Below are 72,089 nucleotides of genomic sequence, written 5' to 3'. Positions count from 1 at the left end.
GGTTTTTGCAGAATGGTTACGTTAAGAAGTGGTCGTGGTGAATCCAGTGGTCACAGAAGTGACGAGATACCAATTGGTGGTCATGATCAGCAGACTAACACTGGTGACCAAGGTACTCGTGATGTTCCCGGTGCTCCGAATGTTGGAAGTTTTCGTGATGTTGCAAATATTATGTGTAATATGATGCAGCAGCAAGCAGCTCAGTTCAACCAGATGTTGACCGATTTCATGACTCTGCATAATGAGACTCGTGCTGGTGTCAATGGAAATCCTCATGCCGCAGTTTTGAATGCGGGTGGATTAGCTGGAACTCCTCATACTTGTTTGATGTAGAGTTTTCTGAAGATGCCAGTTCCTAACTTCACTGGAGTATTCAAAGATATCTTGTTTCCTAACAAGTGGCTGCATGAGTTGGAAAAAGCTTTTCATCATTTGCAATGTACGGAAGCCCAGAAGATTTTGTTTGCCGAGCAAAAATTGCAACATGAAGCTGACGCTTGGTGGACTTCCACCCGGCCTGTTTTGGAAGGTTTACATGCTGGCGTTGTGTCGTGGGATTTGTTCAAGGAAGCTTTTTGCAAGAACTACTTCCCGGAAGCGGTGAAGGATGTGAAGGAAGGCGAGTTTATGGCTCTTACTCAAGGATCTTTGTCAGTGTTGGAATACCAACAGAAGTTTGAAGAGCTTCACTTCTTTGCTCCAGACTCTTTGAAGGTTGATATTGCCAAAGCGAAGAATTTTTTCAAGGGATGGCGACCTGCAATCAGGGCATATCTCACCATTCAGCCTATTGAAAGTTATTCCTAGGTGGTGCAGAATGCCAAGAAGCTGGAAGAAAGTGACAAAGAGAATGCTAGAGTGCAAAGACCCTGGCAGCCAAGGAATCCTGGATTTGTGGATCGAACTAATCGACGTTTTGTGAGACCTACGCCTTACCCTACTCCTGCTTTTCAGTCTAGGAGTGTAGGTCGAGACCTGGATTTCAACAACCAGGCCAGTCTGGTCAGTTTGGTGGGAATCGGCCGCCGTTGAATGCGAATGCTAGGCTTGTGAATGCTATTCCTAGGCCTTTGGATCAGAAGCCTCTGGTTGCACCTATTTCTGTTGGAGTTAGCAATCCTGTTTGCTTTCTCGTAAGCAGCCTGGTCAGTTTGCTCGTGGTTGTCCGAAGAGGTCTATTCAACAGTCTGCTCCTGTAGTGAAGAATGCTCTTGTTCCTCCTTTTGGAAGAGTGTTCAGTATTACTGGTACTGAATAGGATGCGAATCATGAAGTGGTTACAGGTACTTTAATTGTTGCTTCTATTCCTGCATTTGTGTTATTTGATACGGGTGCGTCTCATTCTTTCATATCGTCTGCTTTTATCAAGAAGATTGATTTGGAACCTAAGATTTTATCTAGTTGTTTAGTGATTTGTACTCATACTGGACCTGTTGTGAAACTAGATAAAGGATTGGTTAAGTGTCCTATTTTGGTTGGTGGGAAGAATTTGGAAGCCAATTTTGTACTATTGGATATGAAGGATTTTGATGTCATTTTGGGTATTTATTGGTTGACTACCCATAATGCTGTAGTTTTGTGTTCTTCGAAGAGAATTCAATTTCGGATTAGTGGAAGTTCAATGTTTGAATTCCAAGGTGAGAAAGGAAGAATTGGTAAGAAGACGTTGTCTGCACTGATGCAAGTCTATGCATTAGTTGAAGGTTTGCCATCTGAAGGAAAGTTTAAGAAAGGAAAGAAAGTAGAAGAAGTTGGCGTTGTATGTGACTTCGTTGATTTTTTCTGAAGATCTATCAAGCATGCCACCTGATAGAGAAGTGGAATTTTCTATTGATCTAATCCCTGGTGCTGCCCCGGTATCCAAGGCTCCATATAGAATGGCTCCCATTGAGTTGGTTGAGTTGCTAAAGCAGTTGAATGAACTCTTGGATAGAAGTTTCATTCGACCTAGTGTTTCGCCTTGGGGGGCTCATGTCTTGTTTGTTAAGAAGAAGGACGGTAGTATGCGTCTGTGCATTGATTACCGTAAGTTGAACAAGTTGATCATTAAGAATGGATACCCGCTGCCCTGAATTGATGATCTCTTTGATTAGTTGAAGGGTGCAACAGTGTTCTCGAAGATTGATTTAAGGTCTGGATATCACCAGTTGATAGTGAAGTCAAGTGATATTTTCAAGACGGCTTTTAGAACAAGGTATGGTCATTTTGAGTTTCAAGTTATGCCTTTCGGATTGACTAATGCTCCTGCTGTGTTTATGGATCTCATGAACCAAGTCTTTCACGATGTGCTCGATAAGTTTGTAATAGTCTTCATTGACGATATCCTGATTTATTCGAAGAGTGAAGAAGAGCATGCAAGGCATCTAGATTTCACTTTGCGAAGACTAAGAGAAAAGAAGCTTTACGCTAAGTTTAGCAAGTGTGATTTCTGGCTCAAGAGTGTGGTCTTCCTCGGCCATGTGGTTTTTGCTAAAGGTATTCGTGTTGATCCCGAAAAGGTACAAGCGGTTACTGATTGGGAAAGACCGAAGATTGTAATGGAAATAAGAAGTTTTCTTGGTTTGGTAGGCTACTACAGAAGGTTTATTGAGAATTTTTCTAGGTTGGCTGCTCCTATGACTAAGCTGACTAGAAAGGAAGAGAAGTTTGTTTGGTCTGACGCTTGTGAGAAGAATTTCCAAGAATTGAAGGTTAGATTGACAAGTGCTTCGGTTTTAACTATACCTGATAATTCCGGTGGTTTGACAGTCTACACTTGATGCGTCTAAGATTGGTTTGGGTTGCGTTCTGATGCAACATGGTAAGGTCGTAGCCTATGCTTCCCGGCAATCGAAGGTTTATGAGCGGAATTACCCCACTCATGACTTAGAGCTTGCCGCTGTTGTCTTTGCTTTGAAGATTTGGAGACATTAACTCTATGGTGAGAAGATCGCTATTTTCACGGATCATAAAAGTTTGAAGTACTTCTTTACCCAAAAGAAGTTAAATATGAGACAAAGAATATGGTTGGAATTGGTCTCTGATTATGACTGTGACATTCAGTATCACCTCGGTAAAGCGAATGTGGTTGCGGACGCTCTTAGCAGGAAGAGTCAGAAGAAAGTACTGGACTTGAATGCTTTGAGTCAACCTCTGATGTCTTCAATTTTGAATTTTGGTTTGGAAGTTGTCCCTGAAGGTTCAGAAGTTGTTTTGTCTGCTATGACGGTGAGATCCACCCTTAGAGACAAAATTGTTGCTCTGCAAGGTTCTGATCTGGATTTTAAGGAGAAGATCGAGAAGATTTCTTTGAATCCTGATTCGGATCCTGACTTTGGTATATCTATGGATGGTGCCTTATTGTTTAGAGGAAGACTTTGTGTGCCTGCTGATGAAGGAATCAAGAAAGAAATTTTAAAGGAAGCACACCAGTCGATCTTCACAATACACCCTGGAAGCACCAAGATGTATAAAGACTTAAGAGAACATTTTTGGTGGATTGGTTTGAAGGCCGATGTTGATGATTTTGTTGCCAAGTGTGAGACTTGCCAGCGTGTGAAAGCCGTTCATCAACCTCCTTCTGGATTACTTCAGCCTCTTCCTATCCCTAGTTGGAAGTGGGAAGACATCTCTATGGATTTTGTGACTAGCTTACCTCGGACAGGTAAAGGTAATGACACTGTGTGGGTGATTGTTGATAGGTTGACCAAATCAGCCCATTTCATTCCTATGAAGATCACTTATACTCTGGATAAGCTAGCTCGGATTTATGTGGATAATGTGGTTCGTCTACATGGTGTGCCATTGAGTATTGTGTCTGATCGTGATCCTAGGTTCACTTCAAGGTTTTGGAACAATTTGCAGAAAGCCTTGGGAACCCAATTGAACTTGAGTACAGCTCATCATCCACAGTCTGATGGACAATCTGAGAGGACGATTCAAACTTTGGAAGATATGCTTAGATCTTGTGTAGTGGATATGGGTGGAAATTGGGATGAACACTTAGCTTTGGTTGAGTTTGCCTATAACAACAGTTATCAAGCAACTATAGGCATGGCTCCGTTTAAGGCTTTGTACGGTAACACATGTAGGACACCCTTGTACTGGACTGAGATTGGAGAGAGAAAAGTCTTAGGTCCGGAGATGATTGAAGCTACTAGCACAATGGTTGATATGATAAGAGAAAGGATTAAATCTGCTCACTCAAGACAGAAATCTTATGCTGATAAGAGAAGGACCGATTTGGAATTTCAAGTTGGGGAGAAAGTTTTCTTGAAGGTTTCACCTATGAAGGGTGTGATGAGATTCAATGTTAAAGGGAAGCTTAGCCCTCGTTACATTGGACCTTTCGAGATTTTGGAAAAAGTTGGACTTGTTGCTTATCGATTGGCATTACCTCCATCTATTGCTGCTGTGCACAATGTGTTTCATGTCTCGATGCTTCGGAAATACATTGAGAGTCCGGATCATATTCTATAGCAAGCCCCCGAAGGACTTAGTGCCGATCTGACCTATGATGAAGAGCCACTGAAATTTTGGATAAGAAGGATAAGCAATTGCGGAATTGCACCATCCCTTTGGTAAAGATTCGTTGGAAGAACCATACCCCTGAAGAAGATTCTTGGGAGAAGGAAGAAGATATGAAGGAGAAATTTCCTCAACTTTTTGGAAGTTTAGGTACGCTGTCAATTTCGAGGACGAAATTTCTTTTAAGGGGGGAGAATGTGAAACCCAGCCCTAACCTGACCCTGACCTTGACCCGGTATCCCGGTTGTTTTTAGGTCCGAAGACCCGGAGTAAAGAAAGAAGCCAACTATGGGCCATCTCAGTAGAAGACATGGTGTTTGACTCTGAACCCATGGATGTTGTTGATGGAGTTCAATACTTGGATGTCTGTGTAGATTTGGAAAGGAAGCTGTAGCTATCTGAAGATGAGATTAGTTGAAGGACTTGGAGTATTCTCTGACTTGGTTTGGAGGTATTTCCTTACACTTGACATGTCACTTGATGTGTATGCAAAAGCCCATAAGGTTTAAAGCCCATTTGATCCTCCAAATCCCTGGTTATTCCTTACTGTCTGCCTTGGTCGACTCCTTGGTCGAGTGGGCCACTCGACCAAGCACTCGACCAAAGGAGTGTGAAATCCGAGAATTTGTAATTTTAGGGTTTTTCAATTTTATTTAAACCCTACTTCGTATTTCTTTGTTACGGTTGCCTCCTAAACACTTTGTGAACTTGGGAACACCTCTCCGAAACTCTCTCTGGTGAATTCGAAAGACTCCTCTGCAGATCTGAAGCCTCTCATCGCGGTTCTTACAATTCAAGGTTAGTAATCGCTTCAACATTGCGAATTTCTTTTCTTCGATCTTGTTCTTGATTGAGATCAGGAAGTAGATGCTGCATCCTTGCAACCATCCCTTCGTGATCTCCTTCGTTTCTTTGAGATCTATGATCATCATCATGATCTCAACCCTGGCCGTATATTTTTCTGAAAACCCTAACCCTTGCTTGATTTTTGGAAAACTTTGGTGACCTCCCATGCGAGGGAAACCTCATGGGTAATATTTCTAGTAACCTAAACTATAATTTCTATGATTTTCTTGTTATAATTGGCAAATCATTAATTCCCTTTCATTCTATGATCATAACCTTTCCTGGGGAGCCATAAAGGTTGAAACCCTAATTTCTTGGGTTAAATCAAGAACCCATATTTTTACCATGACTTGATGATTTTATCTTCCCATATGATTCTAATACATCCTAGGAAGTTCCCTTCGAATTTCGGATCAATCCGACTTCAAACGAGGAAGTTATGGCCAAAGCAGTCTGTACAATTCCTTACTGATTTGCTTGGTCGACTGGGCCAGTCTACCAAGCACTCGAACAAAGGAGTCAGTAGCTTTGTTTTTCGCCCGATTTGATTCGTTTGCTCTCTAATCTTTTAGGCTTCTTTCCTAATGTTGTATCCATGGTTATTAGGAGTTCATTTGCTAAGTTTGGAGTTGTTCACTTTGATCTTTGGATCATCTTCTACGATAATCAAGGTAAGGACAATTATTTCCTTAATTACATAGATTGCTTGTTCTCTGGTTTCTACCTTATGAAACTCTGAGATTACTTACTGTTATTGTAATTTAATTCTGATCTCTTACTGTGAGAATAGTAGCACTTGTTTATATTATCTTTTTCATTATTCATGTTATATGAATTACTTATTATTACCTAATCTGATTTTGCTTTTACATTCTCTTGTATATGATGAACTGTTGGTTGTATATGTCATGACTAATCTGAGAATGTGTTTGCTTAAGTTTGGTTTGGGATTGGGGAGTGTTCTTTTGCAACTTCAGTCCTTGGACATCGGAGGGAATAGTATGGGATGTTCTCCGAAGATGCCCATCGACGCTTTCCCGAATCATTGGTTGTCATACCTAGGGATGTCTAGCAGTGTTTGGCTAGGATATACCCCTGTTATATCAGACCCCAATCGGAAGGGTATTGAGACCGAATGACCCGTGGTAGCAATGTGATTCACGGGCGCTCAAGACCGGTAACCAACCCGTGAGAGGACGGGAATCATATTGTGGGGGGCATTTATTGGAGGGTTGCATATGGCTAGACTTGGGCTCATGGGCGCTCAAGACCGGTAACCAACCCGTGAGAGGACATGAGAGCTTCCCGTTTACCATATGTGGATAACCGATAGGGTTGATGAGTCCGTATTCCGAGTTGGTCGGTGCCATAGGTTACGCTGACTCTAGTGCGAAGGATACCGAAAAGGATCATCAGGGACGAGGAATGGACGTATCTGGAAATGAGATGATATAACTGACTAGATGACTTGCATTGGGCTAGGCTTTTCCCTGACATGCACCAGTACTTATGCCTAATGGCTGTGAGAGAGTGTGTTGACTAAATCCCCTACCATGGTTTGATGAGGACTTTACCCAATTACCCGGCAGACCCAAGATGCCAGGATGGCTGAGGGGGAGTGACTGACCTACCCAAAGAGGTATGGTGCTATGACTTAAAGCATGTCTACCATAGAGACCAACATACATAGAGTTTAGATGCATTCATACTTTATTTGTTCCATATTGCATTGCATTATGTTATGTTTTGTCACATGTTATCTATGATGTTATGGATTAACTTGCCTTACTGAGTTTCTTCAAAACTCATTCCTTTTTTTGTATATTTTCTTGTTAGATTATCCTGCATGTACAGATTATTATGACGAGCAGTACAGTGAAGCTCAAGCCGATGAAGCGTATTACACGCAAGGTACTGGCGACGATCAAGATTACTCTGAAGATCCCCCGGCGGATCAAGCTGCGTACTACTTTTTAAAACAGCATAGAGTTAGAAAGGATTCATTGGGTTGATGAAGTCCACACTTATGAAGACGTTATCTATAGACTAGAAGACTCTTGTTCCTAGTTTATTTCTTAGTACACTTGTTTCAGTTGTTATTTCCTTTTTGAGTTTCATACAGCGTTCCGCTATGTTTGTGGAGTGAGTTTCCGCCTCACTTTACTTCTTTTGATATCTTCGGATGTCTGGTATCATTTTCCGCACTCTGATTATATTATTTATTCATTTCTTGAGTTAAACCTACACTTGTTTCAGTTGTTATTTCCTTTTTGACTTTCATACTACGTTCCGCTATGTTTGTGGGGTGAGCCCCCTCACTTACTTCTTTTGATCTCCGGTATCATTTTCCGCACTTATTATTTATTCATTTCTTGAGTTAAACCTTTTGTTTATAATATTTAAACCTTGATTATTTCCTGTTTATGATTATGTGGGGGGATGATTTCCTCGATACTTGATCTTCGGGGCTGTGGATCACACTCCCGGGTATGCCAGTTAGGGTACCGGCTGGGGGGATGTGACACTAAACCCAGTCAGGTTGAACCAGTATGTATTGTTTTTGGGGTTTTAGAATTGTAGGTTTGCGATTAGGGTGCTAGGTTTCTCTCTTCTTTTCTCTTGATTATGTTTGATTTTGTGCAGTTCTTGGCTTGTGGATTCTTGTTTGTGGCAGGGGCTGCTGCCTGCTGCCAGTGGCCAGGATAATGCCACGTGTAAAAATATGTATCCAACGGTTATAAATCAAAATAAGGGGATATAAGTGCGAATACAAAATATTTTAATTATAAAAAAGACCTTTTATTTGTAAAATTTTCAATTTTAAATCCACGATTCAATTTTTAAGCCTTCGTAGTCATGGCCACCACTCCTAACTTTGATATGTAGATTATACTGTTTAGAACAAATAACAGCTGCTTGGATTTAGGATTCATGAGCAGGTGTGAGAATAAAGAGAGATTTTGGGTTCTTATACAAAAGGAATCTAAGGTTCTGTATAGAGTGAGTTTTGAGGGGTGTAGACAATTTTAGAAATTGATCTAGAAAGATAATCTACAACACATTTTGGGAATTTCTCATAAATTGAACCTAAGCTACCTGAAGAAACTAAAAACATGAGAACCAAGAAGAAGCAGAGGATTACAGATAACAAGGAAACCATTTTTGCAGCTTGGTTGTTTAGAGGATAGCTAGCTTACTGATATGGAGAAAATATAACCGAACCTGGTTCAATCTTGGTTCGACCCTCGACTCCGGTCGGGACGAGAGGAATCGACTCGCTTCCCAGCGAGCCGGGTCCATGAGGTAGCTTGCTGAGGAAGAAAACTAACTCAGTCACAAGCACGCCCTAATCCAATACGATCGGAATAGGCTAATCAACCTAGAGACGGCTAACAGCATTTGGCGGCTGTCACTTATTGCTATTATATGGATAACTACCATATAATGATCGTATTATCAAAGGAGTCATCTACTAGTCCAACCTAGTAGAGATCTATCACTCAACGGATCTATCTGTTAAGATCTGACGACTATCCGAAGAAGGCTCAAATACATCCAACGAAGGAGATTCGAAGGTACACTCTATATAAGACATCACCTACTCACAAGGTAAAAGGACATATACAATCTGAATTGTATTCTCGTTATTCATTCCTTGGCTCTGTGCTCCAACAGAGCCATTTGTGATTAAGTTCATCAACTGACTTAGCCTTCGGAGGTGGACTCCTGATCCCAGCGGTCGGGCAACATCAAACGTTTGTTTTTGCCAGGTCATTCTCGGAGATCGAAGGGCTGAGCAGATTTTGGATGCATCATTTGGCGTCGTCTGTGGAAAACGTTTCAGAAAGCCATGGTGACTAGATCATCGGTAGCAGCGGCTGTTGCGGCCTAGCGAGATGCTGGCGCCCAAATTCCAGGAGTAAATAATCCAGATATTTCAGAGGGAAGATGGTGGTCAAGGAGGTAATAATCCTCCAGATCCACTCCAGTATCAACTGGATCAATTGAAACTCCATATGTTGGAGGTAAGTCAGGCGCTCGTGTGCTGACCCGGACAAGTGGTGGCACCGCAAGCGCCTGATCACCGTGATGCGGGAAGGTGCGCATTACAGCAGGAGCAAAGACTGATCAATGAACATAATGTCGGTCAAAATTTTCGGGAAGGCGACCGATGGAGAGAAAGAGAGCCTAGGAGAATTGGAGAACTCCCTAGGCGAGACGATCGGTTCAACGGACCCTTAGGAAGTACAACCGATTCAAATACAAGGTTGGGTGCAGGAGTACTAACTCACTCACCAACCATCAGACGTGTTGCTCGAGAGAATGATCGTGTCGTCGGAGATCAGTCAGCACATATTGGTCAAGAATTGGCCAATATAAATCAAAAACTCGGACAATTGGCGAGAGGGAGGATAACCGAAGATATTTATTCGGTTATTCGGAAAACTCTGTTTTCCGGGCCCATAGCCGAATATCAGTTTCCTCACAATTTCCGTTTGCCGACTTTTTCCACGTTCGATGGTTTGGGAGATCCCACCGCTCACATCAGTTATTATCAGCAGACTATGGCTATTGTGGGTAATCCCGATGAAATCCTTTGTAGGGTTTTCAATTCATCCTTGACTGGAGTAGCACAAAAATGGTTTTCGAATCTCCCGTCGGGAAAAATCGTAGATTTTGAAGAATCGGCGTGCAAATTCATAGGTCGATTCCAAAGTGGAATCCAAATCAAAAAGACCGAGGAGACCTTGTTCACTATTAGACAAGGGAAAAGTGAATCAATTCAGGAATACCTGAAAAGATTCAACAGGGTCACAATGGAGATAGAGAATCTAGATGAGCAAGTGGCTAAAACTTCTTTGTTCACTGGACTCACTAACTGACGATCTTGGAGTTATTACTTCAAGATATGCCTACCACTTATGCTGAACTGGTGCAAAGATGCCAAAAGCAGGCAGAGGTCATGGAGATCCTAGACACACGCTAGGGGAATAATAAGGCCTCTACAAAAGAATAGAAGGCTCCTGAGAACAAGCAGAAGCCGAAACAATATGTTCGTGATCGAGTCGAAAAGCCTCATCAAGTGTGGCGCCAAAGATCTCCCGGTAAAAGTGAGTATACTCCAGTAAATACTCCTCGGGCTGATATTTTAAATATTATCAAGAAACAAAATATCTTGAAGTGGCCTCCAAAGCTTCCTACCAAGCCTGGGAGCAAGATCGAGAAAGGTATTTCCGTTTCCACAAGGATTACGATCACTATACCAATGATTGCAGACATTTAAAAGCAGATATTGAAAGATTGATATCTCAAGGGCACTTGTCCAACTTCGTCAGAGGAAGACGAGTGGAACAGCAAGACACAGGTAACAAAAGGGACCGCTCGGTTAGTCCAGAACAACCGACGGAGGCTCCAAAGTCTAAGAAAGGTAAGGAGGTGATCGATGCCACTTGGTCACCCATCCTAACAATATTTGGAGGTCCCGAACCTGAGTCGCTCCGGAAGCTGAAACGCAGAAGCGTAAAATGCCAAATGGTGAGGGTTCTATCACCTTCGGCAAGGAAGATGAAAGAGGTGTCTGTTTACCTCATGATGATGCCATAGTCATCAAGGTAGAAATCGTGCGCCATGAAGTACATGGGTGTTAGTTGACACCGGGTCTGCTGCAGACCTTTTATCCTATGCAGCTTATCAAAAGCTTAAAGTGGATGAAGACTTGATGGAGCCGTCGTCCACGCATTTGTATGGCTTTGCGGGATCGTCCGCAATAGCGGAAGGATCAGTACAGCTAGATCTGTCGATTGGAAGCTTCCCCAAAGAGGTTACTGTTCGGGTGAACTTCTTGGTGGTTCGAGAGCTTCCGGCTTATAATGTCATCCTCGGAAGACCATCCTTATCAAAGTTAGGTGCTATAGTTTCAACAAAGCACCTGAAAATAAAATTCCTGACAGAAATGGGGATCGGTCAGGTCTCATCTGACTAGAGAATTTCTCGGCAATGTTATGTAGCATATTTAAAGGATAAGAAGGGCCCAAGAAAGGTAATTTTGTTACCAATAGAAGTACGAGATGATCGGGACAAAGTAGAAATGCAAAGGCCTGAACCGTAGTAAAGTTGGAACAAGTCCAGCTGTATCCCGATGATGACAAAAGAATTACTTATATCGGGTCTGAGCAGATGGGAGAATTCAAAAAGGAGTTGAAGTCTTTTCTTCAACAAAATAGCGATGTGTTTGCGTGGTCTGACGGACAATATGCCAGGAATTGATCGGCAAGTTGCGGGCACAAACTTTGGATAGATCCGAAGGTGAAACCAGTAATTCAGAAGAGGAAAAATTTCTCCATAGAAAAGTACGAGGCCGTTCAAGGCGAGGTTGAAAAGTTAAAGAACTCTGGTTTCATTGAACCCATTGAATGCCCAATTTGGTTGGCCAACATGGTAATGGTTAAAAAGGAAAAAACAAAGCAGTTTTAGCTACTTGCTCATCTAGATTCTCTATCTCCATTGTAACTCTATTGAATCTTTCCAGATATTCTCGGATCGATTCGCTCTTCCCTTGTCTTATAGTAAACAAGGTTTCCTCTGTCTTTTTGATCTGGATTCCACTCTAGAATCACCCTATGAATTTGGGTGCCAACTCATCGAAGTTTATGATCCTTCCTGATGGGAGGTTCGAGAACCATTTCTGTGCCGCTCCGGTTAAAGATGAACCAAAAACCTGCGCAGAGAATTTCATGAGAATTACCTGCAACTGCCATAGTCTGCTGATAATAACTGATGTGGGCCATAGGATCTCCAGAGCCGTCGAAAGTGGAAAAAGTTGGCAAACGGAAATTGTGAGGAAACTGGTATCCCGCAATTGGCTTGGCAAATGGAGTCTTTCGAATAACTAAATAGATATCATCAGTTATCCTTCCTCTAGCCAGTTGTCCCAGCTTCTGATTAATATTAGCCAATTCTTGACCAATATGTGTTGAATGATCTTCTGCAACACGATCACGACCCCGAACAAAACGATCATCATGAACAGCCCGCTTATCACGAACAGCTCGTTTAACAGTTGGTGAGTGAGTTCTCACTCCTGTAACTAACCTTGTATTCGAATCAGTTGTACTTCCTTGCGGTCGTCAAACCGATCATCCCACCTAGGTAGATCGTCGACTCTCCTAGGCACTCGGTCACCTTCACAAAAGTTCTGACCGATATTCTGATCTTCAATCAATCTCTGATCCCGTGGCAATACACGCCTTCCTGCATCGCGATGATCAGGTTCTTGTGGTAATACCACTCGTCTGGTTAGCACATGGAGTGCTTGACTTACGTCCAAAAGTTGGACTTTCAATTGATCCAATTGATTTTGTAGTGTCTCTGGAGGATTGTGTCCCCCTTGACTGCCATCTACTTCGAGAGGTGGTAAACTTCTATGAGGAATATCTGGATTATTTACTCCAAGGATTTGGACATCAGTATCGCGTTGTGTAGCGGTTGCCGCTACGGCTGCTGCTGATCTAGTCACCATAGCTTTCTGAATTGTTTCCCACAGACGGCACCAAATGATGCATCCAAAATCTGCTCAGCCCTTAGATGTCCTTAGAATGACCTGCAAAACGAAAGTGTCAAATGTGGCCCGACCGTTGGGGTTGGGAGTCCACCTCCGAAGGCTAAGTCAGTTGATGAACTTAATCACAAACGGATCTGCTAGAAGCATAGAGCTAAGGAATGAATAACCGGAAAATGATTTAGATCATAACCATCAGTGTTTACGTCCAAATGTTTGTGTATGGATCTGGATCCTCCTTACCTTGTAGGTAAGTGATGTTTATATAGAGTGTACCTTCAAATCTTCTTCGTTGGATTCTAATAGTTAGATCCATTGAGCGATGGACTTCTATTAGTTTGAACTAGTAGAGGACTCCTAGGATAACCTCACGATTATCTGATGATTATCCCTTCAATAGTGATAAGTGACAGCCGCCAAGTTGTGTCTGCCATCATTAGGTTAATTAACCTAATCCATAAGTCGGATTAGGGCGTGCTTGTGGTTGATTTAGTTTTGTTCCTCAGCAAGCTATCTCCTGGACCTGGCTTGTTCGGAAACGAGTAGACTCTTTTCATCCCGACCGGAGTCGAAGGTCAAACCAAGCACGAACCAGGTTTGATCATATTTTCTCCACATCACTTAGTGAACATAGTTTCTTTAATACTTTTGGACATCATAGGACTGCTATACATGCTTTAGAATAGTAGTATTGTGTTTATATACATTCCTATTACTTATATATATGATGAATCATTGCGATGTTATGACTTAACTTCTTTTATGATGATGTATCATTTGTGTATGGTATGATGGACTTGAGCATGTGATTGCTTAGGTATAATTTGGGATTGGGGAGTGCCCTACTGGTACTTCTACCCTTGGACATCGGAGGGAATAGTATGGGATGTTCTTCGAAGATGCCCATTAACGCTTTCCCGGATTATTGGATGACATACATAGGACTTGTCTAGTGGTGTTTGGCTAGGATATCCTTGTCGTATCAGACTCGAATCGGAAGGGCATTGAGACCGAATGACCCATGGTAGTGTATGGTTTGATGGGCGCTCAAGACCAGTAACCAACCCGTGAGAGGACATAAACCACACTACGGATACCCAAAAGGGGCCATTTATTGGTAGGGTTGCAAATAGCTAGACTTGGGCTCACGGGCACTCAAGATCGATGAAATGATCCGTGAGGGGACATGAGAGCTTCCCGTCTACTATTTGTGGATGACCAATAGGGTTGATGAGTCCGGTGAGTAATATCCGTGACTCTAGTGTGAAGGATACCGGAAAGGATCCCGGGATGGGAGGAATGGATGTATCTAGATCTGACATGATATGATTGAGTAGATGACTTGCATTGGGCTAGACTTTACCGTGACATGCGCCAATACTTATACCAAATGGTGATGTGAGAGAGTGGTGACCAAATCCCCAGCCAAGGAATGTTTGAGAGGGATGCAGGACCCATTACCAACCGGCTGCCCAAGATATCTTAAATGGTTGAGGGTGTGAGCGGACCTACCCAAAGAAGTATGGTGCTATGACTTAAAGCATGTCTACCATAGAGACTAGCATGCATAGAGTTAGAATCATAATTGCATCATGTGTTTCATATCATATTGCATCATGTTATGTTTTGTATCATATGGCTTATGTTTTATGGAATAACTGCCTTGCTGAGTTCTTTTGAACTCACTCCTTTTTGCAACACATTTTGTTAGCTCTTCCTGTAGGAACTATTGTTGACTATGATGGTCAACACTTTGAAGACCAAGTTGGCGACTCATACAATATTGATTACGGTGACTACGTTGGTGAAGACTAGCAGTTCGGGATTGTTTCTTATCTGGAGTAGTTCAGTTTTGCACTTGTGTGCCATGGATGGGATATCATCCCATCCTCTTTTGACCTTTTAACAGATTCATTGAGACCGTAGTTTAGTTTGTTCCCGTATCACTTCAGGAACCGGTTGTAACCCTTATTTTTTTGTTTCGATCTACCTTTCGCTAATGTTGTAGAGGAAATTTCCACCTGAGTTCCGCATGTTGACTATGTATTTTATTGGTATCTTTTCCGCACTCTGATGTTCTTTTGTGATCCTTATGAGGTCCTTTCTTGATTATTATTATTATTAAAGTAATTGAATACAAAGATTTGTTCGTGCTTTTGATTATATTATTGTGCTAAGTGGCTCTGATCGTTCCTAAACTTGATCGGCGGGACTGTGGATCACTCCCCTGAGTAATCCAACTAGGGTACCCCCTAGGTGGATTTTACTGTGGGATGTGATAGAGACTGAGTGACCCATGGCAACAATGGGGATTTGTGGACGCTCAAGATCGGTAACCAACCCGTGAGAGGACATGAATCACATTGTGGGGGGCATTCATTGGTAGGGTTGCAATAGTAGACTTGGGCTCATGGGCGCTCAAGACTAGTAACCAACCATTGAGAGGACATGAGAGCTTCCTGGTTACTATGCGTGGATGACCAATAGGGTTAAGAGTCTATGAAGCTGGGAAGGAGACGGTGACTCTAGGGGGAAGGATACTGGAAAGGATCGCGGGAAGTGAGGAATGGACGTATTTAACCCTAAGTAGATATGACTTAGTAGATGACTTGCATTGGGCTAAGATTAATCTTGAACACGTGCCAATACTAAGACCAATGGTGATGTGAGAGAGTGGTGACCTAAACCCCAACCATGGAATGTCCGGGAAGGATGCAGGACCCAATTACCAATGGAGAACCCAAGATAACAGGAAGGTTGAGGGATAGTGATTTGATACCTATCCAGAGGAGTATGGTGCTATGACTTAAAGCATGTCTACCAATAGAGACCAGTATATATAGCGTTAGAAGCAAACTTACATTCATTGTCTCATACCATTGCATTTAAGTTTGCTTTGAATTGTGTGTAGATGGCTGTTGTGATTGAACTACTTGCTAAGTTCTTTTGAGCTTACCCTTCGGGGGACGTGTTTTTATATGCTTTTGCAGGAATGGAATAGAACCCGTGCTTTGGTACGGAGTGTGAATCCAGCCCTATCCTAGCCCTAACCTTGACCCGGAAACCAAATTGTTTATAGGTCCGAAGACCTAGAGTAAAGGAAGAAGCCAACTATGGGCCATCTCAGTAGAAGATAGGGTGTTTAACCCAGAATCCATGGAGATTGATGATGGAGTTTCATACTGAAATTCTGTGCAGATCTGGAAAGAAAGGTGCACCTGATTGAAGATGAGATTAGTTGAAAGACTTGGAGTATTATTTGACTTGGTTTGAAGGCATTTCTACGCCCTAGGTATGTCATTTGATGTGTGTGTAAAAGCTCTTTAGGTTTGGTGTTGATGTGTCCAAAATTTGCTCAGCCCTTAAATCTCCTTATGATGACCTGCAAAACAAAAGTGTCAAATGTGGCCTGACCGTTGGGGTCGGGAGTCCACCTCCGAAGGCTAAGTCAGTTGATGAACTTAATCACAAACGGCTCTGTTAGACGCACAGAGCTAAGGAATTAAAAACTGGGAAAATGATCTAGATCGTAAGCCTCTGATAGTTTACATCTACTAGTGTGTATATGGATCTGCGTCCTCCTCACCTCATAGGGAAGTAAGGTTTATATAGAGTGTACCTTCGAATCTTCTTCGTTGGATGCATTTAAGCCTTCTTCGGATAGTCGTTGGATCCTAACAGTTAGATCCGTTGAGCGATAGACTTCTACTAGTTTGAACTAGTAGAGGACTCTTGAGATAACCTCACGGTTATTCAATGATTGTCCCTTCAATAATGATAAGTGGCAGCCGCCAAGTTGTGTCTGCCATCATTAGGGTAATTAACCTAATCCATAAGTCGGATTAGGGCGTGCCTTATGCCAATTTAGTTTTCTTCCTCAGCAAGCTATCTTCTGGACCCAGCTCGCTCGGAAGCGAGTCTATTCCCTCCGTCTTGACCGGGGTCGAGGGTCAAACCGAGTATGAACCAGGTTCGATCATATTTCCTCCGTATCATGAGCCCCCCAGACCAAGCATTCGGTCGATCCCGAGGGCTTGGTTTTTAATTGGGTTCTTCGTCAGGCAATAGTCTCTGCATATCCCACTAAATGTCATATCACATTTAATGCGGTGGTCACTTTTCCTCGAGCGTTGTGAGGGCAATGCCACGCGTCTCTTTGCACTCGATCTATCGTGGCTCACGTAACCCAAGCGACGGTTTTCGAACGCCTGTTTTGGATTCGTGAGTTCAAACTTTCAAAACGTCTTCAAATCTCGACCGTTGATGCTGAATCAATCTCGATCATTCAAGTTCTCAAACACTCGTGTGGGTACTTAAAAGCGGTTCGTTGTCTTCATAGGTTTCATTCTTCTTGTCAGGATTTGAAACTTCATCGTCTGCTTCGCGCCTTCTCGCTCTCAATCCTTTGCTTTACTGAATCAGTAAGTTTACTGATCCTTTTGCAAAGTTAAACTTCCTGTCTCCAATTTTTTTTTTTGTACCTTACTGAAACTAGTAATGAAGGATAAAAGGGTTTCTTCTTCCCTGGTACCCAGTGTCAGTAATAGTAGTGGTAACGAAGCTTTTTCTTCCCTTCCTTCCGAGCAGTCGAATAGTGATAATAAAACCCTAACTGCCCTCTGGCGTGAATTTGATGAAGTTTCCAATAAAAGTTTAGAAAGAAAGGCCGAAACTCCTTCTGCCTTTCCTGAGTCTAGGTCTTCCAAGACTCCTAGGGTGACTGTCGAGTCTTCTAGGCAGTCAAAACAAACTTCCAGGTCTAATGGCGGACCTGGTTCTGTTCCCTCCTCTTACAAGGAGGAAACCCTTCTTTCGGCAATCCAGGGTTTTGATTTTCCTCCTTCTTATCATATTAGGGCTCCCAATCCAGATGAGAGGGTTGATTCAACCCTTCCGGGCGAATTTTCCCTATACATAGATGCACTAGAAAGCGGGGTTCGCTTTCCTTTTCTCAATCCTTTGTTCTCAGCCATTTTGGATCATAGGGACATTTGCCTTGGAATGCTCCTTCCCAATAGCTGGCGTCTCATCGTCGGCTTCTTGGGTTTGTGTTTTCAACTTGGCGTTACTCCATCTCTTGCTCTTATTGTGCACTTTCATCTACTTTCTATCTCCCATCATCCCGGTTGGGTTGTACTCTCCAAGCGTAATAAGACTGAGCTTGACTGGAGGGGCAGCATTCTTGCCAAAGGAACTTGCCCTTCCAATCACAAAGGATGGCGCGAACGATACTTTTTCTGTCGTGCGCCTCAGTCAGATCTCAACTTCCCGATTGTCTGGAAACAGTATACCTCATACTCTGAAAGTAACCGGGTCCTTCCTTTATCCAAAGAAGATGAGACGGCCGTCAAGACGATCAAATCCATTCCATGGTATCAGGAGATACATGGTCTTGAGGTGGAGTACAACTCCATCCTTCAGTATTGGGGCTTGGCTCATTGTGAGCTTCTTAACCATCATCCTTCAAATTTACAAGTGATATGTCTTTTCATAATTCTGATTCTTGTTCTTCTTTGTAGTGCCTCCAAGAATGATCCCTGAGAATCTTCGGGCGAAGGCTGCTAGGGCCGTTGTGACAGCTGAGCAACGGTCACCCCGAGCCCTAACTGCTGATCAAGAGGCTTCTTTCCCTCTCTCGACCCTTCTTACAAGGGTATCAGGATCATCAAGCCCGTGGGTGATGCCTCGGGTAAAGGGAAGAAGCCAATGGTGGAGAGCTCAAATATCTCCTCCTCCGCTCGAACCAAAAGGAAGCACGATACAGTTGATGCTTCCTCCCACAAAAAATCCAAAAATACCAAGGAATGTGAGGAGGTCTTCATACCTCAATGGACATTAAAGCAGACTGATAAGGTGACACAAGACCTTGAGAAAGCTGCAGAATGGAGCTCCCTCAGTCTTTTGCCCTCCGATCGTCAGGATTTTGAAGCCTTGAACGATGATGCCCTTGTTAGTCAGTCCACAAGGTACTGGCCTTCCTGATTTTTCATTGATTTTTTCATAATCTCTTATGACTTCTTCTGATAATCTCCTCTTCCCCAGGAATGTTGTGTTGAGTTTTTATTAGCACATGGAAGCATTGAGCCGGGTTGGTCACAATAGCTCCTTAATGCAGACCTATGAAGAGAATTTGGCCAAGGCCAATTCTAAGATAGACCGGCTGACGGTAGCTGCCAAGGAGCTGCAGATAAAGCATGATGAGGAGATGAACTCCTTAATAAAGGCCCTCGACTCTTCAAAGGCTCGCGCTATTGCTGCCGAGCGTGAGGCTAAGAAGCAGAAAGCAGCTGCCACATTGTTCGGTGACAGACTTGAGCTTAAGTGCACGGAGAACGAAAATATTATGAAGATGGCAGTTCCTAGCAAACACGAGCATATCAAGCCGGAGCTTCGAAAGGATTGTGTTCGGAAGTACCTGAATAGCGTACCTTTCTCCAACCTGCTGGGTGCCTTCAACATCCAAGGTTACCGCTTGGGGTAGAATGACGTTTGGGAAAAGATTCTTGAATCTATCCCTTCCTTCGATACAACTCCCTTTCGTGAGGTGTGTCACAGAGAGGTCTTCGGGAAGTTAAAAATGGATCTCCCTGACTGGACTAGGGAAGAGGATGATCCTTTTCCAGCTGACCCAAAATATGAGGAATATCTTGCTGACGAACCGCCCCTCCAAGAGGAAAAGTCACAGGCTGCCGATGAAGAGGATCCTGATAATGACAATCCTGAGGAAAGGTCTCCTGTGCAGGACTCTTCGGGCAACAATGAGGAAGAAGCTTAGGGAGTTTCCTCTTTTTTGTTTTTTTGAAAAGATTGATCCTCCTCATTAATGAATAGATACTTCTTCCATGTTTGCCTTAATATTTCCTCGTCTCCTATCGACAGCTTGTCTTGAAAATCAAAATATAAATGATAAAACTTATCACTTAACTTCATATACCTCGACGAATGATAATCTTGTAAAGATATCATGAAGAGATGTTTTGGAAAGATGCCTTAGCCTTTATTCTTCCTTCCTCCTTCATTTATTGCAAAGTCCACACGTTTCCCTTCATTTGCTGCGAAGTTCAAACGTTTTCTTGCCTTGGTACACCATTCACTGTTTTCAATGAATTGGTAATACAACCATTGTCACACCCCACGCGTCGGTCTCGGTTACCCGCCCGACAACCCGTGGGTGCGATCCGTCACAAGATCCAAGGTTTTAGTCTATCAACAATAATTAAGACAAATACAGATAATCAAGAGCAAAGAATATTCAATAACTGAATTAAATGAATTACAGGAGTCCAAAATACTCCAATATCAAAGGAAAGAAATAAAGAATAAAGGAATAAAACAAAAATGAGGGCAGCGGAATAATTCAAAAGTGTTTAAATCAGTTTCTTTCCAGTTTGCTTTTCTAAGTCAATGAACTTAGACTCTAGTTTAATAAGGTAAGGGGTCCTCCAATTCTTCTCCAGTCTCTGTGCGAACTGCCTGACCACCTTTCGCCTCTGACCATCAACCGGTGCGATAAGCGCACTCCATGCACCCGCACGAACTCCCGCGCATGCTATATCCATCTCCCATTGGCGGTGCAACATCTTCTTCAAACGGGATGGTTCCTTCATAGGAAACCAGCCCATCTTCAGATATAAATCCCTCTTCTGTGCATGCTATAAACATACAAAGAATAAAGGAATGAGTTCTAAAGAACTCAGTAAGAAACAATCATATATCTCATCCATCATCCAATAATGCCATGATACAACAGTAATATGAATGAATGCAAAATATGAATGATGCTATGATTTCTAACTATGCAAGTCTCTAATAGTTGACATGCTTTAAGAATAAACACCAGCCCTCCTCTGGGTAAGTCTCATCACTCTGATCCGGCAAGGACTGGTTACCTCTGTAGGGATCCCAGGAAAAAGGGAAAGTCCACACCTGGCTCACAAACCATGGTTAGGGGTTAAGTCCACACTCTCTCACCTCGACCATTGGTAATGAGTACTGGCGCATGTCGGGGTTTCTAATCCAATGCAAGGTCATAATGGTTACATGTCTACATGAAGTCCAAATACATCCCCTATAGCACCAACCAACTCGGTTCAGTATCCTTCGCAACCTAGGAGTAAGAATCCTCACGGACTGGCTACCTCTGTTGGACTCCACTCCTTAACCCTATGGTCATCCACATATTATTGGGGCGGATGCTCTCATGATTCCTCACGACACCCGGTCCGGTCCTTGGACATCCATGAGCCCAACCCTAACATACGCAACCCTACCATTTATATGACTAACAGTGGACCACCAAGTCACATCACTGTCATCACGGGTCACTCGGTTTCAATCCCCCTACCGAAAGGGTAGTATCATGTGGGGTACCTAGCCATGAAATCTAGAATGTCATCAATTAATCATGATAGTGCTGAAGGTATCAGCAGGCATGTGTCCCATTCCACAACCTTCTGATATCACCAGCTAAGATATCCCAAAAGGAACACCCCAACTATCATAACTATAAACCAATTACCATAATCATATAACATTCACAGTTCACCAGGTAATTATGAAATCAAGGCAAACAACAGTAGTATATCAGAATTAAATACAACTACAACAGCATATAACAATAGAAATTAAGACTAACAACTATCAGATTAACATGTTCAATTATATGTAGATAGATAAGATAGATTGTCCTTACTTGCATATAATTGAAATGTCTGCAAAATGGAATCCAATAACTATTAGTAGACTTTTCTTTTAAACAGTAAACACCTAAACACAGGGTTATTAGAATATATAAGTCACATGAATCAATTTGAATCAGAACCGAAATCCAATTGGTCACTGTTTACCAGCCGGTCGCTTGTGCCGGTCGCTTAGGTTGAGCGACCGCCACTAGTGACTGCCTCAAAAACAGTGAGTTTCAATCCGAAACTCAGGCTTCTGATTACTCAATTTCAATCCGGATTTCGAGTAATCTTGACCTAAGTCTCGAATTAAACACTCCCTAAGCCAAAAGGGTGAGAGAAAATTAACCATTACCATCAATAGATTACCCATAACCCTCCCCTTGATTGGATTAACCATCTCACGGAAACAGGGTTCCGTTACGGTTATTCCATCTCAAGTAGATTAAAAAGAGAGTTAAAATATCCAAGGGGGTAATCACAAACACGAGGGAAAAAGGGTAAAACTAATTTAACGGAAAAAGGGAGTAAAGAACGAAGGGTTAATTCAACACCTCACGCCAAAGAGTCAGAGAAGGAAAGAACTGATCTTCCAAGTCACTGTCAATACTCCAGAGACTCTTTCGGATCTTCCCCGCAGCAGTCTAACCTCCCAAATAAGCAACCACGAATAAAGTATTCGTTAATTAGACGGAGGTTGCCTTTTATAGAAGTCAGGGGGCAAAATAGGGCAAAATCCCCAAAAACAGACCGGGCGGTCGCTTAGGTTGAGCGACCGCCACTAGTAACCGCCCCCATATAATTTTCCATACAAGGGTGCTTTTACTAGGGCTCGATACCCAAGGCCAACCTAGCCCTAAATAAGAGATGGGGGAGATCTTACCTTCATTCCGGACATCTCTGAACAACACCTGACTTCCAGAATTCCCAGTTCCAGCCAAGGCAGGCTCTTCAGATAAAGGATCCAGATCCATGGGTCCTGGGTATGGATCATGGGCTTCAATCCGGATACTCCACAAGTTCACCCGACAAGACCTTCGGGTTCTCGGACCTGGAATACGGATCTCGGGTTAGAAATATGGGGGGTGTTACATTCCTCCCTCCTTAAAAGAAATTTCGTCCCCGAAATTACAACATACCTGAAGGTCCAAAAAGGTGAGGATACTTGGACCGCATCTCATCTTCTTTCTCCCAAGATGCTTCCTCAAAAGAGTGATTCTTCCATCTGATCTTCACCGGTATAGTCCGATTTCTCAACTGCTTGTCCTTCCGATCCAAAATCTCAGCCGGTTGTTCATCATACGTCAAATCCGCACTTAAACCTTCCGGTTCATGCTAAAGCAATTGCTCTACACTTGTCAAGCATTGCCTTAGCATAGATACATGGAATACATCATGCAAACCAGCAAGAGACGGGGTAGAGCCAACCGATAAGCTACTGGTCCAACCTTTTCAATAATGTCAAAGGGACCAATATACCTAGGGCTGAGCTTTCCTTTAACATTGAAATGCATGACTCCTTTCATTGGCGAAACTTTCAAAAACGCACGCTCACCAACTTGAAACTCAAGGTCAGACCTTCTTTTATCCGCATAGGACTTCTGTCGAGACTGAGTAGTTTTGATCCTTTCTCTAATCATATCCACCATGGTGCCGGTGGTTTCGATTAGATCAGGGCCAAGAACACGCCTTTCCCCAACTTCATCCCAATACAGAGGAGTTCTACAAGTCTTTCCATACAGGGCTTTAAACGGGCCATTTCAATAGTAGACTGATAACTGTTATTATAAGCAAACTCCACCAAGGCTAGGTGGTCATCCCAGTTACCACTCATATCTATGACACGCTCTAAGCATATCTTCCAAAATCTGTATGGTCCTTTCCGATTGGCCATCGGTTTGAGGATGATGAGCAAGACTCAAATTTAGCTGAGTACCCAGAGCTTTCTGCAGACTATTCCAGAAACGCGACGTAAACCTCGGGTCTCTATCTGACACAATGCTAACCGGAACACCATGCAGTCTCACCACATTATCAACATAGAGTCGGGCCAACTTATCCATAGAATAGGTGATCTTCATTGAAATGAAGTGTGCAGATTTGGTTAATCGATCCACTACCACCCACACCTAGTCATTCCCTTTTCCAGATCGGGGCAGACTAGTGACAAAATCCATAGCAATGTCTTCCCACTTCCAACTAGGTACTGGAAGAGGTTGCAGACGGCTAGACGAAGGCTGCCGGATTGCTTTCACACGTTGACAAGTCCCACACTTAGAAATGAAATCTTCCACATCGTTCTTCATGCCAGACCACCAAAAATACCCTTTCATATCATGGTACATCTTCACGCTTCCGGGATGAATAGTAAAGATGGACTGATGAGCGTCAGTCAAGATTTCACTTCTGAGGTCTTCCACAAAGAAACACAAACTCTTCCTCTAAAAACAAGAGCACCATCAAAGGCTAAGGAGAAATCTTCTACGTCTTTAGTCTTTGAAGTGATCAAGTCAATCTTCTTCTTCAATTCTGGATCAGTCGACTGTAGAGCAACAATTCGGTCCCTCAAACTCGGTCGAACTAATACCGCTGCCAAAATAGCACCAAAACTTTTTGACAAAATCTCAAGTCCAAATCTTACAATGGAGAACAATAAGGGCTTACTGAGACACGTCAGAACCACACTTCCTCGATTACTCTTTCTACTTAAGGAATCAACAACCACATTAGCTTTTCCTGGATGATACTGAATATCACAGTCATAGTGCTTCACCAGTTCTAGCCACCTTCTCTGTCTCATATTCAACTCCTTCTGAGTAAATAAATACTTGAGACTCTTGTGGTCAGTGAAAATTGATATCTTTTCACCATAAAGATAGTGACGCCAAATCTTCAGAGCAAAAACCACAGCTGCCAATTCCAAGTCATGAGTAGGATAATTATGCTCGTAGTTCTTCAACTGCCTAGAAGCATAAGCTACCACCTTCCCATGCTGCATCAAAACGCAACCCAAACCAACTTTAGAGGCATCGGTATACACTGTCAAACCTCCAGAGTCATCTGGTATCGTCAACACAGAAGTGTTAGTTAACCTTTTCTTGAGTTCTTGAAAACACTCTTCACAGGCTTCCCTCCACTCAAACTTGACTCCTTTTCTGGTAAGCTTTGTCATTGGTGCTGAGATTCTGGAGAAATTCTCAATGAAGCGCCTATAATAACCCGCCATACCAATAAAACTTCGAATCTCCGTGGATCGACTTAGGTCGGTCCCAATCGATCACAACTTGAACCTTTGCAAGATCAAATTTAATTCCGTCAAACGAAACGATGTGACCTAGGAACATAACTTTAGGTAACCAAAAGTCACATTTGCTGAACTTGGCAAACAACTTCTTCTCTCTCAAACGCTGCAAAGCAAAACTCAGATGCCCAACATGTTCTTCTTCGCCCTTTGAATAGATCAGAATGTCATCAATAAATACAATGATAAATTTATCTAAGACATCTTGAAATACTCGGTTCATCAGATCCATGAATGCTGCCGGTGCATTAGTAAGACCAAAAGGCATAACTCGGAATTCATAATGCCCATATCTAGTCCTAAATGCAGTCCTGCACACATCACTGGACTTTACTCTTAACTGATGATACCCAGATCTCAGATCGATCTTTGAGAACACAGAGGCACCTTTCAACTGATCAAACAAGTCGTCAATCCTAGGAAGAGGATATTTATTTTTAATCGTCAACTTGTTCAATTCTCGATAGTCTATGCACATTCGCATACTACCGTCCTTCTTCTTCACAAACAACATCGGGGCTCCCCACGGCAAAACACTGGGTTGGATAAACCCTTTGCTTGACAAATCATTTAACTGAGTCTGAAGTTCCTTCAACTTAGTCGGAGCCATCCGATACGGAGCTTTCGACACAGAAGCTGCTCCAGGAATTAGATCAATTGAAAACTCTAACTCCCTCTCTCGGAGGCAAACTAGACAAATCATCGGGGAAAACATCAGGAAAGTCCCTGACAACTTCGATATCAGACAACCGTTTCACACCTTCCGAGACATCCACAGAAGAGGAAAGAAGTCCAACATTCTTAGTTCACTGCCTAACTTTCACAGTCGCAGCCACTATCTTCTTGCTCAACTTCTCTTGACTACTTTGATACTCAAACGGACTATCATTCATAGGATGAAACAGTACCTTCCTTTCTGAACAAAGGATAACTGCACCATACTTAGATAACCAATCCATACCAAATATCACATCAAAATCAGACATGTCCAACTTGATCAAACGGGCTTCAAGGGTTCTACCAGCAATAACCACGGGACAAGATTCAACCACTTCATCTAATCTAACAACAGATCTGGTTGGAGTACTAATTACTAGTCCTCTTTCCAACTTCGCAAGTGTAACAGGAATACGACTCACAAATGAAGATGCTATGAATGAATGTGATGCACCAGTATCAAATAATACGAAAGCAGAGGTAGATGATACTGAAATAATACCTGTCACAACATCGTGATCTATCTCAGATTTAGAACCAACAACACTGAACACTTTACCAGAGGGAACACTCGAAACAGGCTTCAAAGCTGACACCTGAGAATTCGGCTTCTGAGTGCAGTTACGAGAAAAATGACCTTGCTTCCCACAGTTAAAGCAGATCAAATCCCTACCACTCACAGGAGCTGCTGAAGAAGGATATGCAGGCCTCTGGTTATTAACCACTGGACGAGGGTTAGCATAGATCGATCCAGTACCCTGACTACCTGCAATAGGACGCACCGGTGCACCACTAGAACCATAGCTCGAAGCAGAGCTGAAACTGGAACTAGCTCCTCTAGGCTGAAACGAAGGGGCAGTATAAGGAGCAGGCCTAGAGAATCTCCGGTTACGGTCACCCAAATGATTCCTGTTCCAAAACAGAACGCTGGAGCAGATAATTCTCTCCCTCATTATCTTCTACCTTCTTTGCATTCTGTACCATCTCAGCATAATCCACAATAGGATGAATTGCCAAGTAAGTCTTCAGTGACGGCCTCAAACCTTTGAAGAACTTCTTTGCCTTCTCATGGTAACCTTTGAAAGCATCAGGGGAAAAGTAGAACAATTCTTCAAACTTCTTCTGGTATTCCAGAACAGTAATAGGTCCTTGTGTGAGTGCCATGAACTCAGCTTCCTTAGCATCTCTCACAGACTCAGGAAAGTAATTCTTGCAAAATGCATCCTTGAAAATTTCCCAAGTAAGAACCGGGTGCGAAGCTTCCAAAATAGGTCTAGTAGCATTCCACCACGCATCAACTTCATGCTGCAGTCTCTGTTTCGCACAAAGAATCTTTTGATCTTCATTGCAACGGAGGTTGCGAAAAGCTTTCTCCATCTCTCGGATCCACTTGTTAGGGAACAATGCATCCGACGAAATACCAGTAAAAGCAGGGATCTGAAGCTTCAAGAAATGCTCCATCAACCTTGCATGCGGACCAGGGGCAAAACCGTCCACAAAAGTACCGGTTGCAGAAGTACCAACTCCATTAGGATTAAGAGCTGCCTGGGCGTTCTGCTGAGTAGCCTCAAAACCTTGCATCATCGTAGTAAACTGATTCTGCTGCTGATGCATCATATTTCCCAGAATGTTCATCACATCCTGAATAGAGACTACTTGCGGTGCCAGCGGAGGATTTCCACCTGTGGAAGGAATTTCAACTCGGGGAGGCTCAGTTCCAGTGTTTACTGTAGATATCTCAACACGGTTCTGATTCCCACCACCTTCTTCTTCATCTTGACCATTAACAGCACGATTCTTTAATTGAACCATTCTGCGAAAGAATTTCAGAGATTAGCAACACTCAATGATCAAGTCCAGAAAAGATTTCACAAGTCCAAATAACTCCACAACATGGCCAACATTCACAAACAGAAGAAACAACAAGCACAAATTCCAAAAATCAACAAAACAGAGCCAAAATCCAAAATCACTGTACAACGATATAACCTTGAGCCGGTCGCTTAAATCAATCGACCGCCAGTAGCGACTGCCCCAAAATACGCACGACAGCAACGTTTCAAATACGGTTTTTGGGTCTCATTTCATTTCTACTTTGTTCCAAACTCATTTTGGGCTCTGGGATTTCGTGCAAAGGGTTAGGAAAGTATTTTGGAGACTCCGTTGGCTTCGGATCTACTTCCCACGGGACGCATACACGCTACACAGGTAATCTTCTCATGAAACCCTTCATTTCTATGGTTTGCATGATAGAACTACAATGTGTAACTATTTTTAGGTTTTCTTTTGTGCAAAAATGTTCCTTTTAGTTCACATAACATATCTAGGCATAGATCTACTGTTCACTATGCATTTTTACACAAATAGGTAATTATTAGACATCTCATGGCTTCTCATTTTGCATCTTTTTCGCCTAAAAACAGATTTTCTCACTAGATGGCTGCCCGCGGAGGTAGGAGAGTACCCATTCGCGGCCGAGGTCGTTGTCGAGTTAAAGGTGACGCACATGACCTAGTCCATCCAGACTACTTTAGATCACTGGAGGCACAGGAGCTATACTTTGGCCACTTCAGTCATCGTACGATCGAGCATGGTCGACCAGTAGTGACTTCAGAGGTAGCACGGTTCCAGATCGAGAGTAGATTTGAGGCTGTGGGTTGGAGAAGTACGTTGTTTTTGAACGAGGATGCCTATCCCAAGCTAGTCAGGTCATTCTACAGCAACCTGACCTTCCACAGAGAGATGGATGGAGAGCACGACACTAGGCTAGTGATAGAGTGCCAGGTGAAGACTACATACATATGCTTCACCACAGAGGAACTGGCTCACATCCTAGACGTGCCATACATCCACAGCGACAGGAGATGGTTCGAGCCGGGGGTTGAGTCAGACGATGTCATTCACTGGGAGGAGAGAGCTCTCGTCTTCTCGAGCATTTGCCCACAAGAGTGCAGCGGGGTAGAGTCAGTGACCGAGCTATATCCCTCATGTAGGATCATTTCAAGGATCATAGCACGGAACTTGCTGCCTAAGGCAGGTCATCAGAGTGAGATTTCACTCATGCAGGCTATGATGACCTTTTCAGTGTACACCCGCTACCAGATAGACTTGGCTTACATAATCCAAAATGCCATGATCTACCGAGTGACACATCCGGGGGGAGCAAACCTTGGATACGGGCGACTTCTAACACGGATCTTTGAGCACTTTGGGGTTGATTTCGAGGGAGAGGAGGCTGTCCCAGTTGGGCATGGCGGTACGATAGGGCATAGATTGGTCGCTCAAATGCACTTAACGGGCGGACCAAACTCACCAGAGATGCCAGCCGAGCAGGAGGACATGGATGTAGAGGCTGATGATGAGGATCATGCAGACTCGCCACCACCTTCCCAGTTCGAGACAGGAGGCACATCCGGGACTCAGGATACTTCGGAGGTCGCACCACCTTGGGCTAGGGGTCTGTTCACTCGGATGGACCAGTTCGAGCAGGGGCAGGTAGAGATGAGGGGCTAGATAGCAAAGTGCCTTGACATACTCCGCCAGATGAGACTAGCTCCACCACCACCACCACAGCAATAGATAGGTTTAGGTTTTGATTCACTTTGATTCAGTACTGACTCTAGCATTTAGATATGCTTATTGTAGTTTTTATTCAGCACATGTTCATTTCCTAACATTTTGTAAAGCGTAGAGTACGCTCCAAGTTATGTAAAGCTTTATCTTATTAATGAAACATAGTTATGTTTATTGCACTTGTATTATTGTCTCTTATGCATTTTCTTGATAATTACAATGTGAGAATGTATTTTACTTGACTTATTGTAAGTTATTCAAAAGAAGATCCATTTACTTTCTCAGTTTGTTTCTAACGAAAAATGTTCTACTCTAATTCTTTTGAGTCACTTTTGGATCTATGACTCAGATTTCTCATCTAACACTTGTATTAATTATTATTGACTTCGTAAAACCTCGGCTCTGATACCACTCTGTCACACCCCACCCGTCGGTCTCGGTTACCCGCCCGACAACCCGTGGGTGCGATCCGTCACAAGATCAAAGGTTTTAGTCTATCAACAATAATTAAGACAAATATAGATAATCAAGAGCAAAGAATATTCAATAACTGAATTAAATGAATTACAGGAGTCCAAAATACTCCAATATCAAAGGAAAGAAATAAAGAATAAAGGAATAAAACAAAAATGAGGGCAGCGGAATAATTCAAAAGTGTTTAAATCAGTTTCTTTCCAGTTTGCTTTTCTAAGTCAATGAACTTAGACTCCAGTTTAATAAGGTAAGGGGTCCTCCAATTCTTCTCCAGTCTCTGTGCGAACTGCCTGACCACCTTTCACCTCTGACCATCAACTGGTGCGATAAGCGCACTCCATGCACCTGCACGAACTCCCGCACATGCTATTTCCATCTCCCATTGGCGGTGCCACATCTTCTTCAAACGGGATGGTTCCTTCATAGGAAACCAGCCCATCTTTAGATATAAATCCCTCTTCTGTGTAGGCTATAAACATACAAAGAATAAAGGAATGAGTTCTAAAGAACTCAGTAAGAAACAATCATATATCTCATCCATCATCCAATAATGCCATGATACAACAGTAATATGAATGAATGCAAAATATGAATGATGCAATGATTTCTAACTATGCAAGTCTCTAATAGTTGACATGCTTTAAGAATAAACACCAGCCCTCCTCTGGGTAAGTTTCATCACTCTGATCCGGCAAGGACTGGTTACCTCTGTAGGGATCCCAGGAAAAAGGGAAAGTCCACACCTGGCTCACAAACCATGGTTAGGGGTTAAGTCCACACTCTCTCACCTCGACCATTGGTAATGAGTACTGGCGCATGTCGGGGTTTCTAATCCAATGCAAGGTCATAATGGTTACATGTCTACATGAAGTCCGATACATCCCCTATGGCACCAACCAACTCGGTTCAGTATCCTTTGCAACCTAGGAGTAAGAATCCTCACGGATTGGCTACCTCTGTTGGACTCCACTCCTTAACCCTATGGTCATCCACATATTATTGGGGCGGATGCTCTCATGATTCCTCACGACACCCGGTCCGGTCCTTGGACATCCATGAGCCCAACCCTAACATATGCAACCCTACCATTTATATGACTAACAATGGACCACTAAGTCACATCACTGTCATCACGGGTCACTCGGTTTCAATCCCCCTACCGAAAGGGTAGTATCATGTGGGGTACCTAGCCATGCAATCTAGAATGTCATCAATTAATCATGATAGTGCTGAAGGTATCAGCAAGCATGTGTCCCATTCCACAGCCTTCTGATATCACCAGCCAAGATATCCCAAAAGGAACAACCCAACTATCATAACGATAAACCAATTACCATAATCATATAACATTCATAGTTCACCAGGTAATTATGAAATCAAGGCAAACAGCAGTAGTATATCATAATTAAATACAACTACAACAGAATATAACAATAGACATTAAGACTAACAACTATCAGATTAACATGTTCAAGTATATGTAGATAGATAAGATAGATTGTCCTTACTTGCATATAATTGAAATGTCTGCAAAATGGAATCCAATAACTATTAGTAGACTTTTCTTTTAAATAGTAAACACCTAAACACAGGGTTATTAGAATATATAAGTCACATGAATCAATTTGAATCAGAACCGAAATCTTGGTCACTGTTTACCAGCCGGTCGCTTAGGTTGAGCGACTGCCACTAGTGACCGCCCCAAAAATAGTGAGTTTCAATCCGAAACTCAGGCTTTCGATTACTCAATTTCAATCCGGATTTCGAGTAATCTTGACCTAAGTCTCGAATTAAACACTCCCTAAGCCAAAAGGGTGAGAGAAAATTAACCATTATCATCAATAGATTACCCATAACCCTCCCCTTGATTGGATTAACCATCTCACGGAAACAGGGTTCCGTTACGGTTATTCCATCTCAAGTAGATTAAAAAGAGAGTTAAAATATCCAAGGGGGTAATCACAAAGACGAGGGAAAAAGGGTAAAACTAATTTAACGGAAAAAGAGAATAAGAACGAAGGGTTAATTCAATACCTCACGCCAGAGAGTCAGAGAAGGAAAGAACTGATCTTCCAAGTCACTGTCAGTACTCCAGAGACTCTTTCGGATCTTCCCCACAGCCGTCTAACCTCCCAAATAAGCAACCACGAATAAAGTATTCGTTAATTAGACGGAGGCTGCCTTTCATAGAAGTCAGGGGGCAAAATAGGGCAAAATCCCCGAAAACAGACTGGGTGGTCGCTTGGGCCGGTCGCTAAGGTTGAGCGACCGCCACTAGTAACCGCCCCCATGTAATTTTCCATACAAGGGTGCTTTTACTAGGGCTTGATACCCAAGGCCAACCTAGCCTTAAATAAGAGATGGGGGAGCTCTTACCTTCATTCTGGACATCTCTGAAAAACACCTGACTTCCAGAATTCCTAGTTCCAGCCAAGGCAGGCTCTTCAGATAAAGGATCCAGATCCATGGGTCCTGAGTATGGATCATGGGCTTCAATCCGGATACTCCACAAGTTCACCTGACTAGACCTTTGGGTTCTTGGACCTGGAATATGGATCTCGGGTTAGAAATATGGGGGGTGTTACAACCATTATTTAAATGGTGGTGCGACGGTTGAAGGTATTCTCGTATCAGGTGCCTATTTCCACGTGGCCATCTTTTGACCATTGATCTTGCTTGATGAGGATTTCGAAGCGTTTTTTCGATCTGGGCCATTGGTTGCCTTTGGCTCTCAATCATCGTCTTAATACCTAAGGCTATTTAAATCCTTCGAGGGTACTCTCCATCTATCCTACTATCTGCAAGTTAGATTTGCAAAAACGACATTCCGTCTTCTGCATCCATATTCCTCGTACTCCAACAATAGTTCCTATCAGCCTCTGAACAAGTGAGCTTTTTGCTATCACCAATCTCTTCTCCTTCCCCCTGAGTAAACTCCACAGTAGTATTACTTGGGGATTACTTAATGGGTATTCTGAGTAGTTCATATATGAAAGAGAACTAGGGTTTTCCTTTGTTTCTTGTGTTGTTGGTTTTTTGTACTGATACGGCTTTTTTTGTGTACACAGTGGCTCCCAGAATCGATCTGAACTTTATTAGGGCGAAATCTTGTAAGAAAATCGTTCCAGTATTAGCGGCAGTTGGGGCGCAAGGTGGTTTCATCTGGTGAATCCTCTAAGCGTAAGGCGACTGCTGTTGGTGAATCTACAAGTTAGATTCCCACAGTTTCTACTGATGCCACTCCTACGCTTCCTCTGCCTGAAGAGATCGCTCGTTCTTCCCAGGAAGATCTTGATCACTCCGTTGCTGATGACGCTGCTGATGCCCCTGCCAAAGAGATTATTCGGGGATCGCCGAAGGAGAATCTTCGGACATCAGAGGCAACTATGTGGCATTTGAAGGAGGCGTAGCTCCAGCAGGTTCTGCTTCTATTTCCAACTCTAGAGCTTGTTTGGCATCCTCTGCCTCTCCTTCTTTGGAGCCGGAGGATTTTGCCACTATGAAGCGTCGTTGATTGGTGGAGGATGCAACTCACACTTCTCTTGATGTAGCTCATCCTTCTCATCCTTCGAGGAGGTCTGAATTAGTGTCAAACAAGTTTGACAAAGCGTTGGAGTGGTGTATTGCTGCTCAAATGTCTAGCCAGAGCAGAGTTCTTTCCAAACTTCCAGACGATGACTTTATGAAGTCACTTGTGATGTAAGTTTTTCTTCAGTTTTCTTTTGAGGATGAAGATTATTCTTTTGCTCCCGACTAACTCGGAAGTTGTTTGCAGAAGTCTTACTGGGAACTTCCACCACCAAGTGGAAGCAGCCTCTAGACTCAGTAAGCTGAGTAATGAAGTTTCCAGGCTTCGAGAAGACTCGGAAGCCAAAGACGCTGAGATTGCTCGTCTTAGGAAATTGGCTTGGGAGGTTGCAGGAGAAATGAATTCGGTGATCGAGCGTCTTCGTTCAGACTTGGATGATGCCTGGGAGAAGATTCGGCAACTGGAGCGAGAAGTTGGAAAGTCAGGAGCCAAAGGATCTGAAGCGTTATCTTAAAGGCAAGCTGTCATTCCTTTGCCCAAATCCCTTCCAACTGATGTTCACAGAGCCTACATCTTCAAGTATTTACACAGTAAGCCCTTTATTAACATGCTGAATACTTATAACTTGCAGGCATACCGGGATGGTGAGAACGAAGTATGGGAATCAATACTAAGGAAAGATCCTCATTTTGATACAACTCCCTACAGCACTGTTTGCCATCCTGAAGTGTTTACCAACTTGGGTCTTCCTTCTCCTGACTGGACCAAAAATAAGACTGATCCTCCGCCTTCTGATCCGGATATTATGCATTATCTTGAGGATTCTCCTATTTATTCTCCCCTGGAAGGATTCAATTATGAAGAGCTCGCCTTGAATGCAAGTTTGGCCGATGACCATACTTCTTCTGGACAAGCTGGACAAAGAGAATGAAATTGTAGAGGATTTTGTACATACTGAAATGCTTTTGTAATCCCCGTTTCTCCTCTTCTTTTTATTGAATCCATGCTGCTGCTTGACTCTTGTGTTTGTTCTGGCAAAGCTGTGCTGATCTTGTATGACTTCTTAATGATCATCGGTGATGACTTTCTCTTTTGATCGAAGATTGTATCCCAACTCTTGTAATCTCATGTGTATGGTTGATATAAAGGTTGGCCTCTTTCGGTCTTTTGAAGAAATAAGAAATTAACTTCATCTTGAACTTTGCTAGTCACAATGCCTTTACTTGAAGATTTCTAGAGAAATACAATAAGTCTAAGAAGGAACTCACTCGGGTTTTAAACCGATGCCTTTACTTAAGGATTTCCGGAAGAATACAATAAGTCTGAGAAGGAACTCACTCGGGTTTTAAACCGATGCCTTTACTTAAGGATTTCTGGAGAAATACAATAAGTCTGAGAAGGAACTCACTCGAGTTTTAAACCGATGCATTTACTTAAGGATTTCCAAAGAAATACAATAAGTCTGAGAAGGAACTCACTCGGGTTTTAAACCGATGCCTTTACTTTTGTCCCACTCGGATCAGTAAACATTGGGACAGCCACCACTTTTGTCCCAACCAGAGAAGGGGGAAATCTTACAGCTATATCTAGCGGCGTCCCTTTCAGCGGTCAGTGCAGTACTTGTTCGTGAGGAAGATAAGAAACAGTGGCCAATTTACTATGTGAGTCATGTGTTACTTGATGAGGAGACACGATATTCGCAGATCGAGAAGCAGGCTTTAGCTCTCATGACAGCAGCCAGGAAGCTACGGCCATACTTTCAGGCTCATCCAATAGAGGTATTTACGACTTTCCCTCTTAGTAAAGTTCTTAATAAACCTGATTTGTCTGGAAGGATAGTGGCCTGGTCAATCAAACTCAGTGAGCCCAAGTGAGCTTTAAGCCCAGAACGACAATCAAAGCTCAGGAGTTAGCTGATTTTGTAGTAGAAACTACTGCACCAGTGGAGACTACTATTGAAGATCCCATTATACCAACCATTTGGGAAGGAAGTATATGTGGATGACTCGAGTAATAAGGATGGAGCAGGAGCCGGAATTCTATTGAAAAGTCAAGCAGGATTTATCATTCGATATGCACTGAGATTTGCATTCAAAGCTAGCAATAATGAGGCAGAATACGAGGCCCTAGTAGCTGGACTTCGGTTGTCAAAAGCATTGGCCATAGCAGATGTTATTATTTATAGTGAATCTCAACTTATAGTCAACCAAGTCTAGGGGGAGTATGGTATTAAAGAACCTCGCTTGCAGAAGTATCAAGAGATTGTGCAGGCAAGGCTCTTTAATACCATACTCCCCCTAGACTTGGTTGACAATAAGTTGAGAGTCACTATAAATAGTAACATCTGCAATTGCCAATTCTTTTGACAACCTAAATCCAGCTATCAGGGCTTCATATTCTGCCTCATTATTACTAGCTTCGAATGCAAATCTCAGTGCATATTGAATGATAAATCTTGCTAGACTTTTCAATAGAATTCCAGCTCCTACTCCATCCTTATTACTCAAGCCATCCACATATACTTCCCAAATGGTTGGTATAATGGAATCTTCAATAGTGTTCTCCACTGAGCAGCAGTTCTTTCACATCCTCCCAGCCGGTACCCTAACTGGCATACCCGAGAGTGTGATCCAGAGCCCCGAAGATCAAGTATCGAGGAAATCATCCTCCCACATATACAATAACATAATCATAAACAGGAAATAAATCACGTTTTAATATTATAAACAAGGTTCAAAACAAATAATGAATAATCAGTACAATCGGAGTGCAGAAAGATACCAGATATCCAATGATATCAAAAAGGAGTAAAGTGAGGCGGAAACTCACTTCACCAAAAATAGCGGAACGTAGTATGAAAATCAAAAGGAATTACAACTGAAACAAATGTATTAAGAAATAAACTGAGATCAAGCGTCTTCAAGTTTATAGATAACGTCTTCATAAATATGGACTTCCTCAATCCAATGAATCCGTTCTAACTCTATGCAGTTCTCAAAAGTAGTGCGCGGCTTGATCCGCCAGGGAATCATCAAAGTAATCTTGATCGTTGCCAGCACTTTGTGTGTAATACACTTCATCAACTTTGTGCTTTGTTGTACTGCTTATCATGATAATCTATATATGCAGGATAATCTAACAACAAGAAATATACAAAAGGAATGAGTTTTGAAGAAACTCAGTAATTTAGTTAATCCATAACATCATAGATAACATGTGACAAAACATAACATGATGCAATGCAGTATGAAACAAGTAATGTATGTATGCATCTAACTCTATGTATGCTGGTCTCTATGGCAGACATGCTTTAAGTCATAGCACCGTACTTCTTAATGAAAGTCCGCTCACACCCTCAACCATATAAGATATCTTGGGTTCCCTCAACCATTTAAGGTATCTTGGGCAGCCGGTTGGTAATGGGTCCTGCATCCCTCTCGGACAAACCATGGTAAGGGTTAAGTCAACACACTCTCTCACAACCATTTGGCATAAGTACTGGCGCATGTCAAGGAAAAGCCTAGCCCAATGCAAGTCATCTACTCAGTTACATCAACTCAGGTCCAGATACTTCCATTCCTTGCCCCGGGCGATCCTTTCCGGTATCCTTTCCACTAGAGTCACGGATATTACTCACCGGACTTAGCAACCCTATTAGTTATCCACATATGGTAAACGGGAAGCTCCCATGTCCCCTCACGGATCATTTCACCGGTCTTGAGCGCCCATGAGCCCAAGTCTAGCCATATGCAACCCTCCAATAAATGGCCCCCACAATGTGATTCCCGTCCTCTCATGGATCATTTCACCAGTCTTGAGCGCCCGTGAATCCCCATTGCTACCACGGGTCGTTCGGTCTCAATACCCTTCCGAATCGGGTCTGATATAACAGGGGTGTATCCTAGCCAAACACTACTAGACATCCCTAGGTATGACAACCATTGATTCGGGAAAGCGTCGATGGGCATCTTTGGAGAACATCCCATACTATTCTTTTGATGTCCAAGGACAGAAGTATCAAAAGGATACTCCCCAATCCCAAACCAAACTTAAACAAACACATTCTCAGAACAATAATGACATACACAACCAGCAGTTCATCATATACAAGAGAATGTAAAAGCAAAAATCAGATTAGGCAATAATAAGTAATTCATATATCATGAATAATAAAAAGACAATATAAACAAGTGCTATTGTTCGCACAGTAGGAGATCAGAATTAAAGTACAACAACAATAGGTAATCTCATAGTTTGATAAAGTAGAAACCAGAGAACAAGCAATCTATGTAGTTAAGGAATTAACTGTCCTTACCTTCTAACTCGAATAGAATCTTAAAGAATCAAGTATGATCTTGACAAAACCTGAGAAAACAGTCCTAAACAAGTGCACAAAACATGTTAGGAAAGATGCATAAAGGAAAAGATCATAAATCAATCGAAACAGACCAAGATTGAGGTTCCTGTACTCATTGGTCGATTGATTGGTCTACTGGACCAGTCGACCAATGAGTCGACCAATGCAGACAGTGGCCTGCAAGAATCCAAATTTTGAGAATCCAGAACCGAATTCGATGGTTCAAAAGGGTACGAATCAGAGGGGAATTATCATGGTAGTATTCTAGGGTATAGAGAATATCAAATCATAACTCAAAACAAGTTCTCAAGTTACAACCTAGAAATCATGAGGTTAACCTAATTAGGTTGAACATAGGTTGGGAGGGAAAAATAGAAAAATAGAAAAATTAAAGATAATGAACTAGGATATGAAAGAATTCAGATCTAGCAAAGAAAACATAATAATTGGGTTCACATGATCAACAAGGGGATTCTTGGGTTTGATCCAAGAAAATTAGGGTTTCACCCTTTTTGGTTCCCTCGAAAAATAATTGTGAGATCTGGATGAACAAAGACAAATCAAAATAGGAAAATATAGATGATTAAGTTTTAGGTTAACACAAGGTTACCCAAAAAGGATTTCCCTTTCACAAGGTAGGTTACCAAAAGTTCTCCAGACAATCACACAGGTTAGGGTTTCAAAGAATTTGGGTTAGGTTTTCAAGAATTCAACAGGCAGGGTTTAAGATCATGATGATGATCATGAGTCTTAAAGAATATGGTGAGATCAGAGAATTGATGATTACAAGAATGCTTCATCATCTTTCTGATCTCAATGAAGAACAGATTAAAAGAAAGAAATCAGAGATAGAAGAGAGAGTGAGTGAAATCCTACCTTTGTTGTAGGAAGATGAAGAATTCTTCAAGTCTTTGCGAGAAATCACCAAAGAATGCAAGGGAATGGGTTAGATTAGGGTTCTAACTCGTTCGAGAGGCTTAGGAGGCGGAGGAGGCAGAGTATTCCCAAGATTAGACTTAAATAGAAGACACAGGATTCAAATTTCAAAAATAGAATCAATTGGTCGATTGGTCCTATCGACCAATGAGTCGACCAATCAAGACAGCAACTTCAAAACATGGAATTGAAGGCTTAGATCAAGTCCAAACATCAAGGGGTTTTGCACACACCTAGAGTGACATACCTAGGAGTTAGAAATGCCTTTGAATCAATACAGAGACCACTCCAAGACCATCAACTAATCCAATCTTCATCCGGGTGCAGTTTCCACCATTGGGACACTAGCATCAACACTCATGGATTCCAATCCAGCCATCAAGTCTTCAACATAAATGGCCCAAAGATGACTTCTTGCCTTACTTCGGGTCACTGGACCTACAATTAACAAAGTTTCCGGATTAGGGTCAAGGCTAGGTTTCACATTCTCCCCCCCTTAAAGAAATTTCGTCCCCGAAATTGAAAGCGTACATGTGCTTCCAAAGAGGTGAGGAAACTTCTCCTTCATATCTTCTTCCTTCTCCAAAGAAGCTTCTTCCGGGGTATGGTCCTTCCAATGAATCTTTACCAAAGGGATGGTGCGATTCCGCAATTGGTTGTCCTTCTTTTCCAAAATTTCAGCTGGCTCTTCATCATAGGTAAGATCAGCACTAAGTCCTTCAGGTTCCTGTTGTAAGACATGTTCCGGATTTTCAACATATTTTCGGAGCATCGAAATGTGGAACACATTATGCACAGCAGCAATAGCTGGAGGTAATGCCAATCGATAAGCAGCGGGTGCAACCTTTTCCAAAATCTCAAAAGGTCCAATGAAACGAGGGCTAAGCTTTCCTTTAACATTAAATCTCATCACACCCTTCATTGGTGAAACCTTCAAGAAAACTTTCTCTCCAACTTGAAATTCCAGATCAGTCCTTCTCTTGTCAGCATAGGATTTCTGTCTTGACTGAGCAGACTTAATCCTTTCTCTTATCATATCCACCATTGCGCTCGTAGCTTCTATCATCTAAGGACCTAAGACTTTTCTTTCACCCATCTCAGTCCAATACAATGGTGTTCTACAAGTGCAACCATACGAAGCCTTAAACGGAGCCATGCCTATCGTTGCTTGATAACTGTTATTATAGGCAAACTCAACCAAAGCCAAGTGTTCATCCCAATTTCCACCCATATCCACCACGCAAGATCTGAGCATGTCTTCCAAAGTCTGAATTGTCCACTCAGATTGTCCATCTGACTGTGGATGATGAGCTGTACTCAAGTTCAATTGGGTTCCCAAGGCCTTCAGTAGACTGTTCCAAAACCTTGAGGTGAATCCGGGATCACGATCGAACACAATACTCATCGGCACACCATGTAGACAAACCACATTATCCACATAAAGTCTAGCTAGCTTATCTAAAGTATTAGTGATCTTCATAGGAATAAAATGGGCTGATTTGGTCAACCTATCAACAATCACCCACATAGTGTCATTGCCTTTACTTGTCCTAGGCAAGCTAGTCACGAAGTCCATAGATATATCTTCCCACTTCCAATTAGGAACAGGAAGGGGCTGAAGCAATCCAGATGGAGGTTGATGAACGGCTTTCACACGTTGGCAAGTCTCACACTTGGCAACAAAGTCATCAACATCGGCCTTCAAACCAATCCACCAAAAATGTTCCTTCAAGTCCTTGTACATCTTGGTGCTTCCAGGGTGTACTGTAAAGATTGATTGGTGTGCTTCCTTCAATATTTCCTTCTTAAGATCTTCATGCTAGCACACGCAATCTACCTCTAAATAATAAAGCACCATCCAAAGATATACCAAAGTCGGGATCCGACTCAGGATTCGAAGAAATCTTCTCAACCTTGTCCTTAAGTTCTAGATCAGAACTCTGCAAAGCAACAATCTTATCTCTAAGACCAGACCTTGCCATCATAGCAGAAAGAACAACAGCAAAATTCTCGGAACAACTTCCAAATTAAAACTCTCAATAGAAGACAACAAGGGTACACTCAAAGCATTCAAATCCAAAACCTTCTTCTGAATCTTCCTACTAAGAGCATCAGCAACAACGTTTGCCTTACCAGGGTGATACTTAATATCACAATCATAATCAGAGACTAGTTCCAACCATCTTCTTTGCCTCATGTTTAACTCTTTCTCACCATAGAGGTAATGTCTCCAAATCTTCAAAGCAAAAACAACAGCGGCAAGCTCTAAATCATTAGTGGGGTAATTCCGCTCATAATCCTTCAATTGCCGAGAGGCATAGGCTACAACCTTATCCTGCTGCATTAGTACACAACCCAAACCAATCTTTGATGTATCAGTATAGACTGTCATACCACCAGAACTATCAGGTATAGTCAAAACCGGGGCACTTGTCAGTCTATCCTTCAATTCTTGGAAATTCTTCTCACAAGCGTCAGACCAAACAAACTTCTCTTCCTTCCTGGTTAACTTAGTCATAGGAGCAGCTAACCGAGAAAAGTTCTCAATAAACCTTCTGTAGTAACCTGCCAGACCAAGGAAACTTCTTATTTCCGTTACAGTCTTTGGTCTTTCCCAATCAGCAACTGCTTGGACTTTCTCAGGATCAACACGAATACCTTCAGCAGAAACCACATGGCCGAGGAATACTACACTCTTGAGCCAGAAATCACATTTGCTAAACTTAGCATAAAGTTTCTTTTCTCGAAGTCTTTGCAAAGTGAAATCTAGATGCCTTTCATGCTCTTCAACACTTTTCGAATAAATCAGAATATCATCAATGAAGACAATCACAAACTTATCGAGCACATCATGAAAGACTCGGTTCATGAGGTCCATGAACACAGCAGGAGCATTAGTCAAACCAAAAGGCATGACTCGGAATTCATAATGGCCGTACCTTGTTTCGGAAAGCTGTCTTGAAGACATCACTTGACTTCACTTTCAACTGGTGATATCCAGACCTTAAGTCAATCTTTGAGAACACAGCTGCACCCTTCAATTGATCAAAGAGATCATCAATCCGGGGCAGCGGATATCCATTTTTGATAGTCAACTTATTCAACTCACGGTAATCAATGCACAGACGCATACTACCATCTTTCTTTTTGACGAACAAGACCGGAGCTCCCCAAGGTGACACACTAGGTTGTATGAAACCTCTTTCAATGAGCTCATATAACTGGTTTTGCAACTCTTTTAACTCAATAGGAGCCATCCTATACGGAGCCTTAGATATCGGAGCGGCACCAGGGACGAGATCAATAGAAAACTCAACATCCCTATCTGGAGGCACTCCCGATAGATCATCAGGGAAGACATCAACAAAGTCACAGACAACCTTGACTTTGTCAACTCTTTTCTCCACTTTTCTCTTGCTTTCAGAAGAAGCATCATCTACTATGGTGTAGATTTGCATCAGTGCGGACAATATCGTTTTACAAACTTTTCTTTTCTCACCTTGAAATTCAAAGACTGAACCTACGCATGTATGGAATTGAATCTTTCTCGAGGAGCAAAGAAATACAGCTTTGTGGGCTGTTAACCAGTCAATTCCCAAAATAACATCGAAGTCTTTCATATCAAGAAGTACCAGATTAGCTTCCAAGTTCAACTTACCAACCAACACAGGACATTTAACTAATCCTTTATCTAGTTTCACAATAGGACCAATAGGTGTACTAATCAATAAACAACTAGACAATTTCTCAGGGATTAGGCCAGTCTTCTGAATGAGATGCACCAGTATCAAATAAAACAAATGCAGGAAAAGAAGCGACTGACAATGTACCTGTGATCACATCATGGCTTCCATCTTGCTCAGTACTAGAGATACTAAACACTCTACCAGAGGGAGGAGCAGCACTCTTCACCACTGGAATAGGCTGCTGGACAAGCTTCTTCGGACAATCGCGAGTAAAATGACTGGACTGCTTACAGTAGAAGCAACCAGGATTGCTCGGTCCTACCGGAACAGCTGCAACAGGAGGCTTCCGAACAAAAGGCTTAGGATTCGCATTCACTGGCCTAGCACTTGCATTCACTGGTGGTCGATTCCCGCCAAACTGAAATTGACCAGGCTGTCTAAAACTAGGGCTTTGACCTATACTCCTAGGCTGAAAAGCAGGAGTGGGATAGGGTGTAGGTCTCACAAAGCGCCGATCATTACGATCCACCAAACCAGGGTTTCTAGATTGCCAAGGCCTCTGCACGCGAGCATTCTCCTTTTCATTTTCTTCCAACTTCTTCGAGTTCTGCACCACTTGGGCATAGCTCACTATAGGCTGGACAGTGAGATAGCCTTTAATGGCAGGGCGCAATCCCTTAATGAACTTCTTCGCCTTAGCAATATCAGGCTTCAGAGAATTAGGAGCAAAGAAATGAAGTTCCTCAAACTTCAGTTGGTACTCTAACACAGACAAGGATCCTTGTGCGAGAACCATGAACTTAGCTTCCTTCGCATCCTTGGGTGATTCAAGTGCTTCAACAACAACACCACAACTCACATTCATCAAACACAAGGTAAAACTAACATTTTCTCTTTCACTTTCATCTTCTCATGCTTGCATTTCAATCAAATCCATGTTTTACTTGTATCCATTGTTAGAAATCATGTTTAGGAATACTTAGAAACATATTCCCAAGGTTTTAAACACAATGCCATGCATAGACAACAAGTTCTAACACCTTCTTGCACTTCTCGCAAGGTTTTCGTACCGAAATCGTTATCTTTAGAAAATTTTCGATTTCTCACAAACCGCTTGGATTTTTCGCATGAAATCAATTGCAACATGCTCAAAATAATACTGTAGATATGTCCATATAGTTTGATTTAACCAATTTCAACTTTTCAAATTTTCAATTTTGACCTAGAATGCAAAATCCCCAAATTCCTTCTTGCTGAATTTTTCGCTTTAGATCAATTTTTCGATCGAATTATATCAAATGAATTCCAAGTATTATGCACAGGCTAGTATCTTGAAATCAAATTCCCCCCAAATTTGAAATTTTCTGAAAAATTACGAAAATACCCTTTTGGCTTAAATCTTGAAATAGCACTTAACCAACAATGTCATTGTATCTTCTACAGATATTCACTATGCTGAGAGGAGTACGCGGATGAGGTAGAGGTCGCATAGTAGGGGCACTCAGAGGTAGAGGTCAGGTTCCTTCAGAGCCTAGACAGTATGTCCGGAGACCAGAGCGCTTCGACACTCCACAGGCCGAGTTCCTGCATGAGGCCTACTTCAGCTACTACCAGATCGAGTTAGGACGTCTATTACACCTTCGCCAGCTCCGAGTCTTTAGGATACAGCAAAGGCTCGACATCTTATAGTGGACTCATCTCTTCACAGAGGATCTGCCTGTATATCCAGAGCTAGTGAGGTTGTTCTTCAGCAACCTTACTTACACCGAGGAGGCTAGAGGTCCAGGGCATCCACTTAGACTTGTCCTCAAGAGTAAGGTCCTTCAGACTCAAATTCGCTTTTCCACCAGGTCACTAGCCGAGATCTTGCGGGTCCCTAACTACCCAGATCAGTGCGTATGGATACCTGCAGGAGCAGATATAGATAGCTACTTGATGCCATACGAGTTGTGCAAGATATGCAACACACTGTGGGACAGCCGCCGGTGCTTCACTCCTAGGAACAGCGGACAGATGACAGATTCTGCACGAGTTATTGGTCGCATCGTCGGTCAAAATATCATGCCGAAGGCTGGACATCACCATAGGATTACAGTGATGGAGGCCATAGTCATCTACCGGAGGTCATGCTGGATCTGGTTCTGCGGCCTGGCATGCGGAATCTTTGCTATGGGAGGTTACTGACTTTGATCTTCAGGCATTTCGGGGTCAGTTTCGAGGATACACCAGTGGACACTGGTCCACGAGGATACGTCATGGGGACTAGGATGGTACGTCAGATGGGACTGACACAGACGGTGAGATCTCCTGGTCCGAGAGGGTGAGGAGGATGATGAGACAGAGGATGAGCAGGAGTCAGAGGATGGTGGAGAGGATATCGGTCCTGACAGTGATGATGATCAGGCCGGAAATGATACTGAGATGCACGAGACAGTGTCGGAGCATCACGATTTCCCTTCCTCACACTTCGAGACAGGTGGTCCTTCTCATGCGGTTCCAGAGACTTTGGATCTCAGTGCACATATGAGATCGATGACTTCCATGCTGGAGAGGATGGAGGTCAGACAGAAACAGCTATATGAGAGGATGGAGTCACGACAGGATAGGATAGAGTATCAGGTGACTCAGCTTTCAGAGGAGTTCCGAGCTTACAGAGATCAGAGGAGATCACCTAGATAGACTGTACTAGGATTTTCTTTTATGCTTTTTAGATGTAGTAGTTGTAAAACTTTTCTTAAAGTTAATGAAATTCTCCTTGTTTACTTTATTATTGTATATTATGCACTTTTCTTTTATTGCATTAAGTGACAATTGTTTAAATATAATTATTGTGCATTATTCAGAAGTATCCAGTTATACTTCATTAATAGTTTCTAGTCCAAGTGTTCTATTATTCACTTCTAAGAGTAGATGAGTCACTTCTGGATCTATGACTCAGGAATGTTCTATTACTGTTTTTTTTTGTTAGGATTTCCTTGAACTTTGGGCTCTGATACCATTCTGTCACATCCTCCCAGCCGGTACCCTAACTGGCATACCCGAGAGTGTGATCCACAGCCCCGAAGATCAAGTATCGAGGAAATCATCCTCCCACATATACAATAACATAATCATAAACAGGAAATAAATCAAGTTTTAATATTATAAACAAGGTTCAAAACAATAATGAATAATCAGTATAATCGAGTGCAGAAAGATACCAGATATCCAATGATATCAAAAAGGAGTAAAGTGAGGTGGAAACTCACTTCACCAAAAATAGTGGAACGTAGTATGAAAATCAAAAGGAATTACAACTGAAACATATGTACTAAGAAATAAACTGAGATCAAGCGTCTTCAAGTTTATAGATAACGTCTTCATAAGTATGGACTTCCTCAATCCAATGAATCCGTTTTAACTCTATGCAGATCTCAAAAGTAGTGCGTAGCTTGATCCGCCGGGGAATCATCAATGTAATCTTGATCGTTGCCAGCACTTTGTGTGTAATACGCTTCATCAACTTGTGCTTTGCTGTACTGCTCATCATGATAATCTATATCTGCAGGATAATCTAACAAAAAGAAATATACAAAAGGAATGAGTTTCGAAGAAACTCAGTAAGGTAGTTAATCCATAACATCATAGATAACATGTGACAAAACATAACATGATGCAATGCAGTATGAAACAAGTAATGTATGTATGCATCTAACTCTATGTATGCTGGTCTCTATGGCAGACATGCTTTAAGTCATAGCACAGTACTTCTAAAGGAAAGTCCGCTCACACCCTCAACCATATAAGATATCTTGGGTTCCCTCAACCATTTGTATCTTGGGCAGCCGGTTGGTAATGGGTCCTGCATCCCTCTCGGACAAACCATGGTAGGGGTTAAGTCAACACACTCTCTCACAACCATTTGGCATAAGTACTAGCGCATGTCAAGGAAAAGCCTAGCCCAATGCAAGTCATCTACTCAGTTACATCAACTCAGGTCCAGATACTTCCAGTCCTCGCCCCGGGCGATCCTTTCCGGTATCCTTTCCATTAGAGTCATGGATATTACTCACTAGACTCATCAACCCTATTGGTTATCCACATATGGTAAACGGGAAGCTCTCATGTCCCCTCACGGATCATTTCACCGGTCTTGACCGCCCATGAGCCCAAGTCTAGCCATATGCAACCCTCCAATAAATGGCCCCCACAATGTGATTCCCGTCCTCTCACGGATCATTTCACCAGTCTTGAGCGCCCGTGAATCCCCATTGCTACCACGGGTCGTTCGGTCTCAATACCTTCCGAATCGGGTCTGATATAACAGGGGTGTATCCTAGCCAAACACTACTAGACATCCCTAGGTATGACAACCATTGATTCGGGAAAGCATCGATGGGCATCTTCGGAGAACATCCCATACTATTCCCTCCGATGTCCAAGGACAGAAGTATCAAAAAGATACTCTCCAATCCCAAACCAAACTTAAGCAAACACATTCTCAGAGCAGTCACGACATACACAACCAGCAGTTCATCATATACAAGAGAATGTAAACGCAAAAATCAGATTAGGCAATAATAAGTAATTCATATATCATGAATAATAAAAAGACAATATAAACAAGTGCTACTGTTCCCACAGTAGGAGATCAGAATTAAAGTACAACAACAGTAGGTAATCTCATAGTTTCATAAAGTAGAAACCAGAGAACAAGCAATCTATGTAGTTAAGGAACTAATTGTCCTTACCTTCTAACTCGAATAGAATCTTAAAGAATCAAGTATGATCTTGAAAAAACCTGAGAAGACAATCCTAAACAAGTGCACACAACATGTTAGGAAAGATGCATAAAGGAAAAGATCATAAATCAATCGAAACAGACCAAGATTGAGGCTCCTGTATTCATTGGTCGATTGATTGGTTTGCTGGACCAGTCGACCAATGCAGACAGTGGTGGCCTGCAAGAATCCGAATTTTGAGAATCCAGAACCGAATTCGATGGTTCAAAAGGGTACAAATCAGAGGGGAATTATCATGGTAGTATTCTAGGGTATAGAGAATATCAAATCATAACTCAAAACAAGTTCTCAAGTTACAACCTAGAAATCATGAGGTTAACCTAATTAGGTTGAACATAGGTTGGAAGGGAAAATAGAAAAATTAAAGATAATGAAATAGGATATGAAAGAATTCAGATCTAGCAAAGAAAACATAATAATTGGGTTCACATGATCAACAAGGGGGTTCCTGGGTTTGATCCAAGAAAATTAGGGTTTCACCCTTTTTGGTTCCCTCGGAAAACAATTGTGAGATCTGGACTAACAAAGACAAATAAAAACAGGAAAATATAGATGATTAAGTTTTAGGTTAACACAAGGTCACCCAAAAAGGATTTCCCTTTCACAAGGTAGGTTACCAAAAGTTCTCCAGACAATCACACAGGTTAGGGTTTCAAAGAATTAGGGTTAGGTTTTCAAGAATTCAACAGGCAGGGTTTAAGATCATGATGATGATCATGAGTCTTAAAGAATATGGTGAGATCAAAGAATTGATGATTACAAGAATGCTTCATCATCTTTCTGATCTCAATGAAGAACAGAATAAAAGAAAGAAATCAGAGATAGAAGAGAGAGTGAGTGAAATCATACCTTTGCCGTAGGAAGATGAAGAATTCTTCAAGTCTTTGCGAGAAATCACCAAAGAATGCAAGGGAATGGGTTAGATTAGGGTTCTAACTTGTTCCAGAGGCTTAGGAGGCAGAGGAGGCGAAGTATTCTCGAGATTAGACTTAAATAGAAGACATAGGATTCAAATTTCAAAAACAGAATCAATTGGTCGATTGGTCCAATCGACCAATGAGTCGACCAATCAAGACAACAACTTCAACACAGGGAATTGAAGGCTCAGATCAAGTCCAAACATCATGGGGTTTTGCACACACCTAGAGTGACATACCTAGGAGTTAGAAATGCCTTTGAATCAATACAGAGACCACTCCAAGACCATCAACTAATCCAATCTTCATCCGGGTGCAATTTTCACCATTGGAACACTAGCATCAACACTCATGGATTCCAATCCAGCCATCAAGTCTTCAACAGAAGTGGCCCAAAGATGACTTCTTGCCTTACTTTGGGTCACTGGACCTACAATTAACAAAGTTTCCGGATTAGGGTCAGGGCTGGGTTTCACAGTTTCTACAAAATCAGCTAACGCCTGAGCTTTGATTGTCGTTCTGGGCTTAAAGTTAACTTGGAACTCACTGAGTTTGACCGACCAGGCCACCATCCTTCCAGACAAATCAGGTTTACCATATGTGGATAGCGAATAGGGTTGATGAATCTGTAATCCAAGACTATGTGGACTCTAGTGTGAAGGATACCAGAAAGGATCCCGAGAGGGGAGGAATGGACGTATCTGGAACTGACTTGATATGACTAAGTAGATGACTTGCATTTGGCTAGGCTTAACCTTGACATGCGCCAATACTTAGACCAATGGTGATGTGAGAGAGCGGTGACCTAACCCCCAACCATGGAATGTCCCGAGGGATGACAGACCCATTAACAACTGAAGCTGAGTGATTGAGACATGCCCAAAGAAGCATGGTGCTATGACTTAAAGCATGTCTGCCAATAGAGACTAGCATACATAGAGTTTAGATGCATATATACATTATCTATTTCATATTGCATTGCATCTTGTTATGTTCTGCTATATGTTTTTTGTGTTGTTAGGAGTTAACTTGCCTTGTTGAGTTCATTCAAACTCACTCCTTTTTGTGCAATCTTTTTGTTAGATTATTCTACAGGTATTGACTATTATGAAGGACAATACGATGAAATGCAAGCCGATGACAGCGTACTACACGCAAGGTACTAGCAACAATGAAGATCACCTGATGATCCCTCGAGCAATCAAGTTGTGTACTACGATTAGACATATCATAGAATTGGAACATCTATGTTGGATTGATGAAGTCCACTATTTTGAAGATGTTATCTATAGAATAGACAATTCGTAGTTCACTTTGACTTTCTTTTCCTTACTTTCCTTTAGAAACAACTGTAATTCTTTTTAGACTTACGTGCTACATTCCGTTGTAACTGTGGAGTGAGTTTCCGCCTCACTCTACCTCTTTTTGATGTGCTTACATCTGGTATCATTTTCTGCACTCTGATTATACTGATATTCATTTCCTGATTTAGATCTTTTGTTTATAATATCAAAATGTTGATTAATTTTTGTTCATGATTATGTTATTGCATATGTGGGAAGATGATTTCCTCGATACTTGATTTTCGGGGCTGTGGATCACACACCCAGGTATGCCAGTTAGGGTACCGGCTAGGGGGATGTGACACGGAGGACCCTTCCATACATGGTTCAACTACGGAATTCATTGGAGAAGGTCATGACCAGTGGTGTGACCAAAACACAAGTTTGGACTACACTAACGACTCCTATTGATGGTAGCTGGCATCGTCTTATTCGCCGATGGGATCATGAGCTAGAAGTTGATTTGAAGTTACAAAAGCACAACCCTACGGTTAAGAAGACGAAGACTGAAGAAGAAGAGCCTAAGGAAGATTTTGACTAGTTTACTCTTGTTCTTCTAGACTCTTATTTTATTTGTAATAGCTTTAGATCTTGCTTTAGATTTCTGATCTACCTTCCGCTTTGTTTGTGGGGTATATTTCCATTGTAGTCTATGATTATCTTTTGAATGGTATCTTGTTATCCGCACTCTGATATTCTTTTTTGATCCTTTCTTGATTTTTATTATTAAATTACTTGAATACAATGATTTGTTCTTGCTTTTGATTATGTTACTGTGCTAAGTGGATATGATTGTTCCTAAACTTGATCTTCGGGGCTGTGGATCACACACTCGGGTATTCCAGATAGGGTACCATCTGGGTGGATGTGACAATGGTTATGTGCAAGTGATTATCCTCACCTTGCTATTGATTTGTGGTCCATTGAAGGAATTGTTGTTGGCACAATACGCAACTGGGACTAGGACTTTGCAGATGAAAAAAATTGAAACAATCAAATAAGAAAAACGTAAAGGAAAAAGACGTGGCATATCTTAGTTAGAACTAAGTTAAGAAAGGATTTTTCCCCTCGATAAATAACGGGCTTTTCCATCTGCACCTTGTCTAACCATCGTGTCAATTTCCCCAACTTATTCCAAAGCAAGTTCATCCTTTCATTTTGTATTTTGTAATTACCGGCGCTTTTAACTTGTCTCCTCCCACTCCTCCTTCCCCTTTAGGATAGAATCGTCATTGGTCCTTTTTCACTAATGATCGACGCCTTTTCTTTTTCATTAAGAGCGACTAATTTGACTGACCCTTTCGACATACTGACATGTCCATCTATATAAAGCATTTCTTCTTTCTTGCACCAAGCACCAAGTTACTTACGTTTGACTCTCTATTCTCTTATGCAATTCCTTCCTCTAGTGCGGACTGAGACTGTGGAAGCTGGGCTCATTGAACACCAACCGAATCATTTACAGACTACTCATGTACTGACGCTTTGCTAATGAGATAAGGTAGTTGTTGGTGGTAGAAGGAGACTAAAAGTGCTGAGATGAGGAAAGACTAACTAATAAGACTTGGGACTAGCACCTTGCTGCAATCTGATTGTCATTTTCATTTTCCTTTCTTGAGTTGGCTCAAGTGGAAAAGTAAACCACACATTAGTGATAGTGGACTTTTTATGTTCAATAATATTCCCTGTAAAGATGATTCATGGGCATCCAATGCATTCTTTTCGATACTGTGGAGATCGAATCTACTCAAAAATCCGTCACTTTGATCGCTCAGTCCCGATTCATAGGTCATCCCTTTCCCCCGGGGGGAAGGATAAATGTGCATCTTTCTCTATAGTACGATGCCACTCGTAGCACTTGGTGGGCTCAATTGTTGGATCATTGAGATTCATTTCGATCGACGGGAGGCAAATATGCATATTTGTTATGTTACGATGCATTCTTCGCACTGGGAACATATGAATTCTGCATTATTCCCCTCAAAGCAACATCTGGAGCAAGTAGCAGATCTAGTTGATCGAGTGGTTGAAGCAGTCTATGCGGATACAGATACATATGCGGATTAGGCAGATTCATACCCGGGCCCAAATGAAGCATGTTACAAATAGGTCAAAGAGTATGTTCATGCTTCCCAAAAAGTCATATTAACATGTTGGTGTAAAGTTAGAAACAACCCTATAGGTATGATGTTGAAGAGAGAAACAAATGACCAACTTGGTAGTGGGTGGGTTGCCTAGGGTGACCAGGGTAATCAACCCAAACATGCAATCTTCCAGAGCATGGGTGGGTCGCCCGAGGCAACCCAACCATGCAACAACCTTCTATGTATGGACAGATTTGGCTGAAATCGACAGAAAGCTTCCTATTTGGGTTCTAAACTACTACAAAAATGCTAAGAAAATTCTAAAATCATACTAGAACATGATCTATCATAGTTTAGAGATCAAACAAAGCAAAAAGAATGAAAACCTAACAAATCCTATATTACGTCTTCTCTAAAATCTAACCGCAAGATTCATGGATGAGTTAGAGTGAATGGAGATTCACCCTAGAGTAGAGAGGATAGAAGAATCAGGTTGTTACAGCAAGTAAAAGCCTTCAACTAAGTCTTGGCAGTATGAGGAATCAATCAAAAGTAGAGAACTAGAATGAAGAAGATGAATACTAACCTTTAGAGAAAGCAAATTGGCATTCGAAAACCTTGACGGATACTCTCCACACTTTCCTTCACCTTGGGGAGGGTTCTTTTGAGGAGCTCTGACATTCTTTGATGGCTTTAGAACCTAATGACACGTTTTAAAATGAAAAATCATTAAATAGGGCTTCAAAAATCACTTTTTCCAAAATACCCTTTTTCCCCGAAATTGGGTAGGTTGCCTGAGGCGACCAGGGCAAGCACCCCACCCATGGTACTTTTGTTCCAAGAAAAAATTAAGGCCCTGAATGCCCTAGCTCTGCCTTAGGTCATTTTCTATGCTACAGAAGAGTCCTCCTAAATTTTCGGGACCTTCTACTTGTGTCATCACCGTATTCTTTATCCATCTACTAAGTCCGTTAACGTTCAAGTTAGATTTTCTTCCAAATTCTGACAAAAGACCCAACTTAGCAACATCTCCATCTACTTCCATTGGTTCGGAAGCCAATCCAATGGTCTCAACCTGGATGGCCCACAGTTGCCTTCTACCCACCCTCCGGATTTTCGGACCTACAATATGGATTTCTGGGTTAAGATCTCCTGGGGTGACCCAAGTTAGTCAACCCTGGTCCCTGCGCAAGTTGTGGGTCCTATATATGGCCCACGAACTCACTTCATTACTCCCATTTTTTTCCAACTTCTTCCTACCTCTGGGGAAAAAGTTTATCTTTCCTTCCAGGGTGATTTTGGGGCTTCCTTGTGCTTCAATAACATTGGATAATGCAATCTTTGTCATCAAATCACAAGTATGAACCCTGTTCTTCTCAGATCATCTCAGATTGATGTTTTTTTTATTTATTTTTCCAAAACTTGAGATAGGCTAGGGTTAATGTTTGAAACATGTTTAAAAGTGTTTTTCCTTTACTTCCAAAACTATTTGCACCACATACATTGTATCTCAAGCTTCTTTCTTACATTCTTTGACAAACTTTCACTATTCATCTCATATTTTGCATTTTCTTGATGATTTTTCTCTCTAACCAAAAATGTAGTATGGTTTTTGCTTGAAACCCTTTCTTACGCATCAAAACTTACTCCAAATTGGGATCCGAAACTTTCCAATTGCTTCTTGCACCAAAATTGCAATTTTTTTCAAAAATCACTATTTTTCCTTCTTTTTCAAAGTAATTGCTGAATTTTCTTTCCTAACTGATCCTTTCTTCTACTTTTCATGCCAAAGTTGCTTCCATCGCATACAAAGGATGATGTCATGGACCTATGCATGGTAGAGGTTATGCACGATGTCCAAGGCAAGGTATCATGTGTCCTGACCTCTTTGATTTTCAGCACGTCGAGTACTTGTACCACACCTACTTCGAGACTTTCCCTATTGAGTACGGGAGGTTAGTCATCGTCAAGGATATGGAAGCCTTCAAGATAAAGGGAGGTTCCAGGCTCTTGATTGGAGGCATAATTCATACATAGATGAGCCAAGCTATACAGAGTTGGTTAGGTATTTCTTCAGCAACCTGAAATATGAAGAGGATGGACGGGGGTGGTTGGTGGCTGGTTATCTCCACTAGGGTATGAGAGACTCCTATCTGCATCTCCACTAGGGATTTGGCATGTATGCTGCGTGTACCATACCTCCCAGATCAGCACTGGTGGGTTCCTTCCGCTATAGAGGAGGGATATCTCTTACCCTTCGAGCATTCGGCCATCAACTCCATCTTATGCGACGACGAGGACCACGACCACTTCAACAAAGCTACAGATATGGTTTCATAGGCTAAAGTTCTTGGTCGTATCATTGGTAGGACTATAGTGCCTAAGGGAGGGCACCATGGTAGGAACTCGTTGATGCAGACCTTTTGTGACATTTTCTTTGTACATAAACTATCGTATTGACTTAGCCTACATCATCCAGAGGGCTATGATCTTCAAGTAGAGGAGCTAGGGCTTGTGAACCTTGTGTTCGGGCGGCTTCATACACGCATCTTCCAACACTTTGATATCAGTCTGAAGGATACAAAGGTACCACCCACTGGTCTAGATGAGCCTATGGGGAGACGATTGATTTCCATGATGGGTCTCAAGGGAGAGGCAGGATCACCACCACTTATGGAGGTGGAGGCTCAGGATGAAGAGGAGGACGAGGATGAGGAGGATTAGGATGCAGAGGATGATGATTAAGATGATGATGAGGAGGATTAGGATGTAGAGGGTCATGATAAGAAGGATGAGAAGGTGCAAGAGAATGAGATCTAAGAGGAGCATGATGATGTTCTGTTGCGCCAAATGGAGGTTGGGGGTCCCTCACATCAGACTTTTCCAGATTAGACTATAGATGCACCACCTGTAGATCCCTCACAATGGTCCTTTTCTCCACTCTAAATAGGATTGAGATTCACATGACTCAGATGGATGCACGAATGACTCAAGTAGAAGACAAGGTTCAGACACATACAGATCAGTGTAGTACTTGGTTTCAAGGGCACCCACTGGGATAGACTACTTGTAAAATCCAGCCTTATACTAACCTTGACCCGGCCCAGATTTTATACTGTTGCAGGTCCGAAGACCCAAAGTGGTGGTAGAAGAGACTTGTGGGCCCTCTTAGTTGAAGATTCGATGCTTGATCCAAAGCCTATGGACATTGACAATGATGCCCCTTACTTGAGCACATTGTCAGTGTTGAGTGAAAATCTGCGCAGCGATGAAGATTGAATTAGTTGAAGCACTTATTGGACCCCCGTGATCAATCCGAAGGTAGTTCTTGAAACTAGACTTGTTTATTGACTTGTAGGAGAAAACCCAACTCAATTTGGATCTGTCTGGCCTTCCAATTCCCTTTTCTAAGTTGCTGTCATGCCTTGGTCGACTGACAGTCGACCAGCCAGTCGACTAGCAGTAATGGAATTCGAATTTTTACAAAATCACTTCCCATTTTGCCCCTACCTTTTTGGAACTCGTTATTGAGGACCTAAGCTAATCATTTGCACTCCAGAGCACGAAGTTGGACACTCTCTTGGGCTTTTCTTGGTGTTTAGGAAGATTTTTTATTCCAATCATTAGTATTGCACATCAATCATCAACTCAAGGTATGATTCCTTCTATTCTTCTTCTAATCTATTCTTTTTCTAATAAATTATGATCTTAAGACCATGGTTGAAGTGCTGCAACCTTGCAAACACTTAACCATGAGTTTTCCCCATTCAATCCCATGATTAGCATCCCTTTCTTGCTATGTTATGATTCAATTAGGATTGCTTACATTTCATTACTTTGATTCTTTCCATTTCAACCTTGTCTTGATTCAAAACTGATATGTAAATGCATGATAGGTCTAGATTACTATGAATTCAGGATTCTAATTTGATTCTTACCATTCACTTAATTGATTCCCATCATTCTTTACAATTTCAATCAATTCCAATTCGATTCTTTATATTTATCATATAGAACATAAAGCTTTGATTTGGGTATTTTTAATTGGACCGTTGGATCGTCATGAAACATAGTGTGTAGTATCCTCATATTGTTATAATCATGCCCTTCAAATTTCATGTTGATCGGAGCACCGGAAGGTCAATTTTGGATCAAGTCTTCATTTTTGCCCATGGTTAACAAGTCTTGGTCGACTGCTTGGTCGACTGACAGTCGACCAAGCTAGTCAACCAAGATATGATAACATCCCTGTACTTCACTGAATTGATTCGTTTGACCCCCGATTCGATTGTTTTCTTCTCTGATGTTACTTGTATGTTGTCTAGGGTACCAACACTGATTTTGGGACTATCCTTGGTGATCATTGATTTAATTTACGACTCGATTAAGGTAAGGATGGTCGTTAACTCAAGTACATTGATTATGTGATCATGTTTATACCTTGAGAATTTGGTAAATATATTTCCTAGGTGTACTCCTTTACTATGCATGACTTTTATATACATTCTTGTCAGTAATAGTATGTTACATGTCATTTGGAATATCATGCTTAATTATACTTCATGATTTCGTATATGATCAATCATGTTATGATATGTCCTTGTTTATATGATGAATTATTGATTGTGAACGATATGATGAGATTGAGCTTGTGATTGACTATGTATGACTTGGGATTGGGTAGTGTCCTTCCAACACTTCTGTCCTTGGACATCGGAGGGAATAGTATGGGATATTCTCCGAAGGTGTCCATCAACACTTTCTCGGGTTATTGGATGACATACATAAGATTGTCTAGGTGTATGGCTAGGATTTTCCTTGTCGTATCAAACCCGAATCGGAAGGGTATTGAGACCAAACGACCCGTGGTAGAGTATGGTTGATGGGCGCTCAAGACCGGTGTCCACTCTGTGAGAGGACTTGAACCATACTGTGGATACCTGAAAGGGGCCATTTATTGGTAGGGTTACAAATGGATAGACCTGGGCTCACGGGCGCTCAAGACTGGTAACCAACCCCTGAGAGGACGTGAGAGCTTCCCGTTTACCATTTGTGGATGACTAATAGGGTTGATGAGTCCGTAGTCCGAGTTGGTCGGTGCCATAGGATATGCTGACTCTAGTGTGAAGGATACGGAACCGAGTTGGTCAGTGCCATAGGGAAAGTATCCGGATCTGACATGATACGACTGAGTAGAGGACTTGCATTGGGCTAGGCTATGCCGTGACATGCGCCAGTACTTATACCAATTGTGATGTGAGAGAGTGGTGACCTAACCCTCAGCCATGGTTTGATGAGGACTTTACCCAATTACCCCGGCAGACCCAAGATATCTTGTATGATTGAGGGGGAGTGACAAACGACCTAAAGAAGTATGGTGCTATGGCTTAAAGCATGTCTACCTTAGAGACTAGCATAGTTAGGGTTAGAATCATATATCATCATTGTCTCATATCATATTGCATCATATCATGAATTGTATCGGATGGACTGTGTATTATGAAACGACTTGCCTTGCTGAGTTCTTTTGAACTCATTCCTTTAGTGCAATTTGTTAGATTATCCTGCAGGTGTAAATGACTCTAATGGCGCACTCTATGATCCGAGCTATGATCCCGCATACTACCCTTCGAGTGATGGCTACGATGAGAGTCAGGATTATTGTGTCGAGGAGGATTATGGTTCATACCAGGGTTAGCCCCACCATGGTGAGGGAGCAGCCACGCTGGGTTCACTTCATCCACACTTACGAAGAAACATTCATTAGGATAGAAGAAACCTTTGTGTAGTGCCCCATTTCCCTGGATGACTATAAAACTTATGGATATATTGTCTTTAACTCTGATGGAATTACTCTTAATACTGTTTGTAATTAAGTTTGAATAACCACTTTTCCGCTATTTTGAAGGGGTGACTTCTGATCACTCTTTCCCCTTAAGATTACTTTTATGAGAAGTTGATACTTGATATTTCTGCACTCTGATTGATTATCTTTTATTATTCATTTGATCTGTTTATTGCTTACTTTAAACATTGATTATATTGTTCATCATTATGTTATCATGTATGTGGGAGGCATGGCCGCTCGATCTGGATCTTCGGGCTGTGGATCACATCCCGGGTATGCCAGATAGTGTCACATCCCCCCAGCCGGTACCCTATCTGGGTTACCCTGGGAAGTGATCCACAGCCCAAAAGATCAAGTTTAGGAACGATCATACCCATTTAGTACAATAACATAATCAAAAGCAATAAAAAATCATAATGTTTAAGTAATTTATAATAAAAGTCAAGAAAGGATCTCAAAAGGATGACTATAGATTATCAGAGTGCGGGATAAAAAGATACCAAACAAAGACAATTGTAGAGTATAGAAGAATTATACTCCACAACATATGCAGAAGGTAGATCGAAATCTAAGTAAAGCTCTAAGCTAATACAAGTAAAGTAAAAGATAAGTCTAGAAGAAACAAGAGAAATCTAATCCACATCTTTAGTCGGCTCTTCTTCATCTTCTTCACCTTGCACTTCTCATACATACCGTCATAGTAAATTCAAACCTGTAGAGAAGTCTAACAAAAGATATGGTACAAAAGGAGTGAGTTTCGAAAGAAACTCAGTAAGGCAAGTTAACTCATAACAACACAAACACATATATCAGAACATAACAAGATGCAATGCAGTATGAAAAAAATAATGTATGTATGCATCTAAACTCTATGTATGCTGGTCTCTATTGGCAAACATGCTTTAAGTCATAGCACCATACTTCTTTGGGTAGGTCAGTCACTCGGCTCCGGTTGGCAGTGGGTCCTTCATCCCTCGGGACAATCCATGGCTGGGGTTAAGTCACCGCTCTCTCACATCACTATTGGTCTAAGTACTAGCGCATGTCAGGGTAAAGCCTAGCCCAATGCAAGTCATCTACTCAATTACATCAACTCAGGTCCAGATACTTCCATTCCACGCCCCGGGCGATCCTTTCCGGACTATGGACTCATCAACCCTATTGGTTATCCACATATGGTAAACGGGAAGCTCTCATGTCCTCTCACGGGTTGGTTACCGGTCTTAAGCGCCCATGAGCCCAAGTCTAGCCATATGAAACCCTCCAATAAATGGCCCCCACAATATGATTCCCATCCTCTCACGGGTTGGTTACCCATCTTGAGCGCCCGTGAATCACATTGCTACCACGGGTCATTTGGTCTCAATACCCTTCCGATTTGGATCTGATATAACGGGGACATCCTAGCCAAACACTGCTAGACAACCCTAGGTATGACAACCAATGATTCGGGAAAGCGTCGATGGGCATCTTCGCAGAACATCCCATACTATTCCCTCTGATGTCCAAGGACAGAAGCGTCAAAAGGACACTTCCAAATCCCAAACCATACTTAATCAAACACATTCTCAGATCAGTCATGACATACACAACCAACAATTCATCATATAAAAGAGAATGTAAAAGCATAATCCGATCAAGCAGTAATAAACATTTCATATAAGCTTGAAAAATGAAAAAGAATACATAAACAAGTGCTACTATACTTACAATAGTATATCAGAAGTATAAAATATAAGAACAGTAAACAAACTTAGAGTTTTATAAAGTGGAAACTAGAGAGTATGCGATCTATGTTATTATGAAATAACTGTCCTTACCTTGATTATCGCCGAAGATAATCCAAAGATCAAAGAGAGCAACTCCAAACTTAGCAAATAAACTCCTAACAATCATAGATACAACATTAGGAAAAATGCCTAATAGATCAGAGAGAAAACGAATCAAACTGAGCAAAAATTGAAGCTATTGCCTTCATTGGTCGAGTGCCTTGGTTTACTGACCCAGTCGACCAAGCAGTTGACCAATCGAGTCAGTACGGAATTGCAGAATTTAGATTGGTCATAACTTCTTTGTTTGAAGTCGGATTGATCCGAAATTCGAAGGGGAACTTCCTAGGATGTATTAGAATCATATGGGAAGGTAAAATCATCAAGTCATGGTCAAAATATGGGTTCTTGATTTGACCCAAGAAACTAGGGTTTCAACCTTTATGGCTCTCGTGAAAAGGTTATGATCACGGAAAGAGAGGGAATGATTGTTATCAAGAAAATAACAAGAAATCATAGAATAATCAAGTTTAGATTAACCTAAATATTGCCCATGAGGTTTCCCTCGCATGGGAGGTTACCAAAGGTTTCCAAAAAGATCATACAAGGTCAGGGTTTCAAGAAATTATTCAAGTTAGGGTTAAGATCATGATGATGATCATAGATTTCAAAGAATAGAATGAGATCATGGAATAGATGGTTGCAAGGATGCATCATCTTTTTCCTGATCTCAATCAAGAACAAGAAAGAGGAAAGAAATAATTAGAAATTCAGAAGAGATACTAACCTTGAATTGTCAGATCAGAGAAGAGAGGCTTTAGATCTGCAGAGGAATCTTCAAAATCACCAAGAGAGAGTTTCGAGAGGTGTTCTCACGTTCAAAAAGTGTTTAGGAGGCAGCCGTAACAAAGAAACATGAAGTAGGGTTTAAATATAAGTGAAAAACCCTAAAATTACATTTTCTCGGATTTCACACTCCTTTGGTCGAGTGCTTGGTCGACTGGCCTAGTCGACCAAGCAGAACAACAAGGTTCAAACAGGGATTCAGAGGGCCATACATGGTCAAATTGAGTGAGGTTTTCTCCTACAAGTCCATCAATAAGACTAGTTTTGGGAAATACCTTAGGATTGAGCACAGGAGTTCATTAGGTCCACCAAATAAGCTCACCTTCTTCGATGCGCAAGCAGGATTTGCCAGACATAGTTTAGCACTTTTAGACAGGGATTTGGAGGGCTATACAAGGTCAAATTGAGTGGGGTTTTCTCCTACAAGTCCATCAAGAAGTCTAGTTTTGGGAAATACCTTCATATTGAGCACATGAGTTCATTAGGTATTTCAACTAATTCACCCCTCTTTGTGCGCAAATTCAAAACTAACACTGACAATGCTCTCAAGTGAGGGGCATCATCGTCAATGTCCATGGGCTTGAGCTCCGACACCAAATCATCAATCAAAAGGGTCTACAAGTCTATTTCCCCCCACTTTGGGTCTTTTGACCTACAAACATAACAGATTCTGGGGCCGGGTCACGGTTAGGATAAGGCCGAACATTACAGATCTACCCTAAGGGAAAGGTCTGGCATGACTTCCTAAGTATTTCAAAGATAATAACACTGAAATCAAGGTCCAACTTTAAGGTCAAACATTTAAACTAACCTTTCTTTACCCAAAACAGATATGGTGTCCTGGCTAGGTTTGGGCTGGATTTCATAGATAGGATACCGGCTGGGTGGATGTGACACTACTAGCTATAGGATTTTGATTTATGTTGACTTTAGATGTATTTATTTAGCTTAACTTATGCTAATCTTGTAAAAGTTTCACCATTTAATTAATGACGTTCAACTTATACTTGTTTCACTTGTTTATTGTGCATTATGACCCTAACCCATGGAATTGCTCTAGGAGCAGTTTTGGGGGTGGTTCTTCCTTTGCCTCTTCTCCAACATTTAATCCACACTTAGGGGAGGTCTTACCTGATCTCTGGGATGTTCCAAACATGCCGCTAATGAACTTTTGATCCACCTTCCATATCTGTCAACATTCGAGCGAGATCTTCTTTTGTACTTCAACAACTCTACAGCCTCATCATCTTTACCATCTACTTCCATTGGTTCAGGTTCTAAACCAATGGCCTCAATTTGAATGGTCCACAATTTCCTTTGACCTACGCTCTAGGTTCTTGGACCTACTGCAATATCCAGCCCTATTCTAACCTTGACCCTAACCCGGATCCACTGTTTTATTTAGGTCCGAAGACCCGAAGTGGTGGTAGAAGAGACTTATGGACCCTTCTGATTGATAATTATGATTTGGAGATCGAGTCCATGGACATTGACGATGATACCCCTTGCTTGAATGTATTGTCAGTGTTTAAGGAAAGTCTGCGCATCGGAGAAGATTGATTTGGTTGAAGTACTTAATGACCTCTCTGTGCACAATCCGAAGGTATTCCCCAAAAATAGACTTCTTGATTGAATTATAGAAGAAAACCTCACTCAATTTGACCTTGTATAGCCTTTCAAAACCCTCCCTGAAGTTGCTGAACTAAATCTGTTTTTCTGCTGAGAAATATTTTTGTCGATTCTCTTTGGTCGATGCCATCGACCAAGGACCATCGACCAAAGTTTCCCAGTCAGCCAAGTTAATGATTCTATGGAATATTCTCTTTTCTAATTATAATAACCTCGAGCCTTGAGCCCTATTGTAATCATTTTCACTCCTGAAAACGTGGGTGGAGCTTCCTAAAGCAACTCCTAGGCATATGTTAAGGATACTTCACCAAAAACTCATTGTTTATCATTGATTCTTGCCTCCATCTTCAACAACAAGGTATGAATCATCATTCCACTCTTTATTCTACCTTTTTCTATTCTTTTCTATTCCTCTCTTGCTGTTGAGACATTGGAGATGGTGCTACAACCTTGCAACCATCACTCCAAGTGTCCACTTATGCTTAACCCATGATCTTCTTAGCCATCTATTGATGCTATGCCCCCATCTCAAGCCTAGCATATGTATTCCTTGAATTTCCTCTTAACATCATGCCATTTTGTACAAAACTGAGTTGTATGGTATGCTATGTTCATGTTTATCACTATTATATGATTCCAATCGAATTTCCATAAGTTCCCCTAGCTATTGCATGCCATTTCTATGTCAATGCAATCAATCCCAATTCATGCCATGATGCTTGTCACTTGAACTTGATAGCTCAAATTGGGGCTTTCTACTTAGACCATTGGATTATGTTATTTTCTTGATTTATAGTGTCCTCATACTATTCTTAAGCATTCCTCCAAGTTTCAAATTGATCCGAACCCCGGAAAACCAATTTCGGATGAAAACCCCCAAAATCCACTATTCTGTCCCGAAGAGATTTTTGGTCGATGCCATCGACCAAAGTTGTTGTTGACAGCAACTTTAGCCAGTTTTGACCCATTTTACATCCGATCTTCCCGATTTCTTCTCTAACTTATTATTGATGTTTGTTTAGGGTCTTAACAATTCTTTTGGACCATTTCTTGGTATTCTCAATTCATCATCAACTCAACCTAAGGTAAGTATGGTTATCTCCATAAACATGTAGGTCATCAACTTATGAATTGTGTTCTTACTTAAAGAATGGAATCTCTTGATTACTTTTAATTATCATAAGACTGTTATACATGTGTTAGGACAGTAGTATCGAAATTCTTATACTCTTGTCATGTTAAATTATTATTCAAGCTTCAGAGAATCAGGAGCAAAGAAATGAAGTTCCTCAAACTTCTGTTGGTACTCTAACACAGACAAGGATCCTTGTGCGAGAACCATGAACTAAGCTTCCTTCGCATCCTTTACCGCCTCAGGAAAATAATTCATGCAAAAAGCCTCTTTGAATAAATCCCAAGTTACAACACTTGCATGCAAACCTTCCAAAACAGGCCGAGTGGAAGTCCACCAAGCATCGGCTTCATGCTGCAACTTTTGCTCAGCAAACAAAATCTTTTGAGCTTCGGAGCATTGCAAATGATGAAAAGTCTTTTCCAACTCACAAATCCACTTGTTAGGGAACAAGAGATCCTTGGTAACACCAGTAAAGTTGGGCACCTGCATCTTCAAAAAACTCTCCATCAGGCGAGTATGAGGAGTTCCAGCAAGGCCACCCGCATTCAGAACTGCGGCATGAGGATTCACATTAACACCAGCACGAGTCTCATTTGGCAGTGTCATGAAACCCGTCAACATCTGATTAAACTAGGTTGCTTGCTGTTGCATCATATTGCCCATGATGTCAATATCATGAAAGCTTCCGACATTCGGGGCACCTGGTATGTCCTGGGTACCTTGGTCACAAGTCTGCTGATCATGACCACCTTCAGGTATCTCACCATGACCACTTCCATGACCACTGGATTCGCCACGCCCACTTCTTAGAGTAACCATTCTGCAAGAACTGGAAACGTCAAAATACCAAATGATTTGAAAATTTTAAATCATGCTCAAATACATCCATTTAGTCATCCAACAACAATTCATAGGACAAAAATCACATTTTCCAACATTTCAACCAAAATTGGAGCAACTGGGTCCATTGGTCGATTGATTGGTCGATTGACCCAATCGACCAATGAGTCGACCAATGCTCACAGAATACGAAAATTCGCATTATAAGCCTCATTTTCACATTCAAACTTCATTTTAACTTCATCCACAAGTGAGTGAGCTCTAGGGAAACATCTTCTAAGGTTCTTCCAAGCATCTTTGGGTGATTCAAGTGCTTTAACAACAACACCACAACTCACATTCATCAAACACAAGGTAAGACTAACATTTTCTCTTTTACTTTCATCTTCTCATGCTTGCATTTCAATCAATTCTATGTTTTACTTGTATCCATTGTTAGAAATCATGTTTAGGAATACTTAGAAACATATTCCCTAGGTTTTAAACACAATGCCATGCATAGACAACAAGTTCTAACACCTCTTTGCACTTCTCGCAAGGTTTTCGTACCAAAATCGTTATCTTTAGAAAAATTTCGATTTCTCACAAACCGCTTGGAGTTTTCGCATGAAATCAATTGCTACATGCTCAAAATGATGATGTAGATATGTCCATATAGTTTGATTTAACCAATTTCAACTTTTCAAAATTTCAATTTTGACCTAGAATGCAAAATCCCCAAATTCCTTCTTACTGAATTTTTTCTTTAGATCAATTTTCGATCGAATTTTATCAAATATAATTCATTGACATGCAATTCCAAGTATTATGCACATGCTAGTATCTCCAAATCAAATTTCCCCCAAATTTGAAATTTTCCGAAAACTTATGAAAATACCCTTTTGGCTTAAATCTTGAAATAGCACTTAACCAACAATGTCATTGTCTCTTCCACAGATATTCACTATGCCGAGAGGAGTATGCGGACGAGGTAGAGGTTGTATAATAGGGGCACTCAGGGGTAGAGGTCAGGTTCCTTCAGAGCCTAGACAGTATGTCCGGAGACCAGAGCGCTTCGACACTCCACAGGCCGAGTTCCTGTATGAGGCCTACTTCAGCTACTGCCAGATCGAGCTAGGATGTCTATTACACCTTCGCCAGCTCCGAGTATTTAGGATACAGCAGAGGTTTGACACCTTGTAGTGGACTCATCTCTTCACAGAGGATCTTCCTGTATATCCTGAGCTAGTGAGGTTGTTCTTCAACAACCTTACTTACACCAAGGAGGCTAGAGGTCCAGGGCATCCACTTAGACTTGTCCTCAGGAGCAGGGTCCTTCAGACTTAGATTCGCTTTTCCACCAGATCACTAGCCGAGATCTTGCGGGTCCCTCACTACCCAGATCAATGCGTATGGATACCTGCAAGAGCAAATATAGATAGCAACATGATGCCATACGAGTTGCGTGAGATATGCAACACACTGTGGGACAGCCGCCGGTGCTTCACTCCTAGGAACAGCGGACAGATGACAGATTCTGCACGAGTTATCGGTCGCATCGTCGGTCGAAACATCATGCCGAAGGCTGGACATCACCATAGGATTACAGTGATGGAGGCCATAGTCATTTACCGGATTTATATGGGCTTCGAGATTGACCTTTCCTACATCATACAACAGGTCATGTTGGATCTGGTTCTGCGGCCTAGCATGCGGAATCTTTGCTATGGGAGGTTACTGACTTTGATCTTCAAGCATTTTGGGGTCAGTTTCGAGGATACACGAGTTGACACTGGTCCACGAGGATACTTCATGGGGACTAGGATGGTACGTCAGATGGGACTGACACAAACAGTGAGATCTCCAGGTCCAGAGGGTGAGGAGGATGATGACACAGAGGATGAGCAGGAGTTAGAGGATGGTGGAGAGGATATCGGTTCTGACACTGATGATGATCAGGTCGGAGATGATACTGAGATGCACGAGACAGTGCCGGAGCATCACGATTTCCCTTCCTCGCACTTCGAGACAGGTGGTCCTTCTCATGCGGTTCCAGAGACTTCGGATCTCAGTGCACAGATGAGATCGATGACTTCCATGCTGGAGAGGATGGAGGTCAGATAGGAGCAGCTATATGAGAGGATGGAGTCACGACGGGATAGGATAGAGTATCGGGTGACTCGGCTTTCGGAGGAGGAGTTACGAGCTTACAGAGATCAGAGGAGATCACCTAGATAGACTGTACTAGGATTTTCTTTTATGCTTTTCAGATGTAGTAGTTGTAAAACTTTTCTTAAAGTTAATGAAGTTCTCTTTGTTTCACTTTATTATTGTGTATTATGCACTTTTCTTTTATTGCATTAAGTAACAATTGTTTAAGTATAATTATTGTGCATTATTCAGAAGTGTTCGGTTATGCTTCATTATACAGTTTCTAGTCCAAGTGTTCTATTATTCACTTCTAAGAGTAGATGAGTCACTTCTGGATCTATGACTCAGGAATGTTCTGTTACGGTTTTCTGTGGTTAGGATTTCCTTGAACTTTGGGCTCTGATACCATTCTGTCACATCCTCCCAGCCGGTACCCTAACTGGCATACCTGAGAGTGTGATCCACAGCCTCGAAGATCAAGTATCGAGGAAATCATCCTCCCACATATACAATAACATAATCATAAACAGGAAATAAATCAAGTTTTAATATTATAAACAAGGTTCAAAACAAAAATGAATAATCAGTATAATCAGAGTGCGGAAAGATACTAGATATCCAATGATATCAAAAAGGAGTAAAGTGAGGCGGAAACTCACTTCACCAAAATAGCGGACCGTAGCATGAAAATCAAAAGGGATTACAACTGAAGCAAATGTACTAAGAAATAAACTAAGATCAAGCGTCTTCAAGTTTATAGATAACGTCTTCATAAGTATGGACTTCATCAATCCAATGAATCCGTTCTAACTCTATGCTATTTTCAAAAGTAGTACGCAGCCTGATCCGCCGGAGGATCATCAGAGTAATCTTGATCGCCGCCAGCACCTTGCGTGTAATACGCTTCATTGGCTTGCTCTTCACTGTACTGCTCGTCATAATAATCTATACCTGCAGGATAATCTAAACAAAGAATGTACAAAAAGGAATGAGTTTCGAAGAAACTCAATAAGGTAGTTAATCCATAACATCATAGATAACATGTGGCAAAACATAACAAGATGCAATGCAGTATGAAACAGATAAAGTATGAATGCATCTAACTCTATGTATGCTGGTCTCTATGGCAGACATGCTTTAAGTCATAGCACCGTACTTCTTAAGGAAAGTTCACTCACACCCTCAACCATTTAAGGTATCTTGGGCAGCCGGTTGGTAATGGGTCTTGCATCCCTCTCGGACAAACCATGGTAGGGGTTAAGTCAACACACTCTCTCACAACCATTTGGCATAAGTACTGGCACATGTCAGGGAAAAGCCTAGCCCAATGCAAGTCATCTACTCAGTTACATCAAGTTAGTTCCAAATACTTCCATTCCTCCCCTTTGGGGATCCTTTCCGGTATCCTTCACACTAGAGTCACGGATATTACTCATCGGACTTATCAACCCTATTGGTTATCCACATATGGTAAATGGGAAGCTTTCATGTCCCCTCACGGATATAACTCACCGGTCTCGAGCGCCCATGAGCCCAAGTCTAGCCATATGTAACCCTCCAATAAATGGTCCCCACAATGTGATTCCCATCCTCTCACGGATATAACTCACCGGTCTTGAGCGCCCGTGAATCCCCATTGCTACCACGGGTCGTTCGGTCTCAATACCCTTCCGAATCGGGTCTGATATAACAGGGGTGTATCCTAGTCAAACACTGCTAGACATCCCTAGGTATGACAACCATTGATTCGGGAAAGTGTCGATGGGCAACCCTGGAAACATCCCATACTATTTCCGATAATGTCCAAGGACAGAAGTGTCAAAAGGACACCTCCCAATCCCAAACCAAACTTAATCAAACACATTCTCAGATCAGTCATGACACACACAACCAGTAGTTCATCATATAAAAGAGAATGTAAAAGCAACATCAGATTAAGCAGTAATAAGTAATTCATATAACATAAATAATGAAAAAGATGATATGAACAAGTGCTACTGTTCCCACAGTAGGAGATCAAAATTAAAATACAATAACAGTAGGTAATCTCATTGTCACATCCTCCCAGCCGGTACCCTATCTGGTATACCCGAGAGTGTGATCCACAGCCCGAAGATCAGGTATCGAGTAATCAACCTCCCACATAAACAATAACATAATCATGAACAATAATAAACGAAGTGCGAAAGATAAACCATAGATCCAAATAAGGAAAGAATGAATCATATATAAATCAGAGTACTAGATATAATCAGAGTGTCTAAATCAGATAAGTAAAGTGAGGCGAAATCCCACTCTACAACCAACGGAAAAGTAGTTCTAAAAGAGAATAAGCAGGATAGAATCTAATCCCAATAGCAGGTACAATAGGTAACTAAATTGTTCTCAATCTTATAGACAATATCTCTATAAGTATAGATCTCATAAACGGCACAAGGGCGCTTCCACTCTATGGTCGGACTAAGCATCGTATGGAGCATAACCACTCGCGGGATCTTCAGTGTAATTGTCATAACCGCAATCACCTTCCTGGAGATATGCCTCTTCTCCTTGCGCTTCTTCATACGAGCCGTCATGATATTCAGAACACGTAGAATAGTCTAACAAACATTGTACAATAAAGGAATGAGTTTCAAAGAAACTCAGTAAGGCAGTTAAATCCATAATAACATAAATGTCAGAATTAAAAAACAAACATAGATGCAATATGGTATGAGACAAACAATGATTGTATGAATCTAACTCTATATATGCTGGTCTCTATTGGCAGACATGCTTTAAGTCATAGCACCGTACTTCTTTAGGAAGGTCTCAATCACTCATCATCAGTTGGTAATGGGTCCGGCATCCCTCGGGACATTCCATGGCTGGGGGTATAGGTCACCACTCTCTCACATCACCATTGGTCTAAGTACCGGCGCATGTCAGGGTAAAGTCTAATGAAGTCTACTTAGTTACATCAAGTCGGATCTAGATACGTCCATTCCTCGTCCCTGACGATCCTTTCCGGTATCCTTCACACTAGAGTCCTCATAGTCCCTGACTACGGACTCATCAACCCTATTGGTCATCCACATATGGTAAACGGGAAGCTCTCACGTCCCCTCACGGGTTGGTTACCGGTCTTGAGCGCCCGTGAGCCCAAGTCTATCCATATGCAACCCTACCAATAAATGGCCCCCACAATGTGATTCTTGTCCTCTCACGGGTTGGTTACCGGTCTTGAGCACCCATGAATCCCCATTGCTACCACGGGTCGTTCGGTCTCAATACCCCTCCGATTAGGGTCTGACATAACGGGACATCCTAGCCAAACACTACTAGACAGTCCTAGATATGCCATCCAACAATTTAGGAAGGTGTCCAGAGGGCATCTCCGAAAACATCCCATAATATTCCCGTAGTAGTCCAAGGACAGAAGTGTCAAAAGGACACCTCTCCTTTCCAAACCATACTTAAGCATACACAAGCATCAATTCATAACATCACATATATGGTAACTTCATATATGGAAAGAAATCAATAATTACAATCAACTTGTATATAACTGGTAAGTAAATCATACATGAGTCAATTCAATATAAATAAGTAATGCTACTGATATCAAGATAGTACCACAGTAGTATAACATTATAAGAATCTAATTAAAGAAATAAATTAACAAGATTCAAATATAGAAACTAAGATATGCAATTTATGTTGTTAAAGAAGTAACCATCCTTACCTTTTATAACTTGCAAAGAATCTTAAGAAATCAAGTAAGATCTTGACAAACTTGAGAAGAAGGTCCTAAACAAGTGTATACAACATATTAGGAAAGATCCCTAACAGAAAAGATATCAAAACATCCAAAACAGAGCAATTATGGAGTTGCTGTACTCATTGGTCGATTGGATTGGTCTACTGCCCCAGTCGACTAATCAGTCGACCAATGCAGACAGTAGCCTATAAAATCAGAGTTTTAAGATATAAAATCCGAATTTGGTGGTTCAAATGGGTACTAATCAAGGGGTAAACTACATTAGTTGTATCCTAACATATAGGGGACCTCAAAACACTAATCGAATCAAGTCTTCAAGATACAAATTAGGAAACAAAAAGTTACCATAATTAGATCAATCATGGTTCTTGAAGAATTCAAGATAGAAATCAAAGACAAGAACAATAGGAGAATGAATCATTGATTCAGATAAAGGTATCATGAAAGGCATACTTAGATCTTCAAGAAAATAGACCTAAGAGCATAAATCTAAATAAGGAAACAAAACCTACCATGTATATAACTATCATGATCCATGAAGAAAACATGGTATGGTAGAAGAAAAACAACTAGAGATCGATAGATCATGGATCATGAAAAGAAAACACAGCAATTGACTACTAACATGATCAATATAGTAGATCTAAGAAGATCAGAATTCAAATCAAAAGATAAACAAAGACAAGATCATGATTTGATCATGGTTCCTTCAAAAGCTTGCAATGATCATGGTTAAGATCATTGCATTAGCCATTAATCCTTAGGAAGATCATGAGAGACAAGTCCAGAGATGTTTGCAACAGAGAATGCAGCATCTCCTCTACTGTCTCAACTCAAAAAGGAAAGAAAAACAAAGATGGAAGAGAAGATGAAAGTGTAGACATACCTTTGATGCAAGAGGAAGAGTTTTGACGAAGATCCGTCAAGAAAAACACCAAGGATGCAAGGGAGATGACTTGCAGAGGTCTTTGGTTCGTTCCAAAGAGTTTGGAGGCAGAAAATACGAAGTAGACTCGAGATTGGACTTAAATAGAGCAAGAAAGACCTAATTGCCAAAGACAGAACCCATTGGTCGAGTGGATTGGTCGACTGGTCCCAATCGACCAATCGGTTCAGCAACTCCTAAACAGGGAATTGAAGACCCAGATCAAATCCAATCCTAAAGGGGTTTTGCACACATATCAAGTGACTTACCTAATAGGTAGAAATTCCTTCAAACCATGATAGAGAGCACTCCAAGTCCATCAACTACTCCGATCTTCATCAAGATTCAGTTTCCATAAATAGAACCTCATCATCAACTCTCATGGATTCAAAGCCAGACACCAAGTCCTCCACTGGGATGGCCCAAAGCTGACTTCTTACTTTACTTCGTGTCACTGGACCTACAAATAACAAGGTTTCCGGGTCAAGGTTAGGGCTGGGTTTTACACTCATAGTTTCATAAAGTAGAAACCAGAGAACAAGCAATCTATGTAGTTAAGGAATTAACTGTCCTTACCTTCTAACTTGGATGGGATCTTAAAGAATCAATTATTATCTTGACTAAACCTGAGAAGACAGTCCTAAACAAGTGCACACAACATGTTAGGAAAGATGCATAAAGGAAAAGATCATAAATCAATCGAAACAGACCAAGATTGAGGTTGCTTGTGTACTCATTGGTCGATTGATTGGTCTGCTGGACCAGTCGACCAATGAGTCGACCAATGCAGACAGTGCCCTGCAAGAATCCGAATTTTGAGAATCTAGAACCGAATTTGATGGTTCAAAAGGGTACAAATCAGAGGGGAATTATCATGGTAGTATGCTAGGGTATAGAGAATATCAAATCATAAATCAAAACAAGTTCTCAAGTTACAACCTAGAAATCATGAGGTTAACCTAATTAGGTTGAACATAGGTTAGGAGGGAAAAATAGAAAAATTAAAGATAATGAATTAGGATATGAAAGAATTCAGATCTAGTAAAGAAAACATAATAATTGGGTTAACATGATCAACAAGGGGGTTCCTGGGTTTGGTCCAAGAAAATTAGGGTTTCACCCTTTTTGGTTCCCTCGGAAAATAATTGTGAGATCTGGATGAACAAAGACAAATCAAAACAGGAAAATATAGATGATTAAGTTTTAGGTTAACACAATGTTACCCAAAAAGGATTTCCCTTTCACAAGGTAGGTTACCAAAAGTTCTCCAGACAATCACACAGGTTAGGGTTTCAAAGGATTAGGGTTAGGTTTTCAAGAATTCAACAGGCAGGGTTTAAGATCATGATGATGATCATGGTCTTAAAGAATATGGTGAGATCAGAGAATTGATGATTACAAGAGTGCTTCATCATCTTTCTGATCTCAATGAAGAACATAATAAAAGAAAGAAAATCAAAGATAGAAGAGAGAGTGAGTGAAATCATACCTTTGCCGTAGGAAGATGAAGAATTCTTCAAGTCTTTGCAAGAAATCACCAAAGAATGCAAGGGAATGGGTTAGATTAGGGTTCTAACTTGTTCCAGAGGCTTAGGAGGCAGAGGAGGCGGAGTATTCCCGAGATTAGACTTAAATAGAAGAGACAGGATTCAAATTTCAAAAACAGAAACAATTGGTCGATTGATTGGTCGATTGGTCCAATCAACCAATGAGTCGACCAATCAAGACAACAACTTCAAAACAGGGAATTGAAGGCTCATATCAAGTCCAAACATCAAGGGGTTTTGCACACACCTAGAGTGACATACTTAGGAGTTAGAAATGCCTTCGAATCAATATAGAGACCACTCCAAGACCATCAACTAATCCAATCTTCATCCGGATGCAGTTTCCACCATTGGGACACTAGCATCAACAC

Source organism: Hakea prostrata, unplaced genomic scaffold (genome assembly GCF_041222555.1).
Source record: "Hakea prostrata isolate BN-2017 unplaced genomic scaffold, UWA_Hpros_2 contig_45, whole genome shotgun sequence".
NCBI lineage: Eukaryota > Viridiplantae > Streptophyta > Magnoliopsida > Proteales > Proteaceae > Hakea > Hakea prostrata.
The sequence above is the reverse complement of the archived record's forward strand: the minus strand, read 5'-3'. Positions refer to the sequence as shown.